Source organism: Carassius gibelio, chromosome A1, assembly GCF_023724105.1.
Source record: "Carassius gibelio isolate Cgi1373 ecotype wild population from Czech Republic chromosome A1, carGib1.2-hapl.c, whole genome shotgun sequence".
NCBI lineage: Eukaryota > Metazoa > Chordata > Actinopteri > Cypriniformes > Cyprinidae > Carassius > Carassius gibelio.
This window is the reverse complement of record NC_068371.1, coordinates 5737586-5798533: the sequence shown is the minus strand read 5'-3', so window position 1 is coordinate 5798533 and position 60948 is coordinate 5737586. Positions and strand designations below refer to the sequence as shown.

General features: G+C 37.2%; 3 protein-coding genes across 10 annotated transcripts; 1 reads left to right on the top strand and 2 right to left on the bottom strand.

The window, feature by feature from the left end:
• The first annotated feature begins 221 nt into the window (after positions 1–221).
• Positions 222–32468, top strand: LOC127968301 (pericentriolar material 1 protein). 8 transcript variants are annotated; one of them, XM_052569529.1, is made up of 40 exons: positions 226–390; positions 3318–3435; positions 4440–4685; positions 4956–5255; positions 7374–7544; positions 8720–8839; positions 11361–11538; positions 11618–11727; positions 13965–14211; positions 14363–14513; positions 14626–14820; positions 16719–16882; positions 17672–17907; positions 18293–18411; positions 18546–18675; positions 18794–18955; positions 19892–20055; positions 20162–20350; positions 20450–20684; positions 21537–21682; positions 22029–22204; positions 22325–22484; positions 22627–22979; positions 23093–23260; positions 23568–23624; positions 24420–24592; positions 25183–25314; positions 25395–25527; positions 25703–25843; positions 27843–27946; positions 28044–28178; positions 28430–28627; positions 28722–28781; positions 28947–29073; positions 29528–29679; positions 29765–29834; positions 30798–30985; positions 31120–31212; positions 31315–31438; positions 31714–32468. In XM_052569529.1, the coding sequence occupies exons 2-40, from the start codon at positions 3331–3333 to the stop codon at positions 31737–31739; spliced, it is 6138 nt and encodes a 2045-aa protein (XP_052425489.1). In that variant the 5' UTR covers positions 226–390; positions 3318–3330; the 3' UTR covers positions 31740–32468. The 8 variants fall into 8 exon arrangements, with proteins under 8 accessions (XP_052425790.1, XP_052425489.1, XP_052425656.1 ...); XM_052569696.1 differs by having other exon boundaries at positions 20435–20684; positions 22361–22484; XM_052569609.1 differs by having other exon boundaries at positions 20435–20684; positions 22358–22484.
• An 80-nt stretch (positions 32469–32548) lies between these two features.
• LOC127968705 (acid ceramidase-like) lies at positions 32549–37318 on the bottom strand. The gene is made up of 15 exons (XM_052570073.1): positions 37137–37318; positions 36892–36938; positions 36218–36308; positions 35879–35965; positions 35630–35708; positions 35465–35539; positions 35232–35277; positions 34919–35063; positions 34639–34693; positions 34382–34463; positions 33580–33711; positions 33367–33490; positions 33225–33281; positions 33030–33148; positions 32549–32715 (listed from the first exon to the last, which is right to left on the bottom strand). The coding sequence occupies exons 1-14, from the start codon at positions 37212–37214 to the stop codon at positions 33059–33061; spliced, it is 1188 nt and encodes a 395-aa protein (XP_052426033.1). The 5' UTR covers positions 37215–37318; the 3' UTR covers positions 32549–32715; positions 33030–33058.
• A 1049-nt stretch (positions 37319–38367) lies between these two features.
• On the bottom strand, positions 38368–43841 carry frg1 (FSHD region gene 1). The gene is made up of 10 exons (XM_052570160.1): positions 43816–43841; positions 42992–43162; positions 42765–42832; positions 42517–42639; positions 39991–40048; positions 39717–39831; positions 39460–39564; positions 39086–39177; positions 38889–38999; positions 38368–38645 (listed from the first exon to the last, which is right to left on the bottom strand). Exons 2-10 carry the CDS (start codon positions 43051–43053, stop codon positions 38609–38611), a joined length of 771 nt encoding a protein of 256 aa, XP_052426120.1. The 5' UTR covers positions 43054–43162; positions 43816–43841; the 3' UTR covers positions 38368–38608.
• Between the last annotated feature and the right edge of the window lie 17107 nt (positions 43842–60948).

Genomic DNA, 60948 nt, shown 5'->3' with positions numbered 1-60948 from the left:
TTTCACTGCATCTGTACTTTTAAGACACTGCGCACAACTTCTCCAAGTGTTCCAAATGCTTCCGAGAAGTGAAATAGTGCCACTCATGTACGGCTTCAGTTTGTAAAACTAGCTTAGCTAGGGTATCATATTAAAATATATTGTACAGCTTTTAATGTCAAAATATACAATAAAAAGAAGATAATCCACATTAAATGATAGTTTAATGAAAATGAGAGCGGTATCCATCCGCCTGTTTGCTTGGATATGGGGTAAAGATGGCCGCGACTGGAGATGCGGTGACTCCGAGTGGAAACTACACTACGCATTGACACTTTATCTGGGATTTGAATAAAACTTCATATGGGAATTGTTTTCATGTTCCAGTTATAGACCGTATCCGCTTTCAAGGTAAGTTTCCTGGCTACTCGGTAAAACAGCTTGCTGGCTGTGCTCGTGCAGTTGTTTCTCTCTCAACTTCTGTTAGCTTGCTAGCTCCCTCACTATAAACATTCAAAGTTATTTCAACAAATATTAACCTATTTCATAGCCCAGAGGGAATTACCACTAAATTATGAAAGTTTTGCGCTCATTTGATTATTTTTGACACCATTTTAAATCTGGAGAGCTCGAAGGTTGAAGAAATTGTTCGTACTGTGTGAGAGTGATGCAGCGAACAGATGCCTTTGTGTCAGGTGGACAAGTTTAGGAACACCAAGCCCGTATGTTAAAATAAAATAACAGACTATTGAACTAATGTGGTATTTAGCTTCTAATATATTTTCTTTATTATAAATATATTAACCAGGCTTTATATATTTGGCTATGTTGTTGTGACGGTGCCGGGGTTTGTTTCTGAGCCGGGAGTTTTCGCGGGGAGCTAGATTTCGGTGGCTCGTGTCTGCTCGTGCCAGAGGTTACCATGGTGACGCACCAAAAAACCTTCACGCGCCTCATAAGTTTCCGTCAGTTACCACGCTATAGGATTTTATGGCCGTGACAGAGATGTACGCAGTTTATGACAACTAACCATTAGTTTATAATATCTTAAACTAATCTCAATTTATTCAGCACGGTTTAATCTGCACAGGTGAAAGCACCTTTGTGAGAGAGAAGCGAGTGTTGACAGTTAACCGGGAAGCTGATTGGGCAACTGCCCAACGAGCAGTTTAAGATCAATACCAGACCTAGGTTCACATTTCTCGAAGAACAAAGCGCACAGACTTCAGCTTTGAAAAGTAAGTTCTATTTAGATTACAGTTTCAAATTAGACCGTCGTGTTTTTGGAAATGAACCGAATGGTCCCTTAGACGTGTTAAACGTTAACTTACTTGGTTCGTTTTATACCTCAGGCCTAGGAGAATCATGTAAGTGGACTAGTAGCATATAGCAAAATACCATCGTATTACCATTACTACACCATGGTATTGGCACAATACTTTTTAAGGACATTATAAGAATTTGTAATACTGTGGGGAACGTTTATAATTACCTCATGTTACAGTTCATTCAGTTTAATGTTGTCATGCTCAGTGTGGGGTGTTAAAATGTTGCTTGGCAGCTGGTCAAAACAAACCTCAGCCCCTTAAATGGGACTGTCACAAGAAGCTGTGTGGCCATAAGGTGCTTGAGTTGAAATTAACTTTTTTTACTTTGTAGAACTGGTGCTCCCAACTTCAAGAAGTTAGGAGCACCAACAAATATTTAGGAACATCCACAATATTATAGAGCATCACAACTGCCAATTTAGCGGAAGGACTGGTAACATCCTCATAATAATTAAAAGCTTTAACCTGATCCTGATTTTTTTGTCACACTCTTGACCTGTCAATTCTTTTTAGTGATGCATCGATCTTTAGTGGCCAATTCAGAAGCAAGTAAGCTGATTCTGATAGCTTTAAAAAAAAAATAATAATAATAATAATAAAATGAATGTAAATGAACAAGATATTTATTTTATCTATTACAGTCTGTATCAGTAGTCATTTAAAATTAGAGACAACCACAGCATTTTAGTCATGATGCTGCATACATAATCAATTTCAGATGCAAATTATAATGTATTATTTCAAAATTTGAATAAAAAACAGGTCTGACTTTAACTTTGTAAAATTATGCTACATAAAGCATCTGCAGGAATCAGAAACGGGAGGCAGTATGAATGAAAATGCAGATTCAATCTCTTGCAGCAGGTGGCGGAACAGCAGGGATAAAACGTTTCCTTGGTTACCGCTGTAAACAAAGCAACACACTGCTTTATTCTTTATAAGCCATATACAGAGGCAAGATGAGGAAAAAAGTCATTTAAACTTTTCTCAATCATTTACCCTCATAAATACATAAATTTTAAACCCCCACTATCAATTGAATATTAAGGATTTTTCTTCGAATATTTCACCCATAGTGATCAGAAAGCTTGTTCTGCCTTCTACAGTATTTTCTTTTCTTTGTGTGCATCTTCAGTGACTCTGGCCTCGGATAACAGCGGTTTACAGACTATTTCCACACAAATTATATTTTGAAAAATGATTTCAGTGCAGTTTGTGCAATTCCAGAACAGAGATTGGCTGAAATAATATAAAACAAAAACCGAAAGGTAGTGCTTGACGGCTAATATAACCATTCTAAAATATGCATTAAAGTTAAGAATGTAAAGATGAAGCTTAATTCGTAGGGATGCACAGAATATTCGGCAACCAAATTTATTCGCAAATAAGCAAAATAAGGCAGAATAATATGCCTTAATATAATGCTAACTAACGACTAACGCAATCAAATAGACGCACGCTCTAATGCAGCAAATGTGTCGGCAGTGTGAAAGTATTTAAAACTAACAGATAAAGATGCAGAAATCATTATAAACACGAAGCACTGACAGCGAGAGACCGTTTAGTGTTGCATTACATGTCCCCGATTAGAAGAAGAGGTCGCTAATGCTGGTTGTTAGGAAAACCCATGTTCTGTATTCGGCCTTTGGCCCAGTATTTATTTTTGTGCGGCTTCGGGCCAAAAATGTTCATTTTGGTGCATCACTATTAAATTGGTTATGTAACATTAGATAGAATGGTGGAGCTATCAGCACACAGCAGACACATACCTTGTAGTAATTCGCAAACGTTTAGCAAGGAAATGTAGACCGGTTACGCCACAACAATTATGTGCAAATTGTCGCAAAATGCTCCCAAATATATTTTAGGGTTACACAGATTATATTTTGGGAGCATATGCAACTAAAGCGGTCGCACCTTCGAGCTCTGCCGTGTATATGACTTTGAATAAGGGTTGTGCATTTCTTTCGGTTAGGTCTGTGTAAGTGCTGATTTGGTTGTTTTCTGCAGGTTCTGATAGTTTATGATGGCGACGGGCGGAACGCCGTTTGAAGACGGCACAGATGAGCAGGAGCTGCACAACTGGACCACCTCCAATGGAAGCTTAGATGACCGACTCAATAATATGGTATGAATCAATCGCACTGTTTAGGGCTGTGCAAAAAATCAAATGCGATTTTCATGTACATCTAATCAGTAAAGATGCTCCTGTAATTAGAAGTATATCTCCAGCACGTGTGTTCACATCAGGGTTGCCAGGTTTTCACAACAAATCCTGCCCAGTTGCTTCTCAAAACTACTACAACTGACTTCAGACACAGACTTAGATGAAATCAACTGAAATAAAATACATGAAATCTCTCAAGCTCTGATTAACCTGTACCTAGGTGTAGGTTGTTATACTTTATATTGGTGATGATAATTATTCATTATCAACCAACTTGCATGTGGTTTTCAGTCTTGTCAATGATAAATTTTCACTCTATGATGGTTAAGCTGTGCAATTAATCCGCGAAACATATTCGTCAAGGGCCTGGAAGCAGCTGGCCCGTACAGTTAATGAATAACAAATCAACTGAAGTTAATGAATAACAAATCAACTACGACAGCCTACACGCGCACGCTCTCTCTCTGTCACTCTCGCGCGCGCTCTCTCTCTGTCTCTCTCGCGCTCTCTCTCTGCCGTGTTAAACTTGCATGTGGTTTTCGGTCCTGTCAATGATAAACTTTCACTCTATGATGGTTAAGCTGTGCAATTAATCCGCGAATCACATTTGTCAAGGGCCGGGAAGCAGCTGGCCCGTACAGTTAATGAATAACAAATCAACTACGACAGCCTACATCGCACATCCTGCGATGTGACTATCGTGGATTCGTACATCGCGATATCGATGCTTAAACGACACATCGTGCAGCCCTAGTCTAGTTTACAGTCCAGAAGTGGACTAGTGAGTCAGTAGTTTTCCTAATTGGGCATTAAGTCCAGATTTTAGGACTCTTCATACTCTGTATGTATGCACTCCCTATGTGAGAGCTGTTGTGCAGTTGATTGATTAATTAAGCTTTAACGAAACCTTATTAAACTGTGCTATCATTTTATGGTTTGTAAATGTTGATTTGCCATTCTCTCAGGATTGGGGAATGCAGCAGAAGAAGGCCAACCGCTCCTCTGAGAAGAACAGGAAGAAGTTTTCTGCTATGTCAGAGAGCCGGCTAACCAATGACATTTCTCCAGAGTCCACTCCTGGAGCAGGACGACGGAGGGCACGTACACCCCATTCCTTCCCTCATGTGAAGTACAGCACTCAAATGTCTGTGCCTGACCAGGCTGAGCTCGATAGACTCCGGCAGGTCATAAACTTCACCGATCTGGATGAGGTGAGTCGTGCTTTATAATCAGGATTAGGTTTTTAACACGCTTCATTTGACTTGCGTTATCTGACTGAAGATTTAAACTTGTTACTGTCTCAAGGCTGAAAGTGCATGGATTTAGGAAATGGTTCTGAAGCAAATCCTCAGAAGCTAGCCCTTTACACTCAAATAGTCACTAACAAATAGATCACTTTCAAATTCAAGCCAGCTTTAAAGGAAATGTAAATGTCAGAGACATTCTTTGGTAAACCAAATGATCACTTTTCATCCCAACAGAGAAGTATTGGCAGTGATTCTCAAGGCCGTGTCACTGCAGCCAACAATCAGAGACAGCTGTCCACTGAGCCCAAGAAACCTTTCAACTTCCTGCCAATTCACCTCAACACTAACAAAAGCAAAGAGCCCACTGCATCCACCTCTTCCACATCTCGGGGCAAGGAACCCAAGAAGCAGAGTCCAGGGAAAGAGTTGTTTGCCCCAGTTCCTGCTGTGTTTAAAGAGCCTTTTAGTCTGGACAGTACCCATCAGTTCACATCAGAGGATGAAAAAGCAGAGCTTAACATTGACAGCAGTCAGGTAATAAAGAGTTTAATATCTTTATAATGTCTCTATGTGTGTACATGTGCATTTGCAGGACTCTCTTCTGGGAATTAAAAATAAAGATGTTTTTAATAAAACAAATTACTATTGTTTTGCGTTAATAAGTGCAGTTTCTAATAACATTTCTTGGTAATATACATTTGACTGTAAAGCAAAGATGGTAGACAGAAAAGATGGGAAGCATGCAGAATTTACTTTTCTTAACAACCGTACCGTGCAAAACCAAATTTTTACATAGAAAATATTTTCTAATCTATTAGGTGTACCATTATTCTTCTGTCATATTATACAGAACTGACTGACAAGTTCAATGATTAGAAAAAGAACACTCTTTTTGTGTGATTCAGTCGCTAATTGAAGAAGTTTGTTTTTCAAGGTACTTTTCTTAATTCGTACACAAAAAATAGCAAAACATGAAATTTGACATTCTATAATACTGATTTTATAATTTCAAAATATAAAGCAAAAAGTACAAATTAGTGACTAATAATGTTGCGTTCCAGACAATAAATAAATAGAATAAATAACAACAGCCAAGTCCCTCTAGAGTAGATATTTTTGATAACAAACAAAATATGTTTGCTGCGTGGATCAGGCGGACTTAATGAATATGCAAATTCATTATTTGCCAGCAGGAGATGTTTTAAAGCATAGACATAAAGCGCGAGAAATAGAGGTTTCCCCAGTAACAGCTGTAAACGAAGCAGAGCTACGCTCACACGCTGCTTTATCAGGCATATAACTAAACATGCAGGTCCTCCTCCAGAAATACAGCGATATAAAAACACCTGTGCCTCGCTTTGATATTTAAACATATAAATGTAAGGAATTATTATTAATAAAAGTGCAGTACATAACGTTACTCATGTTTATTCAAAGAAGCCTTTTTGAAAATCGATTAGTTTTAAAATTGTGGCGAGTCTCCAAAAATAAAATAAATGTATGGGAAACACATCCCAAAAGTACAACCACCTGAGCCCAACTTCAGTCTACTCATCACCTTAACTTTAACTGCGTTTGTAGAAGGCAAGGCATGAATGAAACCGTCTATAAACACTGCATCTGTAGGCAATATTGTCTGTAGGGGCTGCCATTGTTGTTTAGCAGGCTATGTGGCGTCAGAGCTCGGAACTCGGAGTACATCGATCTAGTACGAGTTCACGGGTGGGAAGTAACGGGTTTGACTGCTGTTCAAGTGCACTTTCACGGCTAGAAGGTTGGAAATATACGGGTTGCCTGGAATGCGCCATAAGCCAATAAGTGCTCCTCTGCTGCCATGTACTGCTAATATTGGTACTTTGGTAAACGAACAAGTGTTTGTTTACTACAAAGTATATTTTGCTGGAAATAGTTGTGTAAAAAGCTTGAAAGTCAATGGAAAGTGCTTGATATTCCCTCTTGAAAAAGTTTTATATAAACCCTGAAATTAATAATGTATTAACATTTGAAATGTTGCCGTTGGATGTTTCACAACGCAGTGGTTGTCCCAAGTGCAATCGCTTACAAAATTTAGTCGCACCGGCAGAAAAAGGGGTCACAGTCTGGAGCCATGTTTTCTCATTTGTTCCAAAATAGTTTTCTAATGAGAAATATTTTAGTCTGGTTTTTTTGATGCACCATTAACAATCTAGATTTGATTTATTTATTTTTTTAAACCCCTAACAAGTGTTTTCTCCCTTATTAGTTTGAAACCATCAAGTTTCAAAAATAATTAAAACGAAATATTATAACACTGTTATTCGGAATAGCAAGGAGACTGTTTGTAAAAGGCTTTAGAATGATCTGGTTTTTTAATAATAAAAGTAGATGGCACCTTCGCTTCGCTCATTAGAACATTCCCCCCTGTTGTTGCTGAGCAAAAACTGGAGCGCAGATGTGTCAGTGAGTGCTCAGATTTAGGCCAGTTTAAAAATATGCCACTGTCCGTGTGAGAGCTCTTCCTTGGTCTCTTTCTCTTCTCTTCTCTGTTTCTCGTTGCATTTCCTTTTATCTTTTCCATCTATTTCTCAGTCTGCTTGTCTTTATTTGTTCATTTTGTTTTCTTTCTCTTCTTGAGCACCTCTGTTCACTCACTCAGCTTATTTCTCCATTCAGGTGGTCAGTAAACTGGTCCAAATTCGTGAATACATTGGAAAGGCCACATCCATGAGAGACGACCTGGTGGAAAAGAACGATGTGCCTGCAAATGTGGAACGTCTCTCTCTCCTCATCACTCACCTGAAAGAACAGGAGAAGTCTTACCTGCGTTTTCTTCAGAAGATGCTGGTCGGTATTTCAACATTTTTTTGTTGTTACTGTTTTTTATATGCACTTTAATGTAATTTATACACCATGACTTTTCTTTTAGGCTGTATGAATTGTTCAGAGGAATATAATTTAATACAATTTCAGGCACTGTATGCTTTTCAATGGCTGATGGTATTATAATTATACATCTAACATACTTAAGAAATTGTCATGCTAATTATCTTAAATTTCCAATAGTTCTAATGTAATGTCTTTGCTTTTTAAAGTGTAAACTTTATTTGTGAATAAGCGTGATCTGCTAACCTGCAAAACTGTTCAAGTTCTAGTCTCTGCTGCCTAAATATCCATAATATGACTGTCAAAGTTAATGATTTTGAATAAATTTAATGGCGTATTATTATTTTTTTCTGAAAAAAGAGGTCATTTAAACTCAGCAAGTATGAAATATGAATCATGAGGGAATCACCTTAATTTGTCCACAAATTATTAAGAATGCCATCAGAGCACATCAACAGCAAATTAGCTACAAAAAAACAAGATTAAATCCAAGTGTGGGGAAAATTGCAGGTTTACATATTTCAGTGTTTGCATTTGTTTCAGAATAATTCAGTTTGAGAAATATGGAATCTGTTGTTTTAAAACTGCATTTGTATAGAAGCATTTAGTCAAACGAGTACAGTGCATTGCTGCCGAAAATTGCCTGGTGTGTTGATATATGTACATATGTTGAGTGCCTTCCAAATATTTTCTCTCCTTTAAAATAAAGCATTAACACGTTAACTACAAAAGACTGAGATTCATTTTGATAAATTGATTACAGATCTATTGTCAGATTGCACAAAACTGATCAGCAGTCTCTTAATAATCTGAATCATTCCACGTGCAGTGTTAGGCTTTGTTCCTAGTGGCATAGGCTTGATAAATGTAGAGCCCAAATCTAGGGCATGTCATCTTTCTTCCCCTCAGCTTGTTTTTGTTCTTCAGTGTGACCTCACTTGCAGTAGCTGTGTTTTTTTTTATATTTTTTTTTTTATGTAAAGCTCAATATAAAATGCGTATTTTCCAGGCCTTTTGTATTAAGCTGTTGCCTTTAATCTCTGTATAAATACACAAATGTAGCAGTATTAGCAAGTGTCTGCACCGTCTGAATTGGGTCTGTTCTGAGCCCTGCCCCTCCTCCCTACGCTTTACAGGCGAGGGAAAATGAGGATGATGATGAAGGTGCCACGGTGGACTCTGCAGTGGGTTCAGGCTCAGTGGCTGAGAGCACATCTTTGAACCTGGAGCCGCGCTCCGAAGCCTCCAGTGCCACTGTGAGTACTCACAAAGGCCCCTCCTCTGCTCTTGATGCCTGAACTGAACATTGATCAGAATGTAATGGGCATGCAGGGTGCAGTCTAGAGCTCATGCTTTGTAAGCTTATGCTTCTGACCTTCTAAACAGATGGGAGAATTCTTTTATATTTATATATTTAGCTAATTTTACCCTTTTTCTTAGTTTGTCATTGAATGTTATTGAATTAGTTTTATAGAATTGGCTCATTTTTTATATTTGTGACATTAATGCAACACAGCATTGATTTGTATGTACAGATTATATATCATGTTAAAATATGCTTTGGTGAGATATAGGAGACTGCAGGAAGAAATTTGATGTTGACTCATTTCCATGGAACTGCTTGATGATGATATTTGAAGCTTATGCAGCTCAACAGGTTATTCTTGGTAGATGCTGCCCTTTTACTTTCTTTTTATCCTTTAGTCAGAGACGATACTATTCTTAGATGCTCACTGGCTAATTATCTGCTGCAGGTCGCCGATAGTCTAATAACGTGTTCAGGAAAGTAAATGTCCTTGGTATTAGAGTTCAACTGAGGATAAAGCAATCAAGCCTTCAAAGGAAAAGAGAGCTTCATGGCACTTTTACACTGTGTGATATGGCTCGGCTTGCTTTCTTTTCCACTGCAGTTAGTACTGCTTCAAAGTGGGTGGGATTATAAACTAGTTGCTCCACCTCTACTACCGTGACTCGTGTCTTGTGTTGCAAATCCAATGATGCTGGAAGTGAAGATTCTCTCTGACCATAAAACTCACCTGTCTGTAGCTTTCTAGTTACCCTTCAGACCTTGATTAGCTTGTTCAGTTGTGTTTAATTAGGGTAGAAGTAAAACTGCTGGGCTGCGGCTCTCCAGGACCGACATTCGCCACCCCTGTTTTACAGTTTCAGTACAAAACGCCTCGTGCTCACCCTGTCAGATGCTCTGTGCACCTTATGTGAATGGAGCCTCATCACCTCCGTTTACCCCGACTCCACCCCCCAACCCTGATGGTACTAAAAGGTTGGCAGGTGGTGATTATATTGCAGGGTGTGAGTAGAGGGTTCTCACAATTGTGTGGTAATGTCATCTTTTGGCTCATTTCCACTGTGCCGTACGGTTCAGTACAGTACAATATGGTACGCAATTTTTTCCGTTTCCACTGTTAGAAGTTGTGAATGATACCAAAAAAGCTAACTGTACCGTCCCACTTTTTTGGTATCCTTCCATTGGGTTACCTAGCCCAGCAAAGGGTACCAAAAGAGTAGAGCTAAACTCATAGCAGAACGTTGATTAGTTGACTAGAATCATCACTTTTGCGTGATATAAGCTTCTCCTTCACTCGTTCCAATTTGCTTTCCATGAATGTTGGGCTTATTTACAGCAGAGTGTGCACACACACAAAAAAACCTGTGTATTTTATATTTTAACACAGACAAAAGCATTTCTCAATATGCGTTCTTGTCTGTTCTTGTGGACTTGTGAAAGGTCATTGCTCAAACACCCACGTAATTTTCTAAATATAACTGTTATTGTGTAATAAAATATTGTTTTAAGAGTTTTTCAGGTGAGAATGTAATTGTTGAAAACTTAAATCTGCGGCTTATTTATAAAGATAGTGCCTATTTGAAAATTTGCTATGCTGATTTCGGAGCTCTAGGCGATCACCGGGCGTTCAGTGCTTATGTATTCACTGAGAGCAGCCTTAGCTCAGCTAGTCCTTCTGACATTTGCCGCTGGCTCTGATGTCTCTATAGTGATTAAACATGAGATACAAGGATCATTTTGGGTTGGCTATATTTAACAGGCATTCGAGGCCTCATGAATCCATTATTTATTCCTGGTCATATTGTTTTGGCAGACCACAAAGTTATGTTTAACTTTATATATTTAATTTGAACCTCAACATAGTACGATGCTGCAGCGTACGATTGACTGAACTGTTTGCTTTTGTCTTTATTTCCTCTTATATGACCATCTTATATTTTGTACTTATATTTTTTATAATAGCTATTATCGTTCATTAAAACTTACATATAACAAAAAGAGGCAGAGTTTTTCTTATTGTCTCTGTTCATTGTCGATCAATACTTTGTCATACACCACACCTACCAAGTAAAGGTACTATTGGTAGTGGAAATGCCAGCCTAATCAGGGTTACCTGTACGGAATCGTACTGTACTGAACTGTATTGTACCGTTCGGTTGAAACAAGCCATTTGTAACAGCTTCGAATCAGTACAATTCACACCAACAATGTTCAATACATCACAGAAAACCAAATTATTCCCAAGGCATAAAATCAGTTTACAAGATGAGCTAATGTAAGATACATCTTTGCATACATATTTGAAAATGACAGCTTGGCTGGTGGTGATCCTTGTTGTTGGCCTAGGCCTTAGCTGACTGGAATGTCTCTATAACAACCTGCAGCCTCAGCATGTTGTTGCTATTGCATAGTTCCACAGGTGGATAGTAGTAATTTTATCTAATGATATCTTTCTCTTTCCTTCTTCTCAGGGCCATGGGTTATGTGGAGAGCAGAAAGAAGAGCTAGAGAATATGCGAAAGCAGCATGATCTACTGAAAAAGATGCTGGAACAGCAGGAACAACTGAGAGCACTACAAGGCCGTCAGGCAGCACTACTGGCCATGCAGCAAAGCGCTGAACAAGCCATAGCAGTGATGGATGACACTGGTGCGGGGAACAAACTTACTTCATGCTACTTGAAATTAGACTTGTTTCAATTTTTATTTACATTGTTCATGTGTTACAGTTGTTACAGAGACTACTGGAAGTGTGTCTGGCAGGAGCATTACCTCAGAGCTCAATGATGAACTCAACGATCTTATCCAGCGTTTTCATAACCAGCTCCATGATTCACAGGTACATACGCACCTAACCAGACAAATATTTATACATTTATGTATAATTTATTTTCTGTGCAATATAACAAATAAAAGACTAGAATTCATGACATAAAACATTTTCATGCTGTAGACTTTGAAAATGTAATATGGTAAATATTAGTTATTGAATATATATATATATATATATATATATGAGTTGTTCCGATTCCGATACTAGTATCAGAAATATCACCGGTACCACAACAAATTCTGGCAATCGGCGAGTACATGAACCCATATACCGATTCGATACCATTTTCAAGACCTAGTTATAACTGTTAGCTTTGCCTAACCGCTACACGTGCATTGCAAAGACAGGAAGATGTGCTGTGTTGCCACAAGCAACCTCTGTTTAGAGCAGCGAAGAAGAAATGAAAACGCGTTAGCAGCACTGATCTATATATGACTGGATCGTTCATCACGTTCTAAACTGCCAACAGACAGTGAAGCCGCTTCTATATTATAGATCAGTGGTTAGCAGTATGTCCGCTGTTTAGCAGTATTTCAGACTGGACCAACCAGACAGTAAAACAGTGACTAGGGATGCCACGAGTACTGGCACTTCACTACCAAGACGGTGCTGAAAATTAAAAAATGTGATGATACCAGCGTCTCTGTAGTACCGGTAGTAAGTTACTGACTCCAGAGTATATTCTGTCCCCACAGCTGCGTTCATTCGTTTCTGTGTTAGTCTAAGCGAAGGGCTCCATACTGTAGCCGAATATATACTAGTGTCTGTGAATATTAAACTGCAAAATACTATTTAAATATTACTCCTGCAAATTCTACATCTCTGTGGGAGACGGGTGCAGATGCGCGGGAGCTCGCTGTTTTGTAGTCTCTGCTGTGTGTCACTATATGAGGACACGAACGCATAAACCATCACTTTTTTTTTTTTTTGGTTAGTTTTATTTGAGAAAACTGTCATATCATAAACACAGACACTCAAAGATCTCCATGGCGAGTAAATTGACAATATATTAAGCTACTGTTGTAGCCTACAGTAGATTTAGCTAAGTCTCTATATAGTAATAATACTCTCTTAATAATAATAATTATGCCTAGACGGTAGCTTGTTTTTTACTTGTTTTGTTGTAAAGAGATTATCTGATTAATATAGAATTTTTTATATTCCTAGACTTATTTGTTGCAGTTTTTTATACACTTATATTGTAAAACTAAAATACCTTTTTTAATTAATATAGAATTTCTTATATTCCTAGACTTATTTGTTGCAGTTTTTTATACACTTACATTGTAAAACTAAAATACCTTTTTTAGTTTGCAGTGTTAGATCTTTGGTTGCATTTGAAGTTCTTTTTCGCTTAAGAAAATAAATATTACTGTCAAATCCATGTCAGATAATAAAAATACTGTTATAAATACAGTAGTTCACCATGTATTTGTTCATGTTTTATCAAGGGATAAGTCCGAAGCACACCATAAAATAATTCTAGCAATTTACACAGGGCTAGCAGTATATACAGATACACAGACTTCCCAAAGTATTCATGGACATTTGCTCCTCTTAGACAAACAAAAATGTAATAAATTCTAATGTTCCTGTAGCTCAATTGGTAGAGCATTGTGCTATCAAGCATAAGGTTGGGGGTTCGATTCCCTGGGAACACATGATAGGTAAAAATGTATAGACTGAATGCACTGTAAGTCGCTTTGGACAAAAGCGTCTGCTAAATGCATTAATTTAATTTAGATGCAAAAATATGCTCATGCTGCATGTATACAGCATCTTTGTCTGGATTGTGATGTTTATATCGCTTTCTGTGAAATCAGGTGTTTAAGGTTAGTCAGAATCCACTATTTTTTTTTTCTTTAATATTTTTATTATTAGAAATAATAATGAACTGATTTAATGTATTTTTATTTTCAAATAGTTATAGTTTCCTTTTTTATTATTATTATTTTTTTTGGTACTGAAACTGGTTCTGGAAACCATTTGTTGTAATGTAGAATTAAGAGCTCATATTAAAGAGCTTATGTTTTTAGTTAAATCATGGCCATAAACTGTATGTTTTTAAAGACTTCAGGAGAGAAAATTATGTTACTTAGAGCTTGATCCTTGTCTTTTATTTTTTCCATAATTGAATTGACAGTGTCCTTAAAAGTCCTGGAAAATGATCACTGAAAAAGTGTGGAACTTTTTTTTGTTCCTAAATAAAACAACTAACTACTAAATGTCCGTTTCTCTTTCAGTCCCAGACGGTCCCTGACAACCGAAGACAGGCAGAATGTCTCTCTCTTTCAAGAGAGGTGTGCCGATCACGCACTAGCCATAATTCCAGGAGTCAGTTGCCCTCCTCTGCCCCACTAACTACTGCATCAACTTCCACCAGCACTAAACTCACCAAACTACAGGAGCTACAGGACAAAAAGCAGACCATGGACAAGATCCTTCAGGAACTCCACTCCCTTAGAGACCAGACCCTTAACAACAGTTCCTGTAAGCCCCCCTTACACACCACATCCAGCCCCTTCTCTTTAGAAAGATTCAATTTTAAATTTTTTGCAATATATTTGGTGTTGTGTTAGATGCATAGATGCAGTTGAGGGAAAGTATGCTTATTGATTAAATGATGTGTTTGTTTCTTCAGGTCAGAGTGTCAGTCAGCGTGGTGCACGCATGGGCATGTCACAGCGTCCGTCTGTATTGGGTAGAGAGGGAAATGGGCCACGTCCAGTGAGGCAGGACTCTTCCTCCTCTTACACACAGATAAATGATAACCATCCTGCTGATAAACTCAGGTTACTCTGTTCATCCCATTTGATCTAACTTTCTTTCTTTTTTCTTTCTGTTTTTTATTGTTAACTTTTAGCAGTGCAGTGTGTTTGAAGTCTTTTTTGTCACTCAATGCAGGAAACTGAAGGAGGTGCACAAGCGTTTGAATGAATTAAGAGAGCTTGTTCAGTATTATGAACAGACATCAGATATGGTGGTGGACACAGTAAATGAGAATGTGAAGGAGGATGATGAGGAAACAGAGGACGGTTCACTCTTCGAGGCCATGTTTGATTCAGAGCAGGAGAACCATGTACCAGTCACCAATATCAGGTACAGAATAGTCACTTGAGTATAAACATTTTGTGTATACTAGGGCTGCTCTATTATGGCAAAAATCATAATCAAGATTATTTGGGCCAATATTGTAATCATGATTAACATATGAGGGGGCCATATGATCAAAAATTGTTATGAGTGATTTATTTAAAGATAGTTATATATATCAAATATTTATTTCCTGTAAATAGGTTTGCTATGACATCTACATTGTAGAGACCAGCAGAATTTCAAACAAACAAAAAGTCCTCAAAATTATTGAAAATTATTAAACCGTCAGTAATAAAAAAAGCAAAGGACAAATACAATAGAATAAAAAGATACAATTGAAACAAACTGTGATTTTAATTTTTTTTTTTTTTTAGCAAAATCTAAATCAGTTTACTGCCTACTACAGACATTAAAGGAGAGGTAAAATGCTTATTTTCACTCAATATCCTGTTAATCTTGAGTACCTATAGAGTAGTACTGCATCCTTCATAACTCCAAAAAGTCTTTAGTTTTATTATATTTATAAGAGAAAGATAGTCTGTACCGATTTTTCCCGGAAAAACACGACCGGCTGGAGGCGTGACGTGTGGGCGGAGCTAAAGAATCACGAGCGCCAGTAGGCTTTTGCGTTGAGAGCGTTTGGAAGCTGTGACATTACCGTGAGGGAAAAACCATCATCCAAAACAAACCATGGCTAACAGTCAGATTCAGCCGTTTATTTATGATCCAGAATCAGATCCAGAGGCTGAAACTGAACAAGAGCAGCAGCAGCAACGACTCGCTCCGAGCGGGGCTCGAACCCGGGTCTCCGGCATGGGAGGCGGACGCACTAACAAAGAGGCAGAGATATTTTAAGCAGTTTTACTCACCGCCTGTGGTTCCAACACACTATCGTGACCCTTTTTCGTTGGGATTACATCATCCTTAAGAAAAAAACGATGCGCAAATCCATCGTCAAACTGGGCCTTGTTTGTAAAACAAGCATTTTAGAAATGCAGGGAACAAACACAAACACTTGCACAACTCCGTTGATGCTCTGTAAAAATAAACTCCATCCACTGGTCCCTTAATGCTGTTTTTTTTGGTAATCTGTGCAGGGTTGTCTTGCCCTGGCAACCAAAAACACACTCCTTTTGTGACATTTCACGACGCTCTCGCTCTGATCAGTGAAGTCTGTTGTGCTCTCAGTGCTCTGCTATACGGGAGCACGCGCTCTTCCGGCAGAAGTGTCCTCAGGACCCATATAAGGAAATTCCACTCCATCTAACGTCACACAGAGCCATACTCGAAAAAAACTTTCCGAAACTTGTGACAAACCGGAAGGAGTATTTTGGGAACAAAAATACTCCTTCAAACGTACAACTTAATTTTTGAAACTTTGTCCATGTTTAGCATGGGAATCAAACTCTTTAACAGTGTAAAAAACTCAGTATGGATGAAATAGCATTTCACCCCCCCCTTTAATATTCAAATGTAAAATGTCTTCACTGTAAGAGTTAAACTTTTGTTTCTTATTAAAGCTACAAAAATCCTTCACTCAAGAGTAGTGTCTGATTTTGAATTTGTCTTTTGTTGTTTGGTTAATCACTCCACACAGCGGCAGCAGGAAAATAACCAACTGTTACTTTAAGAGCCGCACGTTTCCTATTTACCGTTACGTGCATATTTTTATTCTCAACTCTTTACATTCATATGAAATAGTCTTCTCTTTTAAATGTAAAATTAGGTCAGGTAACATGCCAAAACATTTCCTGTCGCATTTCAGTGTGGGTGATTCAAAGGTGATTTGTGATTTGTGTGATTTAAAGGATACAATGTTGCCTCTGTTTCTGTGAGAATTGTCCTGAGAATTGAAGGAAAGGGAAAGTAACTAACTATCCTTTTTTTTTTTTTTTTTTTAGAAATCCAGCCCAAGCACAGACTCCAAGTAACTGGATGGACATAAACAGTTTGACAAAAGCTCATGGTGCCTCCAATAATAGAGATGGCCATCTGAACACAGAATGTGAAATCAATAACCGCTCCACAGCCAATCTCCACAGTCTCAACGTCCCTTCAGTCATAGGTCAGACCTTGCAATCTTTCAAATCTATAAATATTCACCATTGTGCAGTTTCTGTCAACATAGTCAGTCTTTTTACAGAGTTATTACCGTATTTTTCGGACTATAAGTCGCACCTGAGTATAAGTTGCATCAGTCCAAAAATACGTCATGATGAGGAAAAAAAACATATAATTGGACTATAAATCGCATTTATTTAGACCCAAGAACCAAGAGAAAACATGACCGTCTACAGCTGCGAGGGGGGGCTATGTGCTGCTCAGTGTAGACTACAGGAGCACTGAGCAGCATAGAGCGCCCTCTCGCGGCTGTAGACGGTCATGTTTTCTCTTGGTTCATGTCAAATTAATTTTGACAAAGTCCGAAAATATGGTAATCTAAAATAAAAAATAAAAACATTCTGTGCTAACAAAATTATCAACTAGAGACCTGCACTCCCACTGGACTACCGTGAGACCCACGGGACACAACAGAGTACAGCATGGGACAACACTTGATGGGCTAGTGCGGGTACAGGCGGGTAGACACTCTCGCATGTGCGGGATTTAGGAGAATAAAATGATTCACGGACCTCCCGCAAACAACCCTTTATGCACACCTTGGCTATCCTTTGGCTAGTGCATTTTTTTTTGTCGCCAGACCGATAACTATTTTACACACACGTTCAAATATATATATATATATATATACAGCCGTATAGAAGGCATACAGTTTTCGGAGAGAGTGGTTGAAAGACTCAAAGTGGCTCTTCACAATTTATTTATTTTAAATTGTTTTGCATTATCATATTAGAATGCCAGTTCAGCCGGGACAGGCCTTACGATGGTGATAAAGATGAAGATGATGATGAGGCACAGGAGGATGATGACGGGGCAAGAGGAGGACAAGGAGGCAGAGGCAGTGACGGTTCAGGGTCCAGTCGTAGAAGCAGTCTAGTTGGTGACGCAGATTATGCTGAGAAAGTCCAACGTCTTCAAACTGCCAAACAGAAACTCAGACAACTTCAAGAACTGGTGGCCATGGTGCAGGTGAGAGTCTGGAGTCACGGGGGTAATTTGAAGTTATGGTCATTCATAATGCAGAGCTGCCAATCTCAAACCAAACTGCTGAGACCATCACTTCTGTCAAGAAGCTGCTAAAACACACCTTTTCTGCAAGCACTTAACCTCCCTATTCACTTAAATCAATGCACTTACACAAACACAAAAAAGAAGTCTTCTCTAGCTTGCTTCCTAATCCAGTTGTCTCTTATTAAACCTGGCAATGTATACAATGAACATTCCTGGCCCTTTTGTAAGTTGTTTTGGATAAAAGCATCTGCTAATTGCATACATTTATATGTCAATGCAAATATGTTATGAGTGTAGCTTGTATAAGCAAACATGTTCTCTGGATCTGTTATTGTTATTGTAGAGTGATGATACAGATGGTACTACAGCTAATGAGGATGAGGGTTTGAAGCAACAACCCAATAACACCCGAGCAACAGCTCCCAAAATCCAGAGAGACATCGTCCTTTCTGAAAAGTCCAGGTTTGTTTGTGTTCCTCATATGGAAATTAGATCTCTGCTTGCATTTATAGTTCATGATGTGTTGTTTGTAAACATGCTTTGTTTAATATCATGTTTTACAAATGTACTGTGTATGTATAATACCTGTTTTTCAGAGAAAAATTGTATGAGGAGAAACTCAAGCAGCAGCAGCAAGAGCTAAAGCAGCTCCATGAAGAGAGACAGAGACTGATGGAGATTCAGGGCAAGATACAAGACTTACAATGGGTCTGTCCTGACCTTCAGGTACTTCAGACATCTGCACTTTTTTTTAAAAACACAATGTACAGTTGGTAACTATCATATACACAAACAACTACTGAGATGGAGTCTTAATTTATTTGATCACATTGTGTTCCGTCAGTCGTCTGTGAGCAGTAGTGTCAGCGGTCAGATGAGGAAGATTCCTGCAGCAGCCTCTACTCCTGCTACTGTACCGTTACACTCCTCTTCCTCAACTAAAGCCAACACTAGTGGCCTCAAACCCACTACTGAGCCTCCTCCAGTTACTGTCACTGACAATGAGGTAAGTGTGTAATCAAAATACCAGTTTTGCTTCCTTTTATATATGAGGTGGAGTTTTCAAGGTATAATTCACCCAAAAATGGTAATTGTCATATTTTACTTACCCTCATGTCATTCCAAACCTATGAGACTTTTGTTTGTCTTTGAAACACAAAGTAAAACATTTTTAATGATACCAGAGAGATTTCTGTCCCTCGACAGAAAGTCCATTTCACCAAAATATTTAAGATTTGAAATGTTCATAAAGAAATCAAAATAATCAATTTGAATAAAACATAAAAAAACACTTCTGAAGACACAGTTGCTTTATATGATGAACAGATTAAATTAGTTTGGGGCAGTTGTGGCCTAATGGTTACAGAGTTGGACTTGTAACCCAAAGGGGTACAGGATTTGTAGGTGGAGGGGTTCGAATGAGCAGCACTCTCATGGCTGAAGTGCCCTTGAGCATGGCACAGAACCCCCAATTGCTCCCCGAGTGCTGGAAAATATAGCTGCACACTCCTTCGGGTGTGTTCATGGTGTGTGTGTGTGTGTGTTTGTGTGTGTTTGTTCCCTACTCACTGCTGTGTGTGTGCACTTGGATGGGTTAAATGCAGAGCACAAATTCCGAGTATGGGTTACCATACTTGGCAAATGTCACAACTTTTTTCACTTTCAAATTTACTTGCATAAAATTATTGACCAGTGCACATCAGATATAATCAATGGCAGCTCAGTCTTACCTGTGTGACACGCAAGAGCAAACCTCACTGGTTTTTGAATGTCAATCAAGTACATTTGATCTTCCATGTACTATATATACATATAGATTTAATTAGAGGGACACAAATCCTTTGGGTTTCTTTAAAAATATCTACATGAGGTTGAGTAAGTTATTGGGATCTGTTTGCAGAAAGGGAAAGAAGCCCAAGTTGAAATGTTTTATTTGTATTAGCTCTGGTCGGAGATGCGAAGGCATCAGATGTTGCGTGAGGAGTTGAGACAGAGGCGGAAACATTTGGAGAGTCTGATGGCAGAGCAGCAGAGGAGAAACACAATCAACGATTCTCCATTCAGGAGTGATACACATGAGACCCAGTCGTACAGCCGTGATGAAAGGTGATACATGGCTTTGACAACTCATGGCTTAGAGTTTAAAAATTTCTTTTATAAATATGCTAGGAGGATTTAATTTTTAAGGTGCTAATTATAATTTTTCCATCAGAACTGTGGCCACCTGGGGTGGTTCGACACAGTGTCCCCTTGGTGATGATGATGATGATTACTCCTCTGAGGTGGGGGCTGAGGAAAATATTGACATTGAACATGATGAGGGAGAGGAGTCCAGTTCCACCAATGAGATGCATGCTTGCAAACAAAAACAACGCAACTATAGCAGGAATAACAGAGATGGGTAAATACATAGGCACACAATTAGCTATACAATTTAACTATACATCAAACCCATCAATTATCAACTGTCTTTTTAATTCTAAAGTCTGAAAATTCGAAGGGAAATTAACAGAAGTCCTTCCCCCGGTGGATCAAGAGGTCGTCCTCGTCAGCATCCACAGAATGAAAGAGGAAGTTCCAATAAATCCAAACGGCAGGAGAATCTACGATGGGCGGCTGATCTGTCTCCTTCTGAGGGTGATGCACCAGCACACTGGCAGGAGCAGATCACACACCTTCAGAAACAGCTCAACTTCAGCACTACCATGTGCCAAACTTTGCTACAGGACCAACAGGTCAGAGAGTGTGCAACATTAGGGATGTATCGGCTGATTGATTAAAAACAGCTAAAGATCACAGCCAAATATATTTTGACAATCAAAAAGTGGTTGAAGAAATGTGTAGGACTGCAGTTGTCTCTTGTGAAGAATTTAGGGCTGAGAAATTTGACACATTACTTTTTTTAGTACCACCTCGCTTGAGCTGCCATTTGGTCTACCAAATCGGCATCAGACAATGTCTATCTGCCAAAACATTGAGAACAATTTTACAATTCCAAACCTCGGTTCAAGTGGCAGCACGAGTCTCTTATACAACTGATAGCATGTGATGTAAATGAACATCAGAAGATATGTTGAAAGATTCAGAACAACCTTCCGAAATGTATCATGTCTCATGCAATCACCCGATCAGTGTTTCGACCGTTGAAAGGCATCAGAAAAACCGCTTGTTATCTTTGTAACTTAACATTGCATTTACATCAGATAAGTTATCCAGTGTTCACTGTTGGTTAGTTAGCTACACAAACACTAAGCTTATTTACTGTTAATTATATATATATATATATATATGTATGTATGTTTGAATAAATCTGTCACAAAGAAACTGCCTTATTTGCAATTGTAAAGAATATATTAACTTATCAAATCAGAGGGTTTCCTGTATAGTTTACAGCATTAGTTGAGAGAGATTTGTTCTAGAGAAAACAATACTATCGCTATCAGCAAAATAACATTTGAACAATGGGCTATTGGTATAGAAATTTAGAGTCAGTGCATCCCTAATATAAAATTTTCATTTATCAATTTTTTTCCACTGTGTTTTTTTTCCTTACTAACAGCCTTTCTATTCCCCACTCTCATCTCTAGACTCTTTCATACATGCTGCAGGATCTGCTCACAGGTCCCTGTGGTGTTGTGCCCAATAATGTGACCTCTCCTCAAATCCCTCTCATCATGCACCAACTAAACCAGTGTTATACACAACTGGCTTGGCAGCAGAACAATGTCAATCGGTATGTCTTTAGACTTTAACAATCTAAATATCAATCAGAAGAATGTATCTATGTCAGATATTAAGTGTAAGAAATTAGGCATTTAATGTAGATGCTCTACAGTTGAAAAGTTTGGCGTCAGATTCTTTTTAACTTACAAAAGTCTGCATTTAATTAAAGAATATAGCAAAAACAGTAATAAAAAAACTATTTTCTATTTTAATGTTTAAAAATATGATATAAAGAACATTGTCTCTTTTGAGAATGTATTTATTACTGACCCCAAAATTTTGGATGGTAGTGCAGGTATGGTTTCATTTGCTATAATTATATAACTGTTATAACTTTTTTTTTTTTTTTTGGGCAGATTGAAACAGGTTCTGAATGATCTGTTGTGGCAGCAGCAGAATCCTGCATTGACAGGACAACAGCAAAATCAGAATGTTGCGTGTGATTCTGCATCATCTTCTCTATTCGTAAACTTCCCACCTGTCAATACACTAAGAATGCCTGGACTGCCAAACTTCTCTCCTTTCCCTACTGGCAAGTCTATTATCTGTCTGTAACTCATTCAAATAGTGAAATAACCTTATAAAAAATAAATAAAAAACGATTTTAATTAACTTCTAACCTTTTTCTTTCTCTTTTCTTTTCTGCCTTTAGGCTTTAATTTCAGTCCCATGTTTCCCTCCTCAGCAGGAGATTTCCAGCAGAACCAGGCCGGTTCAGATCAACAACATGATCCAAACATATCCCTCAAAACGGAATACATGAGTTTCCCCCCTCCGCTGCAGAGATCTCCACTCAACAACACAGAGAAACGGTAGAAATGTTTTTACTGTATTTTGTATTAAGGTGATATAATCATGATTATATTAAACACAGTCAGGTTAAAATGCAAGAATAACCTATAACAAAAAGGAACTGAACCATGCCTTCTGTAATTTATTTCCCTCCCTTTATAGGTTTCCATCTCAGCCTGATACCGTGGCCAACGCTAATAACTCTAGCTGGTTTAACTCCTCTCTGAATCGCTCTGGTCAGAGAACCACCCTCCCCTCAGACCATTCAAGTCAGATAGAGCAGAACTCTCCTTCCTCCTCTCCTATCCCTCACCCTTCCACTACCCAGGACCTTTCTTACATACCTGACTCCCAGGAATCAATGAGCAGCCTTCCAGATAGGGTAGATCCAACCACTGTCACCAAGAGCTTCAGAGCAGGGCGCAAGGCTGCAGCACAGGCCAGCCTGGCCTCAAGAGACAAGACCCCCAACACAAAGAGCCGCCGCAGGAGAGGCAGGGGACGGAAGAACACAGGTGTGTGTATTAAATACAGCTTAATAGCACATAAAAATGTTTTATTTAATATTTAGGTTAGAAATCCCACAATTCAGTCAAATGGAGTTCAGTTTTGTTTTTCTCACTTTCAGCATCTGTGGACAGTGACAGTGTTTCAAGTGACTCTCACTTTGACCAGGACAGAGAGCGCTCCTCTCAGGTCAAATACAAAGATCTCAACCAGGGTCTGCTAGACAAACTGACCCAGGAGAAACTGGACAGCAAGGCTAAGAACAGCAAGCCAAATGACCTTTCATCTGGTATGCCTTTTCATTGATTCTGCTACAGATAACACTGGATAAAACTAAACAGATCAATGTGTAGAACAATGAGAACAGCCTTGTTATATAGTCTATGTTATGTTCTTCAATCAGAGAAGCATCTGCTATAACATTAAAAAAAGAAAACGCACTTTCCTCCATTTTTATTTCATTTAAACATAATTTAAACCTCTTATGTCTCCATTCCCTTGTATTTTATAGTGTTACTCACCAGTTTCATTTATTTTTATTTTTTTCTATTTTTGTTCACATTTCATTTTGGGTTTTGTTTTTGGTTTCTTCACAGCATATGCTTGGAGAACACCTTTTCTCTCTAACAGAATTGCATGCACTGAAGTCCCAGGTAACTCCATGTTCACCAGCTGTTAGACCTGCTAAATACTTGTCAACATTTTCTTTTCTTTTTTTATCTCCTTTTTTTTTAAACCGCATCCACATGCATAAGGTAGTACTAAGAACTAATATGTAACGCTGGACCACAAAACCAGTCTTAAGTCACTGAGGTATATTTTTAGCAATAGCCAAAATAACATTATATGGGTCAAAATTATCGATTTTTCTTTTATGCCAGAAATCATTAGGTTATTAAGTAAAGATATTTTGTAAATTTCCAGTTGTAAATATATCAAAACTTTATTATTGATTAGTAATATGCAATGCTAAGAACTTCATTTGGAAAACTTTAAAAGTGATTTTCTCAGTATTTCGATTTTTTGCACCCTCGGATTCCAGATTTTCAAATAGTTATTGATATTGTCCTATCCTAATAAACTTATTTATTCAGCTTTCAGGTGATGAATAAATCTCAAATTTCGTAAAAATTTACCCGTGTGACTGGTTTTGTGGATTTATACCTTTGCCTTTGAGTTGAAGTCAAAGATCTGAGCGTGGTTTAACACAAAAACATCTCTTAAGTTGTCTTAATTGTTAAGTGAGCACAGTGTTTTTAATCATTGTGTGAAATTCAGTACTCAAGGTCTTGCTATGTAAAATGTCTTCCACAAATATTTTTTTTGTTTGTTTGTATAATTAGTTTGCACATACAGCAGTTGTTTGATCTACTCTCAACATGCTTGAAGAGTTTCAGTAGATTGCCTGTTCATTTTTCATTTTGTTCTGTGTGTATTCTCCTCTGTAGACGTGAGCAGTGATTTCTCTCTGTTTGAGGCGCTGAGAGAGACGATCTACTCTGAGGTGGCAACTCTGATCTCTCAGAATGAGTCTCGCCCTCACTTCCTCATCGAGCTTTTCCATGAGCTTCAGCTGCTCAATACAGACTACCTGCGCCAGAGGGCACTCTACTCACTACAGGTACAGTACACAACAATCAAAACTGCACACTTTTACAGACATAACAGGCCCCTGTAGAGACTGGATGGTTTTCCACGATTTCTGCATTAAATATGGAGAAAGTCTACAAAATGGACTCTGGAAAAAATGAAAAAATGTGTTGCCCAAACCTTAGAATGTCAAAAGAATGATCAACTTAGCAAAATGTACAAAACAAATATGCAGGTGGCATGAATTTTATATATATATATATATATATATATATATATATATGTATGTATGTGTGTTTGTGTTTTTGATAATATACACGTTTATTGTTTTATAAATATTAACAATTTCTATAGAGATTTTTTTTTTTAATCGGTTTGTTGATTTCTCACATTTATGACCTCTTTGATACCTTTTTCAAAGACTTTAAAAAAAGAGTCTGTATACTTAAGTTGAAATTGTAAAAACGTTTTCATTAATCACGTCTTCTTCACAGCCTTTGGTTTAATAGCTACTTTATCAACAGATCAATAGAATTTTGTATTTTTAAGGATTGTTTTGTGATGACTGCCCTTTTGTTTTTAAAGTACTTACCATATTTCATTGTTGGCTCTGACTGGCAGGACATTGTAACGAGGCACCTGACAGAGAAGAGTGTGGCTGATGAGCAGGCATCGTCTTTGGGTCCGGCCATATGGGCCACAGGCTCCCAGTCAGAGCTCACACCTAGTGAGAGCTTGGCTACTAGTGATAATGTAAATACATCTGCTCCCTCATTGCTTTTTGTTTTTTCTCTCTTTAATTTTAACACGCTAATTTTTGCTGATGTGTCTAGGATGCATCTGAGAAGATTGTAACCGTTAAATCCAACTCTGTATTGAAGAGGGTAGCAGATAGAGACTTGATGGACAACGAGAGCCTGCTGTCCACCTCTTCCAACCTTGAACCCTTTGCTAGTGATGACCTGGGTAAGAAGACAGCGCTGTATGCGTCTCGCTACCACAATCATGCTTGCTTTGCTGGGCTTGGTCTGAATCTTATCATGCTACTCTTGAATACTGTTATGTTTCTCTCTCTCTCTCTCTCTCTCTCTCTCTCTCTCTCTCTCTCTCTCTCCATTTATTTTCCTTCCTGCTCCTCCAGGTAACACAGTAATTCATTTAGATAAGGCATTGGCCAGGATGAGGGAGTATGAGCGCATGAAGCTGAGGGCTGAGTTTAACACGGATAACCCTGAGCACAGCCCCGGAGCTGCTGCTGCTGCCGCCTCAGCACTCACTCAAGGTACTGCTGTGAACACTCTTAGACTGCAGAGTAGAGCCCTTCTAACATTTGTTCTATTTCCCTTTGCTTTTTCTGTTTCGAACCCCTTTCTCTCTATTCATATCAGTCATGTTGAATGTTGAAATTTACTTGATGATAAAATACATTTAATTCATTTAAAGTTTAGTAATTATTATTATATATCTTTTTCTCATTATTTTTGACAAATAAGTAGAGATGTTCCGATACCCTTTTTCTCTTCCCGATACCGATTCCGATACCTGGGCTCAGGGTATCGGCCGATACCGAGTACTGATCCGATACCTGGGTGTATATCTGTATATACAGCTGTATATACTACTAGCCCTGTGTAAATTGCTAGAATTTTTTTATGGTGTGCTTCAGACAGATCCCTCAATAAAACATGAACAAATACATGGTGAACTACTGTATTTATTACAGTATTTTTATTATCTAACATGAATTTGACAGTATTATTTATTTTCTTATGCAAAAAAGAACTTCAAATGCAGCCAAAAATCTAACACCGCAAACTAAAAAAGGTATTTAAGTTTTACAATATAACTGTATAAAAAAACTGCAACAAATAAGTCTAGGAATATAAAAAAAGATCTATTAATCAGATAATCTCTAACAAGTAAAAAACAAGTAAAAAACAAGCAACCATCTAGGCATAATTATTATTATTATAGAGATGTATTATTATTACTGTAGGCTACAACAGTAGCTTTATATATTGTCAATTTACTCATGTAAACCAAACATTTATTTTAATGGGCTGCCATGAAGATCTTTGAGTGTCTGTGTTTATGATATGACAGTATTCTCAAATGAAACGGTAAATTCTCATGAAGTGGCGGTTTATGCGTTCGTGTCCTCATGACACACAGCAGAGACTACAAAACAGCGAGCTCTCGCGCATCTGTGCCAGTCACCCACAGAGATGTAGATTTTGCGGGAGTAATATTTAAATAGTATTTTGCAGTTTAATATTCACAGACACTAGTATATATTCGGCTACTGTCTGGAGCCCTGCGTTTTGACTTACACGGAAGCGACTGAACGCAGTTGCCGGTACTGAATATACTCGAGAGTCTGTAACTACCGGTACTACAGAGACATACTGCTAACCACTGATCTATAATATAGTAGCGGCTTCACTGTCTTTTGGCAGTTTAGAATGTGATGAGTGATCCAGTCATATATAGATAAGGGCTGCTAACGCGTTTTCATTTCTTCTTCGCTGCTCTAAACAGGGGTTGCTTGTGGCAACACAGCACAACTTCCTGTGTTTTCAATGCATTTTGAGCAGCGAAGAAGAACCGTGCAGCGGTTAGGCAAAGCTTGCGGTCATAACTAGGTATTTTTTAAGAAAATGGTATCGGATCGGTATATGGGTTCATGTACTCGCCGATGCCGATGCCAGAATTTGTTGTGGTATCGGAGATATTTCCGATACTAGTATCGGAATCGGAACAACTCTACAAATAAGCTTTTGATTTATGTAGATTTAAAAACATGAACACATGTAAATAGAAACCAAACAGCTAGCGAATGGCTGGTTAGAGAGTTATCGCTTGACCACCTTACTGCATTGTAATCTTCTTATGATTCACTTTGGTTTCTGCTGTAACTGCAAAGATAATCACGGCCAGTGCTTCTGTCTTGAAGGAATAATCCAGGCTTTTTACAATCTAATGACTGTGTATCACGCTTGCGGCAGTGTCTTGATTTTCACAGACTGCAACTTTGTGTCCTATAGAAGATGGTCTTTGATGTTATACCTAGAAAAGAAGACCTTTTGATAAATTTCCCTTTAATTAGGTTTTCTGAGAGTTTGTTGTTAAGGATTATGGGGGTTGAATGTTTTTAATTAGCACTGGTTAAAGCTTTGTTTGCTTTAAACATGTATATAATGAATGATTGGGTTTTATATCCTTTTAAGTAGATGTACTTGTGTTTTCATGAATTCTCTGTTTGTCTCATTGTCTGATTGTAGGTGCTGGACATTCGTCTACAGATGCACATTGTCCTCAGATTGACACACAACAGCTTGACAGACAGATTAAAACCATAATGACAGAAGTTATTCCATTCCTAAAGGTGAGCTTGCTTTACTTATCTCTTTAAATTTAGAAATAAATTAACCGTCAAAACTGCAGTTCGTAGACATGCTGTCTTGCTAATGTCTTTCTGTCAGGAGCATGTTGGGGAGGTGTGTTCACACCAGCTGCTCACATCTGTGAGACGCATGGTGCTCAGACTCACTCAGCAAAATGATGAAAGCAAAGAGTTTGTTCAGTTCTTCCACCGACAGCTGGGCGGCATCCTGCAGGTAAGTACATGTCTAATGTTTTAATTTGTCTTTCCTAATGTAATTAGCTTCTTCTGTTCTTTTTTGTCTTCATCAGTAATTATTTGAATTTATTTATTTTTAAGATTAATTGGTAACTAATTATTTAGATGGATTAGTTTTGAGAATCATAGTGTGCTAGAATATTTGAGCATGTGATGCCCTAAAATGTAGTCTATGTAGGAAGGCCACTAGTTGGATCACAGCCTACAAGTTCTTGGTTTTGTGCACAGGACTCCTTGAGTAAGTTTGTCGGGCGGACGCTGCAGGACTGCGGTGAGGACCTGCTGGTGGAGATCTCTGAGATCCTCTTTAATGAGCTTGCTTTCTTCAGACTGATGCAGGATTTAGATCAGAACACCTCTAAAAACAAACTCATAACAAAGAGACGCTCTGATCACACATCTCCAAAACACTCACCTCACACCGAGGTAGGCTTGAGTGATTAATCATCATCATGTATGTTATGATGCTTCTGTTTTTGAAGAGAATGCTTGATGGGATTTTTTTTTTTTTTTTTTTTAGGAGGCGAAAACTATAGAGAGAGAAAAGACAATCTCCCCATCATATTTTGATGAAGACAGAGTAAGTTATAATTGTTGATACACTTGCAGCATTCACATAAATACATTTAGCAGATACACTGCTTCTGAATCTTTGTTTAAGCATGGGGTTTTAGTAATTCATTTTATTTTTGTTATTTCGAGTCTAAATGTTTTGAATGTTGAAAATTGAACTTTTCATCCTTAGGATCAGGATGAGACTGAGCAGGGAGGGACGCTTCATGAGAAGGAAGAGGACAAGGAGAAAGATGCACAGAGCAGTGAAGCATCTGAGGTGGAAGAAGAGGAGGGAGAAGGGCTGCCTCTTTCTATAAGTGAGTTTATCTGAAACATACAGACAGTAAAAGAAACTGGGAAAAAAAATAGCTTGGCTTTGGAAATAAATATACAGTACTTTACATTTCAAAATGGATTTTATTCCTTTGGTGGCTGTTACTCCAGTCTTCAGTGTCACCATGGTCTTTTAGAAAGTCTTTTGACTTTTAGTCGTTTCCTTGCTGAATAAATCCATATGTAAAAAAAAATATATATTTCAAGTGATTACATGTTCTTCCTTTTGATTGGTGTCACTAAAACGCCATCTATTGTGCATTTAGTGTTTACTGTTCTGACTGTTTGACAGTACCCATTAGGAGTGTTTGCTGGAGGTTGTCCGTTTTATCGTCTACAGGCTTAGACTGTTCTGTCTGTAATGTATTTGACTTTGATAAGAATTTGTTTGACTTGTGTGTTGAGTGAATCAAAGGTTTTTAAAAAATTTTGTTTTAGGCCTGTCGAAAGCAGAGACACAGGCTCTATGCAACTACGGCAGTGGAGAAGATGAAAATGAAGTGGAGGAGATGGAGGAGTTTGAGGCTGGACCTGTTGAGGTGCAAACATCATTAGAAGCCAGCATGGACAACACTAGTGAACACAGACAGGTGTGTTGGCATTCATACGAGAGAGCAAATAATCAGAATCAGCTCAAATGACAAACACTAATAATGACCTGTTGTGCTGTTCCAGGGCTCTGCCTTACAAAACGAAGACCCCCAGGAAACCAAATCTGACATCGAAAACTCAGAAAGCAGCCAATGTATGCCTCTTTATTATAACCTTAAAGGGTTAGTTCACCTGAGAATGAAAATTTGTCCATCTTCTACTCACCCTCGAAGCATCCTTGGTGTATGCGACTTCCCACTTTCAGAATAATCCAATCGGAGTTATATAAAAAATTTTCCTTTCTCTTCCAAGCCTTTTAGTGGGGTAAGCGGGTCAACAGTTCAGAAGACGTGAAATAAAGTGCGTGCGTCTGTAATAAAACCTCCCTCATATAGCTCCGGGGGGGAGGGGTTGGGGGTGAATAAAGGCCTCCTGTAGCGAATCCATGTGTTTTTGTAAGATAAATATCTAGATTTATAGAACATAATAAACACGTTTTTTCTTACATCTGCTGACTCTGGTATGTGGATGATGTTCAGGCGGAAAATGTAGGAGCAAAGGAAAAACCAGTCTCTTCTTGGCTTATTTTGAAATCCTCCACCGTTTTTATTTACAAATCCTCATTTTGTGCTTCTAATTCGTGACCAGCGTTTAGTTTTGTTTTGTTCTCTCTCTGCGCAGCGCTGACGAACTACGACATCCACCTGCACGTCTTCCGGTTCCACAGTCAGCAGAAGTGAGAAATAAGTGTTTATTATGTCTGAAATCTGGATATTTATCTTACAAAAACACATGGATTCACTACAGGGGGGCGTTATTCATCCCCCGGAGCTGTATGAGGGATGTTTTATTACAGATGTGCGCACTTTATTTCACGTCTTCTGAACTGTTGACAACAAACACCCGCTTACCCCCATTGAAAGGCTTGGATAAGTAAGTACAATATTTAATATAACTCTGATTGGATTATTCTGAAAGAGGAAAGTCACATACACCTAGGATGCTTCAAGGGTGAGTAGAAGATGGACGAATTTTCATTGTAGGGTGAACTAACCCTTTAACATTTATTGGGGTATTTACACTCAACACACTCCATTTTGTCTCCCATTTCAAATAGTGAAAAGCATAAAATCTGAGTCCAAAGACTTGGTTCAGCTTCCAGAGGAGGGCAGAGAGGAGGCAAAAACTGGTTCAGGAGATGAAAGAGAAAAGGAGGACTACACGGTTTCACCAGCCCAGGAAACACCACAGAGCTCAGACTCAGCCAGTCCTGACACAGAGTCTCCGGTCATGATCAACACTGATGTATGTCTCACTCTCACTGCAAACCCCAGATCATCTTTTCTCATCAAACAGCTTTTATTTCTTTATTTAGACTGACCAAACTATCTTTCTCTGATTTTTAAAAAAGGTATAATGTTTGACTTTTTATAATCTAGGAGGCAGGATCTGGAAATACCAGCCAGAGATCAGATGAGGAAGATTTTGTTAAAGTGGAGGGTCTTCCTCTTCAAATGTCTCTTCTGTGTGAGGTAAAAGCTTGAGTAGTCATGTTAACATATTCGTTTATAAACTGTATGACTTCTCCAAAGAATGCTGCTCTTAAACATGTTCTCTGCTTGTACTTTGTACAGGAAGAGCTTTGTAAGAGGATCTCAGAAGAGCAGCAATATGATAACTTAACAGCTGAAATTCTCAGTGAAAATAAAGAAGAGCTTGCAGGATTGGTGGGAAATCCTCAAGCACTCAAAGAGCCTGGTAACTATTAAATATCACCTCAAACCATATGCTATCGGTTCAGACTACATTTTAATTTTCAAAATGTAAAATGAGTATATATGGTGATTAATTTGTGTTCAACAGAACAAAACTTTGTGTGTGTTTGTTAATTTAAGAATTTATGTATTGGTTTTGTATGTATTGGATATTGAAATTCAGAGTAGAATTACAATGATTTGCATATCAACAGATCCCTATGATTGATGAACATTTGTTTTACTCATATTAGTATATTTATATGTTTTTTTCCCCAGAAACCACTGAAGCCCAGAGTGCATGAGAATGATGTTTCTATCCGTCTTGCACTGCACACCATCATTCATGCAACATTACTGTATAATGCTTGAGATTCTTGGAAAAAACAGCTAAGCTAAGTCTTGGTGAATTAGCCTGTCAGCATGTGTGGTCTAACAGTTCAAGAGATGTTAAAGAAGTCTCTACACTTGTAAGTAGTTTTATTCTGAATGTAGGAGATGATGTTTTGAAGGGGCTTGTCTTTAAGCTGTTCTGTAGTCTGTAAGTACATTTTCTGTTTCCCTTTGTTCAGCCAGAAATCTCTGTAAAAGCTCCTTCAAAGGCTTCGGTTTAAGGGATGCAAGTCATTTTTGCGTTCCTATGTTTGGCTTTTATGCATTTCTTTCTAGGATTCCCTCCCGGACCGCTAGCATTTTTTTGCTAATGCAGTACATAAAGGACAATAGATGTTTCTTCATCCGATTCAGTACAAAACTTAAGCACATTTGAAAAAACAACATCCCTATTTAAATGTATTCGACATGTCCCTAGACTGAACTGTGTAATGGATAGAGCAGAATCACATATTAGCACTGATACGTCGTCCTGTCCTCTCTTATTGCACTCTTTTAAATGTTTTCTCTTGCTTTCAATTTCACTTTTTTTTTTTTAAAGGCATGTTGTCCAATGCTTGGGTTCTCACCCCATTTTACCTGTGTAATTTGCTGATGTTTAGACTTGAGATTTAAAATAAATAAAACGTTGATTTTTACCATTTCCTGTGGTGATTGCTCTCTATCCCATTTGCAGAAAACCTGCTTTGGTAAGTATTCAGTGCATTATTTATGCAGCAAGTACTGTATCTCCATGATTTATTGATGTTAGTTGTGTAAAGTTGTCTACTGCTTAAGAGTACAACTAATGTACATTTGTTTCTTTTGGTTGATCTTTTTCCCCTCATCCATTTGTTAGTTAACAGGGCTGATGAGGTTAATTATCAAGTTGTTCCACTGTGCACATTTCTGTGTGGTTACAAAAAATTAAAATAAAAAACAACACAAACATGTCAGTCACATTCACAAATATTTGACTGAAAAAAATATTTTCTATAATCTGTCTTACATAATGTAAACTCTCAGTGCAGTTATTTTTGTTTCAATACATGCATCTTTAGACAAGTGTTAAGTAGGCTGCCCTACTGTACCTGTTTGACAGGTTAATCTTGATTAAACCCAACAATGCCCATGTTAATTTCAAAAGCAGATACTGCAAACCTTTTTAAATGTAAGATTAACAATTTTAAACCGCTAAAATATTAATTACAGAAGACTGTCACGGTAATGCAGCTTGTCCAGGTGGAGTCCCTCACCACGGCATGCAGGGGTTAGGACAGTCACGGATATAAGACTCCAATGTTCCCTTAGACACCTCCATAAGAGTAGTGTATGTGGTCAACTGTACAGCACCATAAAGAGAAGTGTTAAACAAGTCAGAAAATGAAATCTGAAACACTCAAAGATGATGAACCTACTTTATTTAAGACTGGCTTGGTGGACAGCACATCATAGACTGTCTTTATGGAGATATCCTGAAAGAATAAAAAGAAAAAAGTAAAACTTAGAATATTTTTTTAAACGCCAGTTTAGGTCTATGTTTGCAGTGTCCACACTCACAGCCTGTGTGGTCTGATTCATGCATTTCATAGCAGGAGTTCTGCGGTCATCCAGAAACAGAGGCTCTTTCCAGTGGTCATAGTTCGTCTCCAAAACATACCACCTGCCATTCTTCACATCAAGCCTGAAAAACACACAAAGTGTCATGATAAATACTGACAACTTCCCACCTGTTCTTTTAACTATGTGTAGATAATAGCAATGCTCTCTCACTCCAGTGGACTGATGCTGTGTGTTCTGGATCTGGTGATAATACAGGCTTGACCCGGCTGGTTTCCTCCGAGGATGAAGTACGCTGGAGCCAGCAGCTTCGTGTCAGTCAAAAGAGCCTTGGCACTTTCGTAGCTAAAAGAACACAACATCCAAATTATCATCATCTTTATAAACCAAAGAGATATGATTCTTTTGTTTCATACTTCAATATCAATAAATAAAGTAATAGGCATAACAACAAAATAATAATAATCACTGGTCAAAATTTGTACACTTTTTTTTTTTTTTTTTTTAAAGAAGTATCATTCTCACTAACATTGTGAATTATGATTAAAATTTTAAAAATAAACTATTTTCTATTTTACTATATTTTTTAACTATTATGCAAAGCTGAAATTTCAACAACAATTAAACCAGTCTTCAGAAGTCATTCTATGGTGCTCAATTATTAATTATGGTTCTTATCAATGTTTTTGCTGCTTAATATTTTGTGGACATCGTAATAGAATAGTAATGCTTTACTTTATTTTTTATCAAATAAATGCAGCCTGGGTGAGCATAATAGACTCCTTTCAAAAACATTTAAAAAAAATCTAACTTTTGACCATAGTGTGTAGGTGAAATGTGTAAAGCCTACTATGAAATAATAGTAATTCTAAATGCATAATTTTTTATACTCTATTGCAGGAATTATTTTAGAAAACAATGAACCAGAATGTGTATTTGAAGTAATTTTAATAAATTAAGTATTACATTTGTAAAGCATTGTAATGCACAAATATTAGATTTATCTGTAGCCAACCTAGTTGCATTCTCCAGCACAGAACGAGTCAAAAAACTCATCCACATGCCGTCTCTCTTCCCCAAGATCCACTCCAGAATCCCTGTAATTCACATCACAAGTCACAATAAAACTAACATGCATCTACCAAAGATCTGAGCAAATAAAATAAGTATGCATAATTAAGAAAATAAAAATCTGCAAATCATCGATATAAAGCTTCAACATATTTCTGACAATGCCTCATATGACTCGGCAAATTTCAGGCCAAGGCTTACCGATGTAGCCTCCATCCAGAGTGAAGCGTTCATTCATAGTGAGGGTGAATGAGTGCTACAAAGAAACAGAAGACAGAGAGACACTGAGAGAGAGAAGCAACGTGATTACTGACCAACAATCCATGCTTTCACAATTCTGCTTCCTGTTAAACTGCAGAAGCCAAACTAAACACAATGTCAGAGACAAAAGCTCATTCTGAATCTTGTCACCATGATTTATAATCCATTCTCTTATAATAATTTCAGATTGCTTTTATACGGATGTGAGCTCTGTCCTTACTGGATGAATCCCGGTCAGCATGCCCACGTATCCTGCAAAGTTAGTAGATTTAAAGACAGTCAGGTTGTTGCGTCTGAAGTCAATGTTAACAACCAGTGGCTTCAGCTTCTCAGTGATGATCCACGACCTGTTCTTCAAATCCCATCTGTAAGCAGAGCAGACCACACAACAATATAAAGTCTTCATGTTTTGATTTCAATAAATATATATATATATATATATATATATATATATATATATATAAACATTCACTCAAAAAAACTAAATTAGGGAAGTAGGTTAACAACAAATGTCAAAACAACATTAAACTCACCCCATGAAAAGACCAAAGTCCAGGTTCCTTGCATGGATGAGATTGCCTACAATGAAAAATACATAATAAATAAAGTGTTCTATATGGCAAACAGACAATTCTCATATCATAGTTATTGGCTTAGTTTTTAGATGTTTTTTTTTTTTTTAGAATGCCAATAATGAAATGAATGAAATCTGTTGAAAATAATGTGAAAAAAATGCCAATAATGTTATCTCTGACGAAATCCTCACCATTGACATCCTCTGCAACCAGAGACGTGCACACGGTGAACACCTCATAAAATATGTTGAAGAGCACCACCTCACCTGAGTCACAGAGAACAGGTGATCGTGTGATTTAAATACAGATTTTATTCAAGTGTTCAACATAATAGGATTGTTTGAATGCATTCATACCCAAAGAAACACCAGACACTGACGCGATTCCTCGTATCTCCTCATTGAACGGGTAAGGCAAGGTGTCCACCATCAAGGGCTGGGGACAAGCACATGACAGAGTTATTACAGTTCAAATTATTCATGTTGATGAACGGTGACAGGTACTGTATACGGTATGTCTGCCAGATTTAAGATTGTAGTATACTTAAGTCAATCATAATTAAGCATCATACATAATTAGACTGATGAGATTCTTTAATAACTCACCAAATCCTTATCTACGAGATCGATGAGCTTTCCACTGGGAACAAAGGCATCTGCTAGATCTCTGATGGCCTGAATCATGCTCACCATCTGAACACAAAGCACACGAGCTCTTGAGAAATGCTCACCGAGAGTTGCTCAAGAACATCTGGTTTTAGTTTCGTGGAATTCAAGGATTTCACTTACATTTTGGTTCATAGTTTACATAGAAGTTCACCAATACAACTAATACAAGGCAACTAATAATGAAGTGACACTCTGTCATGGCAAAATGACTGGCAATTCTTTTGTTGCTATAAGTACATTCATAGACAGAACATTATATAACTGATATAAACTCACATCGTTCTTTTTGTCTGTAATGACATCTGTCCATCTTTTGCTTGGTGGTAAATCCAGATTAACCGTGTACCAGGACACATCACCTTTAAATCTAAAAGATCCAGAGATTTTTCAGAGATTTTCTTATTATCTCCCTTCAATGTGAATTACAAATACAAATTCACTTTCTGAATTATTCATATTAAGAGAAAATGAAGTTTTTGTAGATTTATAGATTAACTGTGATGAAAACACTTTTGAAAACGTTTAAATTGGTTCAAATAAATAAATTAATTAATTAAATAGTTTTAAATGAACCTTTTTGCACTAAAAAAAAATTACATGGGACACTGTAATATGTAATATAAATGTAATAATAATATAACATTAAAAATGTAAATATATATAATGATAATATAATATACATCTTTCGCAATTGCATAACAATGAAACAGCCGCCCGGTTGTTACAAAACACCTGACTTTGATGTTAATAAGATAAAAATTATAATTAAGTTGTAAAACAAAGACAATAAGCTGTTAAAATAAAAACATTTGGAAATATCACTATTAATTTTTTTTTTCTCCTGTGATTCATTCGTATTGTATGCCTGTCATGATTTTCTGATTTTAATTTTGGTCTCTGAGAGCAGTTTTTATGGTTGTATAATCCATAATTTCACTTGTCATACTCACGTTGGGCCGTTTGGAGGATACATGCCAATTCTGCACTCTTCTGTGAACTGAAATGTGAACATTAGTCTTTTAATTAAGTAAACTGTGTTGGTTATTCAGTCAAGCTTTTCTATGCCAACAGCACTGGTGATTTAGGTTATTTTAAACAAACTACTGCAGTCCTGTTATAACTTAAATTGATACGAGGACACCTGTAAAGACGCATTTGTTTTCATAAATAATACAAACTCTAGTTTGTGACTTACCGGTGGGACATATTGCGCGGAAAAGCACATAAACACAGAAGAGAGAATAAAACAGCAGAGGTTTGATTTGGGGATCATGGTGAGACGCGCGCAGGACCCGGTGTTCTTCAGAAGCGGCTATGAACGCGGAAGTACCGACGATACTCGTGACGGTTCGTGATCTAACGTTACACAAACCCACGAGACACCATAACAATGAGTTACAGAATAAAAGATGACTTCGCACTTTCTGTCTTGGATTTGGGTTGGTCCTTGTTTTATTTTACTAAGCCATAAGTCGGTCCTACATTATCTTTTATTTATTTATTTATTTATTATTATTATTATTATATAGGTTTGTTAGGAAAAATAAAATTCGCAGAAAAAGAATGCAGTTTTACCAGGGCAGGTCAAATCGACCGATAAACAGGCGACGGTCTCGCGCCATCTAATGGTTATAGAAGGAAGTGCAACAACAACCATATTTTTTAAGTCGATTTTAATTACACAAAGTGCGTAAATAGAAAACTTAGAGATCTTTAGAAAATTTGTAAAAAGTCTATGACATTACATTTAACTATCTTATATCTTAGTTATATTATTTCAAATGTAAGAGTGGAAGTACAAATTAATTTTACGCGAATACCGCGAAGCCTTATTAACTGCACAAGATTAATATTCATTATTCAATATTCATTTTATCTTCTGTTGCTCAACATGAAGAAAATTATCATTTAAATATTTACATTTACAATACAGTTGGTCGACCTACAAATGAGGACAATGGAAACAATACAAATCATGAATGATATGCAAGTGCTAAAACAAGTCTCAGTTAGCTTAACAGGTTGCAATGTTTTTTTTTATATATATAATAAATAAAAAGAAAACAATAGAAAAATAATAGAGCAGGCTAGTCTAAGAAGCATTTTTTGATTTTGTTAATTGTATAATAAATAATAAAATCAATTAAGAATACAAAAAAAATATTTATCTTTTTAAGGAAACAAGCAGTTAGTAAATGAATAGAGTGCAAGTCTAAAATGGGGCAAGTATTTATATATTTATATATATATATTAGAATAGAGAGTGCTAGTTAGAGGGTCAAATAAATATTATACCCCTAAAAAATTACACCACATCAACATTAATTGACTAAAGTCAAAACATTAAGTATAACCACGTTTTCCATAGATTAATCATCCCTTTTTTGTATGAAACAGAAAATTGGATAATAATAATGAAACTGAGATTTTGAGTTTAAAATCCATTTAATGTGTTGAATTAAGCAAATGTACAACCCAATATTAAACAAATGACTGTTTACTAATAACAACATAATTTATAGGCTATTTAAAAACAATAACACCACTGTTTTCCTGTGTAAAGTGAATAGGTTTATTGTAAAAAAAATAAAAAAAAAATAAAGGCAGATCCATGACAATGTAAAATTATAATGATGAGGAAGAAAAAAAGAAACACTTCTGCTGGTTTCACTTGCAGTATCTGTCAGCCTTCATCTTGGCTCTCCTAAAAAAGAAACAAAAAACATGATTTCTTATAAACATATATGATAATACATCCTTTCCCACTGTTCTTGTAGAACGTTTTGCATATTCACGATGTTGTTTAAAACACCATAAATTACCCAATAGGGTATATCAAAATAATCGGACACCTTTTCATCCATCAGGATGATCAGCAGGCTACAGTCATTTATTATTCAGTATGATCACAGTAAAAGGTTTTTCCTCCTGAAGTCAGACGTCTTACCTGTCCAGCAGAGTCTCATGGAATTTTCCATCTGTTCTGGCTTTTTTCAGCGTACCGCTGTCTTCCTCATTCACCCTCAGCTTCCGATCCTGGAAACTCTGGAACTTCTTCCTGTAGGGAAACATTCACTTCACTGCATGCTCAATAAACAGTACAGCTTCTGTATCTCACTGCAGGTAATAAATGCAGGCACTCACACATAGTTGACCTCACAGTTCTTGACATCACCCCTGTCTTCATCTGCAATATCGTCTTTTTTCTTCACCTCTCTTTCCGTGCATGAACGGATCTGTGGGCAACAGATAAGCATAAAAAAAATTATTTATAGCCTTCCCTCCGGAAGAAAAAGATGTAATTTGTTGATCAACAGCAGATGTGTTCAGATAAAATACATCCTGCACTGTAGTGGCCAAATCTGGCTACTCTCATGGAGTTATTTCTCAAATGTTTGTTGAGCTTTAAGGGCAAAGATATGGATGTATATAAAAAAATAAAAGCCTTGAATCATTTCCTTCAGACAACAACAAATAAATGAATCTTGGTGTGGACTGTGAGTTCATGAGAGATTCACCTTGACCATCTCCTCCTCTCCCGCCGTCTTGTTTTTGGCCACTATGTCTCCGCTCTCACTGTACGAGATGAAACAACTGTTTGCAGCAAGTAAGGCCATTTTACCCTATGGCGAACAGGAAACAACAAAAATAAAAGAAATGGTCAAAACTGAATTCAAAACTTTCCAGCCTCATGTCCCAGATTGATTCACATTTACACAAACTGAAGTATATTCATTGTGACAGGTGAATTGATCTGATTGGCAGATTCACTCACTTCCTGAAACACTGGCTCCCACTGCTCTCTGGAGCCGATGGCATCTGATCGACCCACCACAACACCCTCTGAGTTTATACCTAAATACTTCCCATAGCCTGACTTCAGCGCTATCCTACACACCAGCAAAACAAAAAAGAGAAAAATGAGTCACAAGATCAAAATAACTAAATTAGCTACAGAACATTAAAAGGTGTTTATGCATTTTACACATTTCTATTCCATCACTGCTCATGACACTAGTTATAGATATAGATATGGTCGTGATCTTTACCTGGAGTCGGAGACTTTGATGGCAGTGAACTGCTCTGGAGGATCTGGGCCTTCATCGTCTGCAAACACAAAACATATCTTTTTTAAGTCTTAAGTCACTGGGGTATATTTTTAGCAACCCCCCCCCCCCCCCCCCAAAAAAAAAATTTTTGGGGGGGGGTCAAAATTATCAATTTGTCTTTTATGCCGAAAAACAGTAGGATATTAAGTAAAAATCATGTCCATTAAGATATTTTGTACATTTCCTACTGTAAATATATCAAAACCTAATTTATGATAAGAAATAAGCATTGCTAAGAACTTCATTCGGACAAATTTAAAGGTGATTATTCTCAATATTTAGATTTTTTTGCACGCTCAGATTCCAGATATTCAAATAGTGGTATCTCGGACAAATATTGTCCGTTCCTAAAAATCCTATCAGCTTAAACCTCAATTTTGAGAAGTTGACCCTTATGACTGGGTTTGTGGTCCAGGGTCACATATATTTTAAAACTTGTATACACTACCATTCAAAACTCTTTTTTTATTTTTTTTTTATTAATTATGCTCTATGCTCACCGAGGCTGCATTCAGTTGATAATTATAGTAAAACAAAAGTTTGCTAATATGATTTAATACAGAAGTCTTCATGATCATTCTAAAAGGCTGATTTAATAAAACATTTCTTATTGTTATCAATGTTGAAAACAATTGATTTCTAGTTTTGTGGAAAATTTTCTCAGGACACTTTATGAATAGAAAGGTCAAAACTACAGTAATTAGTCATTATAAATGTTTTTAATGTCAATTTGGGTTAACGTAAAAGCATCCTTAATGAGTAAAAGTATTAATTTCTTATTTATTCAAAATAAATAAACCTCACTGACCCCAAATGTTTGAATGGTACTCTATATTTACTGTATATAATTGCAATATTACTGGAGATGAAGCTAGCATTTCCATTCCAGAAAATAATTCAGAGCTGCCACACTTTTATAACTGAATAATTTCCATGTCATCAAGGTTTTCACGGCTGAACATTTACAAGAACATGAAACAATGCTAGAAAAAAAATCGAATAAAAATCAAAAACAGAAAACAAAGAAAAAGTCTTGTAACCCAACTCATTACACTGCGGAGTCTTTGTATTTGAACAGTTATTTGTTTTTCGATCATGAATGACTGAACAAAAGAAAGAGTAATGCTGATATTCTATTCTATCACAAACTCATGAATTATCTAAGATACTGAATTCTGCAAGAGCCTTCAAATGATATGCTCAAAAAGTTACAGAGTAGCGTGTGTGTGTCCATGCTTTCTGCCTAGAGAGGTGTGGGAATCAAACAGATGCACTTGTCATGAATTCTCATGGGTGTCAACAACAGTTACAGTCTTTCATTTACTAATATCAGGTCTCAACCACTAAATTAAATTCATTTTAGAGATCGTGCACAAATGTAGAGACCGATCCTTACAATCAGCGGTCAGTGAAAAGCAGAAAATGAGGCTGAAAACAAAAAAAATTGTAAACAACAACTTCTGGTGACTGAACTATAAAATTGCTCTGTGCTTTGCATGAATGGCTGCGGTAATGGAGACTGACCAATCATAACATTATTCAGGATTTTAAATCCCACAGTGAGAGCAAAAGAGAAACAGCAGCACCTAGCCATCTCTACTTTCGAGACTTATTTGTTCCGTGCTATTAGAGAAACCTTTTCAATTTAAAATGCAATGGCTGAAAAAAATACAATGCAGTATAATCGCAGAGATTTGCTTGTTGCCTGAAAATACTGCAGAATGAGCTTGTTAAGTGTATTTTAAGACATGATACGCCTTTAAGAATAAAGCATTTCATTTCCAATAAATCTTCTAGTTCGTTTAAACCAACTCATCACTATATTAATGCACTTGCTTATCACAAACAGTGTAAATATTGTAAAAGGCCATCCTACACGCACAACAATTTTTGCACATTTTGTAAACTCTTACTTGAATTTGTTTTACTATTTAAATGTGTTAATTGAGGTCCACACATACACACACAAAAAAGATACAGATGTGCCCGTGGACATTTTAATGTATTTTAAACTTACTGCTAACTTACTCAAATAGCCAAACACTTTTTTAAGGAAACATGAGTTTAAAAAACACAGTAAGAAATTTGATGCATACATAAGCTTAACTGATTTTACATTTGAATTTTTGAACCTACTTAAATATAAATTAAATTGGTTTAGAATAATTTGAAAACATATAAACCACTGGTCTACAAAATATTATTTTAATAATATATATATATATATATATACACACATATTATATATATATATATATATATTTATTTATTTATTTATTTTTTTTCTCTTCAGGGAATGAAATTATTGCCACCCTGTTTGTTATTTAAAAACGATTCAAAATAAGCCACAAAGTAAGATATATCTGAGAATCTTTTAGAGCAAAGCTAAAATATCTGTTTTGCCAACATAAACCAAGCTGCCTTGCAGCCACAACATTCAGGAGTTTAATAAAGCAGAATCAGCACCTTTATGTGGAGCTCCTACAGTGAAGAGTCCAGTGTCCAGCGCGTGAATGAAGGACTTTTTGTGCATCTCAATGGCCACTGTGCCTGTGATCTCACCATAACTCTTCACTGTCCACCAGCCTCCTGAAAACACATTCACACAGGCTCATATCATGCATCATAAACACTTTCAACAAAACACAGAGCATTTACAAAGATCTATCTGTCTATCTATCTATCTTAACTCCATGGACAAAGAAACAACATACCAATGATATCCAGCTTGTCTTCATCATCATCTCGTTTTCTCTTTTTGTCCTTGTTCTTTTTCTTCTTTCTGCACAATTTGGAAGTCGCAGGCCATATATGTTAGCGTAAATACTTCTGATATTATTAACTTTTGCATCAATTATTACAGTGACTTAACGTTAACTGTAAACATTCATGAGAAAAGATACAACTTTTGTTCGAACGTTATACAGAATGAAAGGCTTACTTTTTATCGTTTAATCCTTTTAGGACCAGCTTGGTGGACTTGACGTGTGAGTACTCGGTCATTATCACAAACAGTTAAAGAGACTTAATTTATAACGTTCATGTAGGATTATCAAACGTTGTTATTAACGCATTGAAAACGATTTCCTGTAACAGCTCTGTGTGTGTACGGCAAGGGGCAAGGAACTCGACCGGAAGTTGAAGTCGGGTGGGGGCTGCCATCTTTTAGCAGAACTTCACTTGCGTTAGCATTCCCATTGACTCCCATTCATTTTGGCGTCACTTTGACAGCGAATAACTTTACATCTAAGGCGTTTAAAGACTCTGTTTGTCCATTATTTATTTCTAAAGATACACGACAATGTATAAAGGGCTCCATTACCTTCTATGTTACATTATGGCCCCGTATAAACAGTTTTTGTAAAAAATAGGCTAACGATTGCGTCATAACCACTCGGCTCTCTGTGGCATTACCGTACAGACAGGAGGAGAAGCTCGCAGGCAATTAACTTAATATGGCGTACTGGCATTACATTTTAAAATACTATACAAAATAATTAATCAGAATACTTACTCCTGCTCACTCACGACAAAGAACTCCCCGCTCAAGCTCGCCGTCTGTGCAAGATTAACGATGGCAGTTTGCACGCACAGCTACTAGAAGATTTACATCTGTCAGACAGGTTGCTGACGTCGTCAAGCTTCGTTTGAGTCTGCGCGTCAGAAACGGAAGTGCTAAAAAACGCTAAAACTGGGCTTCATTTGTCTCAATTGAGTTCCAATGGGGTCGCTGTGTCCATTTCTTTTACTGTCTATGGTGTACGGTGGCCGAGAGGAGTCAAAGAACCGCACTGAAAACGCGCGGCTGGGCTGAAGCGCGACACACATCGGTCGGAGAAATATATAACGTGCACTGACTGTGATAGCTTGAAAAATTAGTAGCTTTCTTTTTGAAGAAAAAAACAAAACAAAAGTTTATTGTGATTTATTCAGAGCTTATTTTGTCTGTGTCCGAAATCACTTTCTGAGGAGGTAGGCCAAGTAATTTCTTTGTACTTGTAATCACAATCATTAGAAAATTGACATATATTTGCTTGTTTAAATATATTTTCATACTAATTGCTATATAATTGCTATATAGTATGAATGTGTGTGGTATGAACATAATCTGGATGTTTTTGTACTATCTTTGTAACGTGGTTATTGGCTGCATCACTTCCATAAAAAGCTTTTTCTCCAGAGGCCTCATGCGATAGAAAAGTGTCCTTTGGATGCACACTTGCACTTGACTTGACCTTCTATTTCCAGTATGACGTAAGTTTTCAAAACATTTTTAATTTATGAATCTATTTCTTGACATAGTGTTTTATTGGACTGCCAAATGTTTTTTTTTTTTCTTAGCTAAACATCTGATGGTAAATTTTCTACTGAGAAAAAAGAACACACTCAAAAGAGGGTCAAATTTAAATTGTGTGTTATGTTATTAATTTTCAATGTAATAATACAATTTTATTAATTGCCAAAGACAGTTTATTGGCCAATCTCACTATGCACTTGTCAGTTTTAATTATGGATCCTGTATATAAGAACCTGCAGACACAAATATATAATAATTAATAATAATTGTGTGTGCCTACAAATGTGACAAATGTGTACATAGAAGTGCAAAGTCTGACATTATTTACAAAAACCGGCATTATACTTTGTGAAAACAGTATAAAGTAAGGTATTTTTGTTATTATTATTATTTTTTTACATACAGAGGGTTTTCTGTTTGGGGTTGGGATTCCAGATATCCACGACACTGCTACACACACAAATAGAAAGTAACCTAAAAAGTCAATCAACGACACCCTCAATGTTTACACTAAATATTATGCATATCAGCCGTATCAGATTAGAATGATAAGACTAAAGAAGGCAGGACGTGTGGCTGCGGTGATGGGATTGTTTAATGAGATGTTTGTATCTGTGCATCGTCGATGTCTTTCTCTCGTCCTTGTTGAAAGGCCTTTTGTCTCCATGTTCGGCCTGCCCCATTACCTCCGCCTCTCAAGTGGAATAGAAAATTTATCATCCTTAGCAAGCATCAATGTGGTATGAGACACAAAGCAATTGGGGATGGCGAGGAGGAAGAGCGAGGGAAAGATAGCTTAATATATAGTTTAATGAGCGTAGTCTTTCATTTCCTCCCATGGTGCCAGTCATCAGTCAAGTGGTCGGCTATAGATAGTGACTGGTTGACTTTCAAAGTAATATAAGGCATGAAACAGTGCCAACTGGAACAGAATGGCTGACAGTGTATCATTGGAAACAAGTATAGGCTTATAAATAGTAATTATGTAAGTCAGACCAACTCTTCATAGAATTATTCCTTCCTTAAAATTTATATGTATATTAGTCTTTTCGTGTGTATTTTTGTATGTGCTTTTAATTTATTACATATAATATTCTGTTGAAATATAAGATATTTTTCCTGTTTGCTGACTTTCACAGCTCAGGATAGTCACTAATGAAAGGTCATGCCATAATTTTCTTGCTTCTCCAGAGTCATTGGTCACGTGACGTTTTAGGGCTCACGTGATTGGCTCAAAACAACTCTGCCATGTAACTGAGTGCTGACAAGCAAACACAACAGATTTCATATCACATACTTCTGGGATTGGGGGCTGATTGATGAATTTCATAATGAATTCAGATGAGCCAAATGCAATTAAACACACATAAATATGCCAATGTTAGTGAGAAAATGCATTTAATCATTGGCATGAATGTCTAATCTGAGGGCAGCTGTTATTTTTAGCTAGAATAACCAAAAGCAACTAAAATCACAGATTTTCAGTTTGGAAGCTGCTTCCAAATCAAATCTAAAAACACAAATTAAGATCAAAACGTGACTTGTTTTAGAGCCAGTGCATGCTGTTTCTCACTTTCGTAAGGGAAACTATTAGGAACTGAGCCAAATTTAATTTGGTGACTGCAGTGAATTTAGCTGAACAATGTGTTTTTCCAGAATGGAAGCAAATTAAAGAAATTTGTATATTAAACATCCCCACTTTAAACTGCACATGCAATTTGGTGTTACAGCACATCATGCAATTTAATCAAATTTAATTAATTTATCAAATTTAATCTAGAAATAAAGTCATTAAAAAATAATAAGAAAAACAATAAGAAAAACACTTAAATAAGTAACCTAATAGATAAGTAGATATTTATAGTTATACAAATAGATTAGTTATTGTAATAGATCATTAAAAAAAAAGTCTTGATTTGGAGGGGGTTCTTATCAGTTTTAAATATGAAAATTATCTGATTAATATATCAGCATTAGTTATTCATTATATTATAATATTTTAATCAAATTTTATTTATATGTAATTTTCAGAGATTTAAGATTGACTATGCCTTGCTACTTCATATACCTTGCTTCTTTGCATGTCTCAATTTTTTTCTGTTTATGGCAGTGTACCCTGGTTGCTTCTACAGTTAGTAAAATTCTCTGCAGAGTCACGCAGTGTTGAGAAGATAACCCTGCCCCCATGAGGTGTTAAAGAAAACTGCTGAGCATGAGAAGGTGACAGGCTCGCATACCGAAAACCTCCGATGGGAGCTGTGCATTCCAATATTTGACAAGTACTGACAGAAGAAATAAGGAGGAAGGGGAGTGAACACCAGGGAATGCAGCTGATAATGGGACGGCCGCAGCACCTCCATAGTGCAGACAGTAAGTGATTTCACAGGCAGGAGCAGCTCGGTAGCTCAGGGTCTGTGTGTCTCTCTGAGTGCTGATGTGTTAATGAGAAATGATTTGAGCCGGAGAAGAATGATTGACGGTGAAGAGCAGGTGGTCGACACAGATGTGTGTGTCTTCTACTTCTACACAGAGGTGTGTGTCTTCTACTTTTTGCTGCAAAAAAGAATGTCAGACTCCCTCTTGTACCCATACACACTGGATACAGTCTTATGAGGGACTTGCATCGATGTATGTGGATTTATGGGAGCCTCTGCTGCATGCAACCGAATCCTTAGAGTGCCACCTCCACCCTCAGGCTAAATCCAGGATATGATGTCACATTTCGTGAGGTTAACAAGTTGTCTCTCATGACACTGACCCTGTGATTGAGCTGTGGATTGAAGCCCTAAGGAAGTGAGCTATAGCTTTAGGTTTTGCTGACAAGTAATTTGACAAATGATTGCAGAAAAATTCACATTTGGGATTTTATTCCTGGCAGTTCCAATAAAACAATTTATAGCAGAATCTACAGTAAAACTATGTCCTACTTGGTTCAAATGTTTCTATAAAATAACATTTTGCTTGCTTTGTTTTAATAAGTCAGAGTTAGTCAAATCTACTCTTTGGCGTATGGGAAAGGTTTGGGTTTTAGTAACAGAGCTGTTTGGACAATAGCTTCAGGAACAGGAAACTGATGGAAAGGCTGTATATATCGAAGACCTTTGAGAGACTCCCGCTGAGCTTTCTCCTCTGTCATGGGTCTCTACCCTCAAACAGACTACAAGCTAGAGTCACTTTAGGGCTCAGCCAATTTCTCACTGTGATTTGGAGGGGAAGAGATCGCAGCATGAATAACTAGCCGTGAAATTTCCCTCTCAACACTTCTGGAGGAGGTAACAGGCCAGGTTTCTCTGGCTACATTTTTTTTCTATTCTATTGTCCTTCTCTCAGTATTTCCTTTTACAAGAGGATTTTTCAGCCACATACCTTCCAACATCTGTGAAATTTACAGTAGAAATAGCAGCTGTAGTTGCCAGAACTTTACTGTAAAATATGTGGTAACAATATTTTAGCTTTTAAGGATTCAACTTAAATGAACAGTATATAAACATACATATCATTAACTAATATAATGTTATACCAACTGAATTAATACTTACTTTGGTTTTGTACCTTTACGATAAACTGACAAAATGTGTGTGTGTGTGTGTCTGTGTGTGTGTGTGTTGAAATTAACATACCATATTCCATGCATCTCAATATCGCTAATGAAAAAAGACTTTTTCACTTCCAAAAACGGTATTTTACGGTAAATTCCACATTACTTCATTATAGCTTTTCACTTATAAATTAAAGGAACGTACCATTAACAATAGGACAGTCTTTAAGTATTCAAATTACAAGTATTCAAATCTTAAAAGACAATATTTATTGGGTGGGCTGGTACACAAATTAATAAATGAATCCTTATCCCAAAATGGGTCGAGTTAATAAATGTTGAATTATGCACTCAGACTCTTTTTAGAGGTTAAAGTACCACAAGTCTCCTTACAATTACAAGTTATCAACATTGGCCAAACACATAATTATAAAGATCCACAAAAATGCACTTGCTCATAGACTGCTATGTGTTTATGATTGACTACTCCCTCTGTGTCTCCCATTCACATGCAGAGTTGCAAGACATCTTACAATAAATAAATCATCTGCATATCTGTCATTAACATAGTGGGAGAGTTGCAAAGGAAGTCACACGTTTGACTGACAGATTCCACTTTTCTTCCAAGTGTCATTAACAGATTTAGCTGTAAAGATCACACACCAAAACAAACACACAATGCACAAGTTCCACTAGATCACAAGAAACACCTAATCTTGTGTGTGATAAGCAGATGTTAACTCTATTTCTGTCATTTCTCAAGGCTTTTTTTTTTAACCGTTTTTATTTGTTTTGTAGACAAATATGCAATTACACACATACATATGTATATCTACACTAGTCAACATTTAAAGTTGATAAAACCTTTCATCAAAGTTTTCCTAAAACCTAAAACAAAATGTATTCTAGTCTTAAGACAACTTTGATTAACTTTTTTGATCCACTTCAAATGTTGACTACTGTATAAGACCCCTGGACTGGTGAGTTAAGATAAATAGATCAATAAGGTGGCATTAATAAAATTAAATAAAATATTTGAAACTTTTATACATAAATTAATAATTAGAGTGTGTTGCATGTCTTTAAAAACATATTAATCAGTCATTAGTAGGTGGAATAATAGATAACCTTGACTGGGTGATATGACCTTGATTGCTAAAAATGGCTAAAATCTCCACTGCAGTTTTCAACTGATGCAATGCAATTCGACTATTTGCAAGTATACAGTATGTGCTAGGTTCACCACCTCTTTCCTTCACATAATTTAACCCTGAACGTATTGTTGTGTCAGTACACCACCCAAATTTATACACACATTTTTAAGTTAATGCACATTAAAATGGAATAATGAAATTCCCTAATCAGACGACTCTTGTATAGTGGTCAAAGTAATGTTGCCTTCTGAGGCTGTACATATCAAATATCAGATTTATTTGTTTATTTTCTGCAACCTCCCTCTAATAACATCGGCAAGTTTTTCAAAGCATTTAATTTTTTTTTTACATTTATGCCAGTAAAAGAGAAAGCGTGTCTCAAGTCTCACTCTTTTTCATTGGGATGCTATATGTCTAACTTCGTCTCTCTGTTCTAGTTCTGGTGGTGACAGAGCAAAGCACACATTCAGTCAGAGCACAGCTCTCATTTGTGTCATCCAGCACAAGGGAGTTTGCATCATAACTCACATCTGTCTTTTTGCCTACAGCACTCAATCTCTGTAAAAGTAAAGCTCAGTAAGCCTATAGGGGGCAGTATGTACTTGTACTTGGCTTTAACAGAGCATTTGCTTATCAGGTAATGCACTAGGATTTGCAACACTATATAATATCGAGCAATACTGAGCAATACTACATACATGTGCCATCCTGCACATCATTAATATATGTCCCACTCTTCGATCATTAATCTTTTATGATGACTACAACATAGCAGATATTGTTTTATGATTATGTTGGGTAGTCACACAATATAGTAATAAACAGTATACTCAGCCTCACCTTCAGCTATTTGTCACACTTAACAGCCATAGCCAAATTCAGCAAATCATCAGAAATGAAACTGTGCAGAATGTGGCAAGAATCTTAAAAAAAATAAAAATAAATAATAATAATAAATAAGTTTTCATGGTTCTGTTGTGGAAAGCATTATAAATTACATATTGTATTGTTTATCCAAAGGCTGTTTATTTCTTCATGGCTTTTTAACAGTTAGCTGGGGAAAAGGTGTTGGAAAGACCTGAACTGGTCAGAGTACAATAAGGTATTTCAAGATACTGCTAGTGCCCTAGTTATTGAATACCCAGGTGATATACTGTAGAAGCAGCGATTTGCATGTGTGGAAAAAATCCAGAGGTGAGAGGGTTTCGGAGGAGGTTGCTGAGTTCAGCTGCAGTGCTTTGTTGTACTAATGCAGTTCCTTTTTTATTTCAGTACATCATGTTATTGTTAACAAAACACTTTTGGAGTGCTTTTGATGTACTTGAATAATATGAGAATCATTCAATGGGAAACTTCATAAATTCAATGAATACTCTAAATCTGAATAAAAACAGTGCTGATAGGCTTTGACCGAGTACTTAAAAGGACAGTTCACCAAAAAAAAAAAAAAAAAAGTAAATAAAAAATGAAAGTGTGTCATCATTTACTTTCTGACGAACATATTTTTGGAACACAGAAGGTTGAAGATTCATGAAAGCATTCTCATTTGATGTCAACGATGCTAAACGTGATGCTTAAATATGCAGAAGTGCAAATGAGATTTGAAGGCACCAGCAGAGTTGCTGGCAGGATTAAATAGTGAAGAGGCATTTGGAATTTCAGAAGTACACATTTGTCACCTTTCCCCTAACTACTGTATTTGGTAAATGGAAGCTCAATTCTACTTACTTGATGTGTGAGAACAAAGAAAATTGATTCTTGCGTGTGAAACAAAGCACGTTTCAGCTTCCATTTACCATTTGATGAAGTGTATATGTGCATAAAAGCCTAGATTAAATCTGTTCATCATATAAAGACATTCAGAAGACTTGGATTCAGTTGATATATAGGGGCATAAAAATATTCTATTGCAAAGTAGTCTGTTGAAGGACACTTTTGTGCTTTTTTTAAAATAAAAAATCTTTTTACAGTTTAACAGTCATAGACACTGCATGTTATATGTTAAAAAAATAGCATTCTGAAAAGCTTCTTATTTTGTGTTCACATTTGAGTAAATAATGATGTTATTTAAATCATTTTCTATTTCCATTTATTTTTTAATTATTGTACTAACTTCTTTTTTCTTTTTTACAAATTATACACTGTGCAAACTTTTACTGTTTAAATATTTTACAATAAACAGCTTGGTCCTGTTTACAAGGGTATTTTAGTAACATACATATGAAATAAAGACTGGAGGCATGAGGGAATATGAGCCACATTGGTTTGAAAAAGAGGGCAGAAAAGGAAAATGGCAGAAAGATGGAGGAAGCAGGCCAATAAACTCAAGCGAAAGTATCCTTGCACGTTAGAAAGAAAGAGAGAGAGAAGATGTTCAATAATTGACAACCTGTGTATTTTTAACACTCTCTCCATTCATTAAAGATGCTGTTGGATGAGAGTCACAGCTACTCCAGTTGCTCGGGGACTGACAGTCTGTAAATCATTCAGCGTCACCACGTGTGCTACCACACTTCATTCGCACTAACCAGTGGGGACCACTGCCTCACAGTGAGACTGTGATTTCAGCACCAAGTTTACAATAATGTTAGGCTGTAGGTGGTTGTGTATCACATTCACTAACCAGCAGGGGCCAGTCCTTCGTAAAGCTAATGCTATTCTCTGGAGGAGATAAGTCTGATTGTTGAGTCTTTTTTCATTAGCCATATTGAGATGCATGGAATATGGTATGTTCATTTCAACACGTCAAAACAAACTGGAAAGGCACACAGTTACATAAAATACACAGTGTTGTAGGTCGCAGTAGTGTTTTCTGCAGTGTTTCTCGGCATACTGCACAAGCTGTGTAGACAGATTTGAAAACAAATTACTCTTATGAGACATGAGTCATTGTAATGAGCTATTCAATAAGAAATCTGTGGTGTCAAAGATTTCATATTCACCTGCTACTACAGTAAATGACTTCTTCAAATTAAATGGACTGAATTTGGACACTTCACAAGTCACTCAGATGGTTCTTTCTGTATAAGTGGCTGGTTTTAGAGCAGAGTAAACTGCAATCTGGATTAGACTTTATGCTGGTAGTAAACAATATGGCAATAGGAAACTAATGAGCATAAATCAATCAGGAAATTCTTAAAGGAACAAGACAGTACTACAAGAATCACTAACCTAGTCATATTAGACATTAAATAGGGATTCCACACTATTTTGCTTTATCAATGATTCTTAAATTTACGTGAGATAGTGGTCCATTAGAAAAAAAAATGTCCCAGTAATGTCTCATTGGGGCCTTGTTTCCATCATAATAATAGACAGGACAATGCCTGAACCATCTGGCCTACCCGCTCATGCCTGCTCAGTTCTGCCATTTCCCTGGCACTGAGGTGTTTGTGATTTAGCAGAGCGTCTCTGCTGAGACTGGACTGGTCATTGTTAATCTGCTGTTAAAGCTGAGAGCGGTACATCTCTAGAGGCAATGGCAGCAACTGCTGCTGTCAGAATTACAATTCATCCCAACTCAATCTCCACAATACTGTATGTACGTAGAGATGCTTGCCTGCTCATAATTAGTTTGGAAACAATAACACGAGAAGCAACATTCTCACAGTAGTCTGAACAAAACAAGGTGGAAAGATAAATTATATATATAAGTAATACTGCATGTCAATGAGGTCATTTTGTGTAAGTCTAGAATAAAAAAAAATAAAAAAATGAGGTAGTGTACTTTTCCAAACTTTGCTGTCATGATGTTATATTACAGCGTACACATTTATAATATTTAACCCTATTAACCCTTTTTGTATGTATATTCATTTTTTTTTTTTTTTTTAAACAGGTCCAACCCAGCTATAGGTCTCAGGACTTTGGCTAATGTTGATTCTCTCAAAGTTTAACCAATGCTCTTACAGTAACCTCTGTAAAAAAAAGAAAAAAAAAAGAAATTATGTTTCCATAGCTTAATGGGAACATTAGCAAAATGTTCTTAGAATATTTGGAACAGCTTTGTTTCTTTGTTTTTATTTCCTCACAACGTGCCACTTGCTTTCAGAGTACATGCGTGTATAAACTCCTAATACATTCAGATGAACATGGACAAACCAGAATAATTATGAAGACAACAACGCCAGCAAAAAAAAATATTATGTAGACAAAGATAATAACCACATGACAGATAACTGAAGGGAACAATACATACATGACAACGGCAAAAATACATGCAGCAAAAAGCATAACAATAAATAATAATATGCAAGATTTCTCAGCATAGTTTATTCATGCCACAGTGTATTGCCAGGAACCCGAGTATAGCATCTAAACAGCATTATCCACAGATTCCACCTGCCCAAAAATAAGCCTGACAGAAATTGAGAAAATACGACATGAAAAGCTTACTTTGTGGCTGTCTGAGTCGGTGGTGGGTTTATTTTTTAATGTTTAAAGCTCTTTTGCAAAGCAGGAACAGTGCTTGTCAAAGGAAAGCCTCCCTTAAGAATAATTTAGGGAAGGAACTGTCGGCGCAAATTAGTCACACAAAATTAAAACTTACCAAACTTCTTGCAAAGAACTCTTTCAGAGGTAGATGTAAATTATTGTAATTTTTTTAATATAAGGTTTTATTTTTAGGTTTATATTCAATTTATTATCTATCTATCTATCTATCTATCTATCTATCTATCTATCTATCTATCTATCTATCTATCTATCTATCTAATCTTCTCATATTTGACCATCAATAAAGTGAACATATGGAATCTTTAAAAAAAAATATTTGTCAAAGCACCAGGTAATTTAAATGAATGGAATAAATAAATAAACCTAAAATTTTATTAAAATGGTAAAACACATCAAACAAATCTAAAATACATTAAATATACAAGTATATCTGACAGTATATACAGTATACCTTAACCTTTATGGACAAATTGAAAGACATTTTCAGTGGATAAAGGTTCATTCAACCGCTAACATCAAGTAGTTATACAGCCAAAGACATTTTTTTTTTCTTATAAATATCTTGTCCACAAGAACCCTGAATGTCACTCTGGATTTAAATCAATACTTACTGGAGATAAAATCTAAGATTAAACACATATTAAAGAGTACACACATTTTGTGAAACATAATAGACTGCTGAGATCCCTGTTTGTTAAGCTTTCTTAAAAGGGAAGTTAAGTAAGTGTAACTTAACTCAAGTATAATCTTTAAAACTCCACAATTCCTGCCATTTAATAGACTTTCCTCTTAGTCATAACCTCATGGAAACTGTGTTGGATTATCCACAAAAGGAGCATTTTCTGCATGGAATAGTAGGATCATGCTGTAGGAATGTATCTTGCACGCACTCACATTTTAATACCATGTGGGGATTTTTTTTATAAACCATTTCCATCATCAAAACAATCTCTCTATCTCTCTCTCTCCCAAACAGATGCAATGCGTCAAATGATTTGTGTATAGCTTTTGTGTTCTCTAAATCCTCTCTAAACAACAGACCCACTCCTGTGCTTCATCTTCTGGCATGATCTCAAAGGTTTAATTATGAAAGAGGAAATGCATGAGAGGAACATAACCATCGTTAATGCTCTGGGTGGGACTGAACTCATCAGATCATTTGACCCCTCAAAATTATAATGTTTCCATACCAGTAGTGCTCCACATGTCTCACAAGACTCTCACAGAAGACACTATGAGATTTTATAAGGGGGAATCTGTGTCTTCTCAAACCCCCGAAGAGCCACTTAAGCAGTTAGTCTGTACTGATCCCTCTCGCTAGGGATTCCACACGTGCAGACTTACAAACACGGTTTTATTCCAGTCCTTCGAAAATTCTGCTTTGCATTAATTACAGTCAAAACTCACCACATGCAACAATCTTTACAATCAAATTTTTATCTGTGAACGAACAGTAGCCAGTAGTTTAATGTGTTAAGCCTAGTGCACATTTTTTGCCATCTAAGACTAATTTGGGGACCCTAACAGATTTTTTTAATCATGAGGGTATTTTCGAGTTTTTAAGTAGATTTTTAAGGTAAACATTTGTGTAACATATATCACAGATTAATTCATAAAAAGGTGTCACAACACTATGTAAATTGAATTTTTTTTGGCATGAAAAGTTCTTCAAATATTAATTTGAGTGAGGCAGGTTTTTTAATATGTGTGTCTGTGTGTGGTGGGGGTGTTTATTTACTGCACAGACTGATAATTTCGCTTCATAAGGCTTCAGTATATTGTAAGGAGCAACAGCTATTCATTTTGTGTTCCTCAATATGCTTTATTTTTTAATTTTCAAGTAGGGACAGCTGCATTTTATGAATCACCAAAGTACCACTGTGTTAGCTATACATCTTCTTCACTTCATATAAAATAAAATAAAAATGACCTGCATATTGTATGGCCTTAATTCAGCAATTAAAAACTGGGGTGTAGTCAAGTCATTTTATGTATTAATTGGCCTTTTCAATACATAGCCAGGTAACATTTTCCCCCAAAACTAACTCTTAAAGAAATACATAAAAATTGTATTCATTCAATGTATGGTGACTATATTTACTTTTTCTGAATGAAAACTTATTAAAAATTGTGATGATTGAAGTCAAATATTTCTAAGTGGTGTTACAAATAATAATTAATAAAGTTGTTTTTAGAATGAACTGTAATCTCCAGAATTTCAGGATGCATTGTGTCTTATGGCAGCCATCTAAAGACGAACATAACTTTATTGTGACTTTGTTTTTCATCCAAAGAATAATTATTAATATACATTTTAATATAAATATAAATCATTCTTTTTATATAATTTTATTTTAAAGGAGGGGGTGAAATGCTCATTTTCACTCAATCTCCTGTTAATCATGAGTACCTATAGAGTAGTACTGCATCCTTCATAACTCCAAAAAGTCTTTAGTTTTATTATATTTATAAGAGAAAGATAGTCCCGGAAAAACTCGCGCGTCTGGAGGCGTGACGTGTGGGCGGAGCTAAAGAATCTTTTGGGTTGAGAGCGTCTGGAAGCTGTGACATTACCGTGAGGAAAAAAACATCATCCAAAACAAACCATGGCGAACAGTCAGATTCAGCCGTTTATTTATGATCCAGAATCAGATCCCGAAGCTGAAACTGAACGAGAGCAGCATCAGCAATGACGTCTCTATGTGGTATGTACTGAAACTGTATATATTTGCTTAGCGGTTTTGGAAAATGACTAAGTTCCAAGCTGTACATGTGGAAAGTGCAGTTTGATGCCAACATCGCATGTTGTTTACTTGATGTGCTTACACGTCGATAGCTAAGTTAACAACACAGAGATATTTGAAGCAGTTTTACTCACCGCCTGCGGTTCCAACACACGATCGTGACCCTTTTTTGTTGGGACTGCATTATCCTTAAGAAATAAACGATACGCAAATCCGGCGTCAAACTGGGCCTTGTTTGTAAAACAAGCATCTTCGAAATGCAGGGAACAAACATAAACACTTGCACAACTCCGTTGATGCTCTGTAAAAATAAACTCCATCCACTGGTCCCTTAATGCTGTTTTTTTTTTTTTTTTTTTTTTGGTCTGCTGTGCTTTGGTGGAATTTCGCTCTATCGCTCTGATCAGTGAATGTCTCTGCTCTCAGTGCTGTGCTATACGGGAGCGCGCGCTCTTCCGGCAGACGTGCCCTTAGGACCCATATAAGGAAATTCCACTCCATCTAACGTCACACAGAGCCATACTCGAAAAAAACTTTCTGAAACTTGTGACAAACTGGAAGGAGTATTTTTGGAACAAAAATACTCCTTCAAACATACAACTTAATTTTTGAAACTTTGTCCATGTTTAGCATGGGAATCCAACTCTTTAACAGTGTAAAAAACTCAGTATGCATGAAATAGCATTTCACCCCCCCTTTAAGGCATCCTGCATTTGGCCCCTTGGAAGTTTGCTGAGGTCCCGGCCCCCTGGCTGAGAACCACTGCACTAGCCTCTTTTTAAAAAAAAAACACACCCCTGCCAATAATATAGATCTATAATCTTCTGACAGCACAAATTTAACATATTTGTCCTATTAGGTAACAGTCTACTAAAATATAGCTTTTATTGTTTGGCTAATACTTCTGAATAAATCCCTTAAAATGTTTAAAGCAAATGTAATTTCTATCTCATATTTGAAATGGTGTGAAGACTTCCAGGGGATTATGCAAATTGCATTAAACAAGCATTTATGAAATGTATGCATTTAAACATTTATGCTGATATCCATTTGGATGTATTTGGAGACAAACTGTATAGTACTGTATTTAGTTTTTTTGTCACCTGATGCAAACAGACAGACATTGACAACTAACACACATGCTGTTTCAGTTCTTTTAGCTCCATGCCTGTATATAACCATATAATTTCCCTCTAGCAAACATCCTCTTCCAGAACACACACATGCCATATACTCACTCATGCTCTCCCTCTTCTTCCTGTGAATAAAACATGATCTCCTTAATCAATAAATCACAACCTCTCAGAACTAAAAAGCACGACTCCAACTTCCCATGTTGTTTCACAGTCTTGAAGTCATCTTCACTGTCAACATTCACATAGCAAGTCAAACACTTTTGATGTAAATTAAATGGTAGACTTTCTCACACACAAACACACACAAGCACAGAGCAAAGCAATGAAAATGTAATGACACTGGTTACAGGACTCTTTGATATGCTTTATGAAAGACCACTGTTGTTTCCTGCACAATACCAAAAGGCAGCTGTTAAACCAATCAATCTCACTTGCTGTTCAAAAACTTGCCTTCACAGAAAGCATTTTATGCCATCATAAACACGTTCCTGGAGCATAGTGATGGTTGTGTTTGAAACACTGCTTTACGAGGCTTTGAAACCTTGCAAATCGTATTTTTCATATCAGTGGTGCGGACTGCTAAATCACATGATTTCGGCAAACAAAACTGAATTTTGAATTCTGATGCTTTGCTACTCAAGGGCATTGATCCAGTGAATGCATGAACTAGTGTCTAATACAGTATATGCTTTTAGCCGATCTTGGGTCAATTTTATAATGTTGGTACATTTTTATTAGATTGTAAGGAGTGAGGCAGCTCACTAGGTTGTGGACAGGGCTGTTCTTGTTATACTTTGGCAAATGGAATTGCTTTCGGATTTCACACTTGCAATTCAAAGCACATCAGGGTGGAAAAGTTCCCATTTCTAACCTGGTGATTTTTAATCAAAAAACCTACTCCTTAACCTACTCGGACAAAGACTTTCTCTCTCTCTCTCTCTCTCTCTCTCTCCCTTCCTGTCTCTCTCTCTGTCACACGCACACATGCAATGGAGCACAAATATACACAACCCAAAGATAATGAATATTCTTTTTGCATGTATATGTGATCAGGAGATCCTTGGCCTTGGAGATACTGTGGTTGACCTGAAAGCTTAATGTGAAAGTGTGAGTCTTTTACTAAATAGGAGAACAAAGCTCATTAGAGACATTAAAGATCACAGTGGAAGGAGCGCGGCTGTAATCTTTGCCCCAACACACTCGTCTCTGCTCTTTCACATTATCTCAGTCTCTAAGTGCAGGGCTTATTTATAGCCTCTGCTGTAAGCATTTCATATCACTGCTTTTTCATTTTGTAGTTCTGAGATTCAAGTTGAATTCTATAATTCTTAAGTTAATCAAAATCACTTGAGTGCTATTGCTAGTCAAACATTAATTGTGAGTTTGATTTCACATTTGTGACCATGGACAACAAAACCAGTCTTAAGTCGCTGCATGGGGTATATTTTTAGCAATAGCCAAAAATAATTTTGACTTTTACGCTAAAAATTGTCCCAGGTTACGTACTGTATGTAACCATGGTTCCTCAAAGGGAACGAGACGGTGCATCTGAAAATGCTATGGGAACGCCCTTCAGTGTGACCAGCTCTGAATAACATATGTAATCAGTCCAATGAATGGGCGAGATGTCATAGGTGGGTAATGTAGCGACCAGGAAGCTATAAAACCACATGAGGTGGAACAAGCGTCAGCTTCTAGGAATGAAGCAAGCTCTGGAAGGGATGCCATAAGTATGGCCTTGAGATGCAGCATCTCTTTCCCTTCAGGGAACCATGGTTACATAACCTGGGACGTTCCCCTTCAGAAACTCAAGCTGCTTCCGAAAAAGCTATGGAAATGAGAATGCCCACGCCACCAGACTTGCAAATACCTGCCTAGTGTGTATAGGAGGAGCACAACTAAGGTGAGAGTACAGAAGAGCCTGGAGTGGCTCGCAGCTCTAGACTATAAAATCTGACAAACATGAGGGGCGTGGTTGTAGATCCAGCTGTGTTGTAGATGTCCTGCATAGACACACATGACAAGAAGGCCATAGAGTCCGCAATACTTTGGGTCGAGTAAGCCTTTTTCTCCCAATGGTGTGGGGTGATCACAGGACTCATAGACAATAGTAATCGCATCCACAATCCACCAAGCAGTTGGTCCACTTTCTCCACATGGCAGCTCTGTGGATGTATGCATCATACTGTAAACACATACAATTTAGCTTCTGCTGGTCTGACTCCCTGAAGGGAGAAGGACTGAAGTCCTGTAGCACAATAGACTGTGGTATAACTGAGGGAACCTTCGGGACATATCCTTCTTGAGGGTAGAGAAACACTTTGGCCATGCCGGGTGCACAGTTTAAGTAGGAAGGGGCCACTGAGAGGGCCTTAAGATCCCCAACTCCTTTTAGAGAAGTAATAGTTAGGAGAATGGCAGTTCTTAATCGTGAGATAGCAATCAGCAACTTCTTCAATAGGTTCAAAAGAAGGCTTACAAAGAGCTTGTAGCACCACAGCCAGGTCCCACGTGGGGACACGAAACGTGAAACCAGAGGGTGTCTGCCCACTGACTGGTCACCAAGAGGGGCATGGTAGGCCGCAACGGCCAACATGTAGACCGTCAAGGTGGAGTGAGTTAACCCTGTGGAGAAATGGGTCTGCAGCAATTCCAGCACTGTACCAACTGGGCAGTTAACTGGGTTGAGTTGGTGATCTCCGCACCAAGAGGTGAAAAATTTCCACTTCAAGGCATGCAGTTTCCTCGTTGAGGGAGCTCTGGATTGGAGGATGGTCTCAACAACCTCGGTTGAAAGATCAGAAGCTATGAGATGTGCCCCCTCAGGGGCCACACACATAACTTCCGTAGCTCCAGGCGGGGGTGGAATATTGTGCCCTCCTCCTGTGAGAGGAGATCCCTCCTGACGAGAATCTCCCATGGATTGCTGTCGAGGAGAGAAATCAGGTCAGAGAACCATACTTGGCCTGGCCAGAATGAGGCTACTAATAGAAGATGGATCCCATCCCGGCGTAGCCTCTGCCAAGTCTCCACCACTGCATCCAGCCCCAGTGGAGCCGGATGAGTCAGAGAGAACCAAAGGGGACAGTGCGATGTCATCTGAGTCGCAAACAGATCCACCTGAGTCTGTCCAAATAATCTCCAAATCTGCTTCACCAAATCGGGGTGAAGCCTCCATTCCCTGGGCCTCGGCCCCTGCCTCGACAGGATGACTGCTCCATTATTCACATGCCCAGGAATAGGTACTGCTCTTAGCATAAGGAATTTACCCTGGGACCACAAAAGGATCTGGTATGCTAGTTTGTACAAACTGCATGAGTGCAGACCTCCTTGATGGTTGATATAAGAGCCCACCGCTGTGTTGTCGGTGCGCACCAACACATGGCTATCTCTTATGTCTGGGAGAAAATGATTCAATGCTTGAAATACAGCTAACATCTCCAGGCAGTTGATGTACCATTACAGATGGCGACCACTCCACAGAGCATAGGCAGATTGGCCACACATGACTGCAGCCCCCAACCCTTGGGGGATGCGTCCATCACTTGGATTACATGGCGACAAGGAGCTCCCA

Bases quoted from the DNA above. Each gene is read 5' to 3' on its own strand.
- LOC127968301 (XM_052569457.1), top strand. From the start codon at position 3,331: ATGATGGCGACGGGCGGAACGCCGTTTGAAGACGGCACAGATGAGCAG. The intron at 7,545-8,719 runs GTCGGTATTTCA...TACGCTTTACAG, and splicing joins GTTTTCTTCAGAAGATGCTG to GCGAGGGAAAATGAGGATGA. The intron at 21,683-22,028 runs GTATGTCTTTAG...TTTTTTGGGCAG, and splicing joins CAGCAGAACAATGTCAATCG to ATTGAAACAGGTTCTGAATG.
- LOC127968705 (XM_052570073.1), bottom strand. From the start codon at position 37,214: ATGATCCCCAAATCAAACCTCTGCTGTTTTATTCTCTCTTCTGTGTTT. The intron at 35,278-35,464 runs GTGAGGATTTCG...TTTTCATTGTAG, and splicing joins GGTTGCAGAGGATGTCAATG to GCAATCTCATCCATGCAAGG. The intron at 33,282-33,366 runs GTGAGTGTGGAC...TTATTCTTTCAG, and splicing joins TGAATCAGACCACACAGGCT to GATATCTCCATAAAGACAGT.
- frg1 (XM_052570160.1), bottom strand. From the start codon at position 43,053: ATGACCGAGTACTCACACGTCAAGTCCACCAAGCTGGTCCTAAAAGGA. The intron at 40,049-42,516 runs GTGCTGATTCTG...TTGTGTTTGCAG, and splicing joins TGTAGGAGCTCCACATAAAG to ACGATGAAGGCCCAGATCCT. The intron at 38,646-38,888 runs GTAAGACGTCTG...TTTCTTTTTTAG, and splicing joins CATGAGACTCTGCTGGACAG to GAGAGCCAAGATGAAGGCTG.